Source organism: Malania oleifera, chromosome 4 (assembly GCF_029873635.1).
Source record: "Malania oleifera isolate guangnan ecotype guangnan chromosome 4, ASM2987363v1, whole genome shotgun sequence".
NCBI classification, from domain to species: domain Eukaryota; kingdom Viridiplantae; phylum Streptophyta; class Magnoliopsida; order Santalales; family Ximeniaceae; genus Malania; species Malania oleifera.
The window spans coordinates 54,727,906-54,788,071 of record NC_080420.1 but is presented as its reverse complement, the minus strand read 5'-3'; the positions used below and the strand labels follow the sequence as shown (position 1 = coordinate 54,788,071).

The 60,166-nt window shown below is 35.6% G+C and overlaps 1 protein-coding gene across 6 annotated transcripts; it reads left to right on the top strand.

Annotated features, from left to right (window-relative positions):
* Positions 1 to 5,182: 5,182 nt before the first annotated feature.
* LOC131153649 (plant UBX domain-containing protein 2-like) lies at positions 5,183 to 33,353 on the top strand. 6 transcript variants are annotated; one of them, XR_009136290.1, is made up of 3 exons: positions 5,183 to 6,025; positions 26,441 to 26,702; positions 33,142 to 33,247. XR_009136290.1 is itself a non-coding variant. In XM_058106101.1 (3 exons), the coding sequence occupies exons 1-3, from the start codon at positions 5,873 to 5,875 to the stop codon at positions 6,475 to 6,477; spliced, it is 252 nt and encodes an 83-aa protein (XP_057962084.1). In that variant the 5' UTR covers positions 5,183 to 5,872; the 3' UTR covers positions 6,478 to 6,529. The 6 variants fall into 6 exon arrangements, 1 of the variants encoding a protein (XP_057962084.1); XM_058106101.1 differs by lacking the exons at positions 26,441 to 26,702; positions 33,142 to 33,247 and adding exons at positions 6,294 to 6,345; positions 6,431 to 6,529; XR_009136294.1 differs by lacking the exon at positions 26,441 to 26,702 and having other exon boundaries at positions 33,142 to 33,353.
* Positions 33,354 to 60,166: the final 26,813 nt, after the last annotated feature.

The window sequence follows — 60,166 nt, the reverse complement described above, 5'->3', positions numbered from 1 at the left end:
GTCATGAACAGAGTTTCCATTAGGGCAAACTTGAATAAAACCCCTTGCAAGCTTTGGAAAGGAAAGAAACCAAACATTTTATACTTTCATGTCTTTGGTTGTAAATATTTTGTGTTAAATGATAAAGGTGACCTAAGAAAATTTGATGCGAAATTCGATGAAGAAATTTTTCTAGGATATGCTCTAAATAGTAAAGCATTTAGAGTATATAACAAAAGAATGATGGCGGTAGTGGAATCAATTCATGTAGCATTCGATGAAGCCAACCCCATCTATTCTAAAACCACTGTCGATGAAGATCTAGAGATAAGAAACGGTTTTGAAGACTTAGAAATTCTTGATAAAAAAGAAGAGAGTGTTGAAATTAAAGAACCATCTCATGATGACTCTAAAAATCAAGTTGAAGTCATTGAATTGCCAAAAGAATGGAAATTCGTGAAGAAACACCCTAAGGATCAAATTATTGGTGAACCTTTATGAAGGGTATCAACTCAATCTTCACTTAAAAACCTATGTGATCATTTTGCGTTCCTGTCACAAGAGGAACCTAAGAATATAAATGATGCAATTAATAAAGATTTATGGGTGTTAGCCATACAAGAAGAGCTAAATCAGTTTGAAATGAATAAAGTTTGGAAGTTAGTTTCTAGACCAGGTGATCATTCAGCCATAGGGACTAAATGATATATAGGAACAAGCAGGATGAAAGTGACATTGTTGTCCGTAACAAGGCTAGACTAGTAGCACAAGGTTTCAATCAAGAGGAAGGTATTGATTTTGAGGAAACCTATGCACCAGTAGCTAGAATGGAAGCCATTCGCATGCTACTTGCCTATGCATCCCACAAAAACTTCAAATTCTATCAAATGGGTGTGAAGAGTGTATTTATAAATGGTTTCATAAAAGAGGAAGTCTATGTTGAACAACCCCCAGATTTTGAAAATTTCCATTTTCCGAACCATGTGTTTAAACTGTCGAAAGCCTTATATGGTTTAAAATAAGCTCCTAGAGCTTGGTATGAAATACTGAGCAGTTTTCTGATAAAAAATGGATTCTCGAGAGGAAAGATGGATAGTGCTCTTTTTATCAAAACCTAATCAAATGATATGCTTATCATTCAAATTTACGTTGACGATATCATATTTGGTGCCACAAATGAGGATCTATGCAAAGAGTTTGCTTAATGCATGCAAGACGAATTTGAAATGAGTATGATGGGCGAGCTTACTTTTTTTCTTAGACTTCAAATCAAGAAAGCCAAGAATGACACATTCATAAACCAATCTAAGTATATAAAATACCTGCTCAAGAAATTTAATATAGAAGGTGGTAAGGCATTGGGAACACCAATGAGCGCTTCCACTAATCTTGATAAGGATGAGCAAGGGAAACTGGTAGATATCAAGTACTACCAAGGTATGATTAGGAGTCTGCTCTACTTAACAGCAAGCAGACTAGATATCATGTTCAACGTTTGCATCTGTGCTAGGTTTCAAGCCTCACCTAAGAAATCAAACCAAATAGTCGTTAAAAGGATTTTACTGTATCTGATTGGTACTATAGACTTAGGTTTATAGTATCCAAAGGACACATCTTTTGAAATAATCAGCTGCTCCGATGTGGAGTATGCTGGGTGCAAAATTGACTGCAAGAGTACAAGTGATACGTGTCACTTTCTAGGACGTTCTCTAGTATCTTGGTTTTCCCTGAAATAGAACTCTATGGCTTTGTCTACTGCTGAGGCAGAATATATTGCTACAGGCAGTTGTTGTGCTCAAGTATTGTACATGAAGCAACAACTTAAAGACTACAAATTGAATTATGAGTTTGTGCCAATCAAGTGTGATAATACCAGCACCATAAACATCTCTAAAAATCCAATATCACACTCAAGAACAAAGCACATAGATATAAGACATCACTTTCTTCGAAATCATGTGCAAAAGGAGGATATAAGTCTTGAATTTGTGAGTACGGATGAATAAAGGGCCGATATATTCACAAAACCCCTTCAAGAAGATTGTTTCATTTTAATAAGGTGTGAATTAGGCTTATTGCATAATAGGGAAATTGTTTGAGGAGAATTAGTTCATTAACTTAAGGATTCTGGGGTAATTTCAAGTATTTTGAAAATTCACGACATTCGGGCGACTAAATTCTTGTCTAGTTGACCGAACGACTACTGTATTAATGTTTTTAAAAATACAAGATGTTCAGGAAATCGAACTGCCAGTTCAGTCGATCGAACTGAATAGATACAAAAACTTAAACTTGCATAAAACCCCTAACTTTTATCTTTTCAGTTCTTCGAACCCTATTTCTCTCTCACGCGAAGGTTCATCTCAACTTGTTCTACCTTTCTACGATCTGATTTTACTTCTTAATCTCAAATTTACCTTTCAAATTCACAATTTCTCAACATTCAAACTCGAAAATCATGCCTAGAAACGAGAATGTTGCACGAAAAACTCCTACCTCAGGTCAAAATGACACTGAGTTCATTCATCGTTGACTTTTGACTCTAGGAGCTAAGAAAATATACAATGAGCAGCTTTGATCTTTGGAACCCATTATAGGTAAGATTATTGACATTCCATTTATGCAAGAACACTTTCCAAATATTCTTCGTAGGTTCTCTGATTTAGGTTGGGGTTAGGTTTGTAACTTATCAACCCCAAGGGTTATATCCAAATCTAGTACATCACTTCTATGCTAATTTAGGTAGGGAAGGTAACCAATATACTACACAAGTCATGTCCAAAACCTTTATTCTCAATGTTAGCAGCATTGTAGCAAGGTTCAACCTTCACTATGGTGACTTCGAGTGTCCTAGTGGTGGATCTAGTTGGATAATAGAACATGATTTCACCCCCAAGATTTTTTGCCTCTTGTATTAACTGAGCCAACAAATACTTTTGGTCATTCTCCTTCGTATAAAAATCATTCTCTTAAAGTCAAAATAATACACCTACTCATCACATATAATATCCTTCTGAGGACCGAGTCTAGGGATCACGTATCTTACTTGAACTGTTTTGTGATGTGGTGTTTAAAGTTAGGGGTTTCAGCCCCCTTTCAGTTTCAGACCACACTCACAATTCCTGAAGTCCACAACCACAAATCACAAAATAATGAAATATAAAGTATTAAGTATATATATGTAGTTAAACAAGTCATTCATGGATAACTCGATTTGAATCTGTCTAATCTGTTTAATAAATAGGTTGGGAACTTTTTTTTATCTCAATTCCAATTTAAATGGTTATTCATCTAATTTTGATCCCTTTTGTGTATGGATCATGTAAAGGACAAGGTCAAGGGGTTCATAAGTCGAGAATCCCTTCTCTCGTCATCGTCATCATCTTCTGAATTTTTTCTTGTTTTATTATTAAAATACTATAAAATATTAAATAATACTCTGTTTGGGAAAAAATTTCCCAAACTAATGCTCACGTAATCTCACAGCTTGGTGCTGCGAGATTTGTTTAGCTGATGGATGAATGGGAAGGTGATGTGTGGCACGGGCAGGAGTTTGAGATCTAAACAAATCTCGCAGGTTGGTCCTGCGAGATCTGCATGGGACACTTCTCTCCTCTTCTTTTTCTTCTTCACGTGCTGCTTGCGTCTGCTTCTCGCCAAGCCTTCCTCCTCTGCCAATGATAGAAAATTCAGCTCCCCCTCTGAGCCCACACGTTTGCAACCAGAATGCCTATAGTGATAGACAATTGGAAGCCAATGTTGAGAGCTCCTCTATATCTGTATGGAGCCATCTAGAGAGGTACAGTGGCACATACAACATCACAAATTAAAAATGAACAACTTGAAACAAATTTCTTTGTACCCAAATCAAATTCAATAATTTTACATTGTATTATTTAATTATTGCATTAATCAAAGACAGTGAGGCTTGACTTTTTCTGCTAGATAATTTTTAACCCATTTTTTTTGATTGCTTGCTCGTTTGCTGGGAAAGTGAACGTAGTGCGATGAGAAATAAATTTATTTTCTGCCATCTTCCTAGACAGGTCTGAAGAAAAAGTTGAGTTTCAAAACAGAGAAATAAAGAAAACAGAGAAAATTGGATGATCAGAGGCATGCGAAGCGATAAAAAACAACAAAACAACCCTGCAAAACAATTTTTTTGTTTTTTAAAAAGGCCCACGAGCTTTGTTTTGTTTACAGAAAGCATCATTTTGTTTTGAACCCAAACCAAAACAAAAACAGAAAGAATATTCAATCCATAAAATCTCTCAATCCAAACAGAACAAAAAGAGAAAGAAATAGAGAGAATAACCTAATTGAATCCACCTCCCTCTCCTCATACATCTTCATCTTCAATCATCTTCTTCAATTCTCCATAGATCAAGTTATATTCCTCTTTCCACCCCAATCCCTTAATTCCAAATTAATCCAATGTGCACCAACCCAATCACTACCATTCGCGGCCAAATATGCCCTCAGACATCGGCGACTGCCGACTTAGAAAACCCACTACAGCGGGCCTTCCTCCGCCAGAGCAAGAACACCTCCCCTGCCCCCGTTGCAACTCCACCAACACCAAGTTCTGCTACTACAACAACAACAACTTCTCCTAGCCCTGCCATTTCTGCAAGTCTTGCCGCTGCTACTGGACCCACGACGGCACCATCCATGACATCCCCATCAGCGGCGGCAAATGCAAGAACGCCAAGCGCTCCTGTACCGTATGTGTACCCTCCTCCTCCTCCTCCTCCTCCTCCGCCGCCGCAGCCTCCCTTGGCTTCCACCACCCTTTGTTACCCGCCACTCCCCTTTTCATATCCCTCGCCGGCCAAGGATTGTCGGTGCCGTTCATGGGCTACGACGGCAAGCCCAATAATCATAACGCCTATGGGAGCTTCACTTCTTTGCTAAATACTCCTTGAATTGTTTTTCTTGACCGGAGCTTGCTATTTCCACTCTCAAAAATGTTCTAAAATGATATATATTCGTTTGCTTTCTTGACCACCCTCATTGCCGCTCTGAACGCGCCCATGCAAATCTCGCAGGACCATCCTGCGAGATTTGGCCACGTGTCTTCACACAAATGTTCCTACTTGTTTAAATAAGCCTGCGAGATTACGTCAGCGTTAAAATGAGAAATTTTTTTTCAAATAAAGTATTTTTAAATATTTTATTATAAAATAATAATAAAGTTGGAAAAAACTCATCATCTTCTTCTTCTGGTTAGTTCGAGGGCCATGGTAGTGTCTTGGGTTCCTCTTCTTCGGGACCTACCAACCCAATCCTCGCTCGGCCAACACGAGCTGTTGATTCAAATTCAGAGCCGAGACCTTGTTCGCTTGCCCCGGCAAAACCTAAACCATCGCCTCAAAGCACACCGAATTCTGATCACCAAGTGAAGAGATCGGAGTAATTCGGACTCAAATTTCAAACCGTCAAATGGGTTTGATCCATTTGATTCATTATAACTTCTGGGAATAGATCTGGAAATGGGTATTCCCTAAATGTGTTCGAATGCCCTGTTTGAGGTCGATCGTATGGGTCCGGAGAAGAGGTATCAATTCATGTCGAGAGCTGTGTAGATAGTCATAGGACGGTCCAGAGTGGTGACGTTGAGGACGTTTCTGCGTTGCTCGGTGATGACTGCGGGGTGGAGTCTCAGAGGTAGCTGGAGTCCCTCGCTGGTGCTTTTCTTTCTGGCAAGCCACCGGAGGGTTCAGTTGAGGTTGTTCTTAGATTGCTGCGGAATATAGTTAGGGAACCAGAAAATGCAAAGTTTCGCAGGGTTCGAGTGAACAACCCGAAGATCCGGGCGGTCATTGGTGAGGTTGTGGGAGGTGTTAAGTTGCTGGAGTGTGTCGGTTTTGAACTTCGAGAGGAAGATGGGGAGATGTGGGCAGTGCTGGAAGTTCCTACGGAGGGGCGAATTCTTCTAATTAAGCACGCAATATCATTTGTGGAACCACCTAAAAAAGAAAAATTGACTCCTGCTGCGCCGGTTGAGTTAGATGAGCCAATTGAGCCAAAGAAGGTCGACAGGCAGGTATATCTTGTCAATTTTGTATAATTTTTGCTGACTTTGTGTGTGGGGTTTATTTGTTTGTTATTACCCCAATTTCATTATGGTGACACTATTACTTTGTCCTAAAATTGCTTTATTAATCTCTTCAATGTTTTGGAATTTATTTTCTATCTCATCCAAGTATCTGATTTTATTTTCTACCTTGGACATGGAGTTTCATTTTCTGCAAATTGCAAGGGATAACACTTTAAATTAAGGTTGAAAAATGACGGAAGTTTTTCTTTAACAGTTCTATGTTGTGGGGATCTTTAGTGCTTGGATCTTACAAGAATGCAATGCTTGTAAGTGATTTCACACAGCAAAACAGTAATTCTTTCTGTCCTTCATAGACCACTTAACAATTATTAGCTGTTTGTGTGTTCATAGGTGTTCTCAAACAACAGCAACAACAATATGTTATAAGCATCAACTGATGCTTGGTTTGGTGTTCAACTTGCTTGTGGCATTTAATGCACTATTCTTCTTTCTAATAAGGAATTATAATCTCTTCTAAGAGTGTTGCGAGGGAGTTAAAACAACTTTTGACCGACTATGGTTATTCTGTTGACTGAAGAAAGTTTTCTTTCATAATAAGAAATGGGCTTTTTTTTTTCATAATTTGTTTTGAGACTAAGTTCCCATATGTTGTGAATTGGATGAGTAAAGGGGCACAAAATGTAGAAGTAAACCTTTTCAGGTGATCCCCTGCTTCATGAAAGGGAGTAATTGATCTGGTCTGGTTTTTGAATCGGTGGTGCAAATAGGCCATCCTATTGTAGAGTCAAATTTGTTAAAATAGGGATCCTACATAGGATCACTGCAGTTGTTGGCAGGATTTGATCATAGGACTGTAAAATTCTTCTCCATATAAAACGAATATACAAAATGCATTCATAAACCTAAAAAAGTAGGCTAGAAGTGTTAAAAAAAATATGAAAATCACAAATATCTCATGTGGGGGAGCCCTCTTATAGCAAAGACATCATGCGTTCAACTCGTTGCACTATGAACTCAATCTAACCAACTATTAATGAAAAGGGAATATTTGTGAAAACAAAAAGCGCATTTTTTAACACAAACCAATCACACACAACATGGACAACTAAAAATAAAATAAAAAATAAAGAATTAAAAACAAATCAGTAACAAAATCCAAACTATCTAGCTAGCTTAATGTCATCGCCGAAGCCACAATTTGCTTCATTGATATTATTAAGATTATCATCAAACCCATCATTAAAATTTTAAAAACATCATTGTCATTACCATCAAATGCATCAATGCATCTTCATCCTCAACCTGTAACATTAATCTTTGAACGTTTTAATGAACATGAATGAACTAAAGAAGAAATTATAAGTCCATAATTTCATTAGTATCAATCAGTGTTTTAAAAGGCTCAATCGAGGCTTGCCTCAAGGCAAGGCATGCTTAAAACGCCTTGAGGCTCAATCTAAAATTCTAAATTCCAAAAAGGCTAACACATTACATGCCGAGGCTTACGCTTTTTTACAAAAAGCATGCCTTTTGCGCGTTTTAGTTGAGGCTTACGCATTTTGGGTGTGTGATTTTCAAGTTAGAATTGGTTAGAAAATTTTAACTACATGTTTGTACAAAAGGAATGTCATAATATGAGTTTATTTCTAAAACTCTTGAACCTCAACCTTTCCAAAATTACCGGACTTGTATCTTACGTTATGAAAATAGTTTGAACTTTGTAATGGTATAGCTACCTCTTGTTATGATTTATGTCATGTATTCAAGTTAGAAATTTTTGAATGGCCCACAAGTATTTTGTGAAGAACATCTAGTTTTTCTTTTTTTTACATTATATTTGTGATTTTCTTAATTTTTACTTTATATTAAATATATATAATTTATTTAACAAATTTTTATCTTAAAAAACAAATTCTCAAAAGGCTTACGCTCAAACGCCTTAAGGCTTATGCCTCGCCTTTTGAGGGTTAAAATGCCTCGCCTTACGCCTTCACCTTTTAAATATATATAATTTATTTTACAAATTTTTATCTTAAAAAACAAATTCTCAATAGGCTTACGCTCAAATGCTTTAAGGCTTATGCCTCACCTTTTGAGGGTTAAAAAGCCACGCCTTACGCCTTGACCTTTTAAAACATTGGTATCAATTAAATCAAATCACATACCAAGTTGCTAGGCTTAGCTAAGCACGCACTCTTACACCATGTTTGGTGCAACAAAAGTAAATGAGTTGATAGACTCGGGAGCAAAGGCACTGGTGTTGCTTAGCCCATGCACATGGGCTAGAGCTGGTGACCCGTTCCCTCCACTGAGGTGAAGGGAAACCAAAGGCATAAAAACCAAAACCAAAACCTGCGGGCTATATGAATTTTCTAAAAACCTTATGGAGTTTTGTTATTATTATAATATGTTGTCTTATCAAAAGGATGCTTTCTTTAATTCTCAATGGGAAATCTCCTAACTCTGCTCTCTTCCCGAATCACCATTTGTTCACATATATTTGGGCGAGATTCCTTTGTACAATTGTACATCATCTTGCTTCCGCTGTTGATAAATTGCATCCTCGTGTGATATCTTGTTGCCTCTGGGCAGACTTACATGCGTACCTTTGGACGTCAACTTGGTTTGGGTGTTGATATGTTACATCTTTGTGTCATCAAATGTATCTTTTGGAGATATTCTTACATTGAATTCACTCTTTGTGTGTGCTAATGTTAAATTCTCTTACTCAGTTACTCTGCTTAGAAAAATCTAAATTGGCAATATATCTACTATTATTACTTGTATCATAAACAATTCTTGTTTGTAAATAACCTCTCTTTATTCCCCATACCAAATTTGTGTGGGTAAGGGTTGTAACATTCATTTTTGAAAGATCTTTGGTTGGGGAATGTTTTTCTGGACCCGTCTTTTCCTTAGTTATTTTGTTTGAGTTAAGGGCAAAATGATCTCATTTCTTCTTTTATTGTAGATTTGGGTGGTCCTCTACCTTCTTGGGGATTTCATTTTAGGAGAGCCTTGAATGATAGGGAAACTATTGAATTATCTTCTTTGTTGGTTATGTTGAACAATTGTAGGGTATCTTTCGAGGATGATAGTCGATATTGGCTGTTGGATTCTCCAGGTGCTTTTTCTTGTAATTTTTCTTTGATTTTTTGGTTGGTTCCAATGACTCCTTTCCACTGTAAAGTAATTTGGAAGGTCAAAACCCCCCCATAAAATCAAAGTGTTTCTTTGGTTGGTTGTGCTTAATAGGATAAATATTAATGACTTGCTACAAATGAGGAGACCTTTAAAGGTTGTCCCCTAATATATGTATGCTTTGTTTTGATTGTTTAGAATTTGGTTCTCATCTTTGCATGGAAGAATTGAAATAACTTATTCAATTATTTTGGAGAAAGCTAGGTTTGTTCTAGAACAGTGAAGGAGTTCTTGTTAACATCTTTTGTGGGGTTAGGGAGGAGGAAGGAAGGAATTTCTTTATGGAATTGTGCTTAATTTTAAGTGTTATGAGGATTGTGGAAGGAAGGTAACTTGTGTATTTTTTCAGGGAAGAAGATTCCATATTGGTTGGTGTGGGAACATGTGCTTTTTATGGCTTTTTTGTGGTGTGTGAGCAATGGAAATTTTAAGGGGATGTGCTTGATAGATGTTTAGTGGGATTGGAAGTCCCTTCTACGGGTGTGTTGATTTTAGTTTGCTGTATTTTATTTTTTGTTTCATTTTTTTGGGGATTCCTAGATTCCTTTAAGGATATGTCTTCTCTCCTGATTGTCCATCCTTTTGATATCTATCAAAAAAATATTTATAATTATACATAAACAGAAATGATCTTAAATTCTAAGTCAATCTGATAATTTGATGAATGCGTCAAATATTTGGCAAAAGGTAAAAAAGTAAAATGAATTTAAAACAAAATTGTACTAAAGCAAAAAAAAGAAAAAGGAAGTGGTATTGGGGACTCAATCCAATATTCCATTTCCTAATGAATTAAATATTTCAATTGCCATCTACAAAGGTAGCATTTTAGTTGTCATCCCATATCACATTTTGTGTCCTATGATCATTTTGTCATGTCCATATTATGCTTTTGCCTCCTTACTATGTTCAGTTACTTTTACAATATTTGTTTTTGAGGCTATGCCCCAACTTTGTCACAAGTTGGGATGATGATGGGGAGAATGCATTGTTTTTCTTTTCGATAATAAAAGAAGGTATATTAAATAGAGAGAGAGAAGTTACAATCTAAGAGGACAAGAAATCCATTTGAAAAAATAAAAACAGCAAAAATAAAAAGGAATAAAAAAAGTTTTAAAAAAAAAAACAATAAATAAAAGAACAATTAACCAAGGAAACCCCTTTTCAATGCCTTTCCACCATATTTAACCGAGCACTTTGAATTTGCTAGCTCCCTCTGACCCTTACTTACCCCCAACAAATCACACTTCCGTTCCTTCAGCATCACATGTTTTTAAATCCAATTTATCGATTATCTCTTAGGCTTCTAAATCCTTCCTAGAAATCACCTCCACTCATGTAAGTAAAATTCCATCATTGCATTGCATTTTGTTATCCAACCCATTATTTTCAATAATGAAAACCCGCTCCAATCCTTCCAACAGGGTTGGATGAACATATGATAGGTCCCCGAGATCATCACATGAATAAAAAACATATCCATATTGTTCCCAAATCTCATCAAACAAAAAATCTCCATGACAATCAAACTCACTTATGTCATCACTATCACTATTTGTAAAATCTCCCCATTTCTTAACCTTCTTTCCTTTGTGATGCAGAACAAAGACCTTGGGAAGATCCTTGCTGGAAAATAATTAAGAAGAGTTGGGTTAAGGAATTGTGGGGTTAAGTTGTCAACAGAACAACAAACAGCAATGCAAAAGATTTCTTTACGTACTTCAGCCCACATTTATTTCCTTATTTTTCAATTCATTATTTTGTACATTTAGCATATATTTAGTTTACATGTATAGGGCTTGACAGATTATGGTTTACTTGTATAGGGCTAGAATCATGCTAGACCTTATTTAATTTCCATGTATAGCATTCTTGTAAAGTCTATATATAATATACAAAACTCAAGGCCAATTGATTTGGCCATTCACAAAATATTTGACATGGTATCAGAGCCAGCCGACTGCTAGGTTTTTTTTCCCTTCGATTTTTTTGTCTTCTCGGCTTGGTGGTTGTTGTGGTTTTGTTTTCTCTTCTGGATTTTTTCTCTGTTCTTTCGATACTTCTGTGGCTGTGTGGCTGTCGGTACAGCAGGTTTCTGGGTTGCCATTTATTCCTCTAGTTTATGTCCTTGTGATTCTCGGCAAGCAAGCAACAATTTTCTGTTGCTGTTTGTGACTTTCGGCAAGCAAGCATAGCAGGTTTCTGGTTTGCCACTTATTTCTCCAGTTTTTGTTGCTGTTTGGGACTCTCGGCAAGCAGGCTTGTGACTTTCGGCAAGTAGGCACAGTAGGTTTCTGGCACTTATCTTCTTGGCACAAAAGTTTTTTGGTTCAATATTTACTTTTTAGTGCAGTTTTTTGGTTCAAGATTTAATTTTTTAGTTTAGGGAGGTTGTTCTTGGTTTTTCTTTGTACCTGCGTTGTTTTTTGGTGGTATGTTTCTTTCGTCACAATTTGTTTTTTTTTTTTTTTTTTGGGCTTCTCGATTTTCTCCATTATTTAGCATGGACTCCGCACCTGTGTGTGCCAAGTTTATGGGCAGCAATTATTTTACGTGGGCTTTTCAGTTTGAACTTTTTTTGAAGGAAAAAGATCTTTGGGGTCATATTGATGGCACAGATTGTGCACCCAATCTTGATAAATCCAAGGAGTCCGCAGCTTGTCCTTCATGGGCTGTGCTTGATGCTCAGATTATGTCTTGGCTTCTTGGGTTGGTTGAGCCACATATTGTCCCTAACTTGCGACCTTATCGTACCGCTCAATCCATGTGGACTTATTTAAAAACAGTATATCATCAAGCTAATGGTGCCTGTTGTTTTCAGTTAGAGCATGTGATTGCCATATTTCAACATGACAATTGTTCCATCCAAGACTATTATTTGGGGTTTCTGACTCTTTTGAATGAATATTCTGATCTGGTTATTGGGGATGTTCTTGTGGCTTCTCTTCCCATTATTTAACGTCTTTACGAGGCTAGTCGTCGTGATCAGTTTCTTATGAAACTCCGCCCTGAGTATGAATCTGTTCGCTCGTCTCTGCTAAATTGCTCTCCTGTTCCTTCTTTGGATGTTTGTTTTGGTGAGTTACTCTGTGAAGAACGACAACTTAGTACTCAAGTTACTCTGGCACAATTTCATGGTAGTTCCGGGTCTGTCCTTGTGGCTTATGCTACTCAACAACTAGGACCGCCTAGGCATTCTAGCACTTTGCAGTGTTTTTGCTGCAAAGAATTTGGACATATCACTGCTAATTGTTCCAAGAAATTATGATCTTATTGCAAGAAGAAGGGTCACATTATCAAAGAATCGTCTTCGCCTGCAGAATCGTCAGGCCTAGGCATTCTAGACTTCTATTAGTGTACCCACCATAGTGACTTTTGCGGCCTCTGGCTCTTCTTCAGGTGACTTCTTTGTTCCTGCACCTCCTCCAGCGAAATACTGCACACCCGAAATGGTGCAATAGATGCTATGTACATTATCAGCAATGGGGCTCCAAGTTAACAATTTTATTAATCTCTAATATGTGGACTCGGGTGCGCCTCTAATCACATGACAAATAATCCCACTACCTTGTGTCATGTTTGGCCCCACCAATGACAGTTCTTTGCCTATAGCTGCTATCGGAGATGCCTCTTCTAAGTTCAGTAATGTGTTTCTTGCTCCCTAGCTATCCACGAATCTTATTTCTGTTGGTCAATTAGTTGATAACAATTGTGCTGTTAATTTTTCTGGTAATGGTTGTGTTTTGCAGAGCCAGGTAATGGGAGAGCCGATTGCGAAGGGACCTAAAGTGGGGTGCTTGTTTCCACTACTTTTTCCTGTTCCAGCATGTTCTCCAGTTTCTTCTATTAAGTCTTTTGCTTGTAATAATGTTTCAGATCTTTGTATGGTGTGGCATCGTCGTTTAGGCCATCCCAATACTCCGATCTTATCTCATGTATTGAACTCTGGTTTTTACTTGGTAATAAAGAATGTTCTTCTATATCTCTTGAGTTTGCATCTTGCAAACTTTGTAAAAACAAAACTCTTCCCTTCCCTTCCCTTTGCATGCTAGTAGAGCTTCTTAGTGTTTTGAGCTTTTCCATAGTGATGTTTGGGGACCTTCCCCGTTTAGTTCACATGAAAAATTTAAATGCTATGTGACTTTCTTTGATGATCATAGCAGATTTACTTGGGTCTACTTTCTTCGCTCTAATTATGAAATTTTGCGTACTTTCACTAAGTTTTAAGCACATGTTGACAATCAATTTTCTACTTCTATTAAGACATTATGCACAGATTCTGGTGTTGAATATGTGTCAACTAAGTTTAGGCATTTTTGGCTTCTAAAGGCATTATTCATCAATGTTCATGTCCTACTACTCCCCAATAGAATGGAGTAGCCGAACAGAAAAATCGTCATCTCTTAGATGTGGTCCGTACTCTTTTGTTGGAATCCTTTGTTCCATCCTTGTTCTTGGTTGCGGCTCTAAACACTGCTACTTGATTAATCGTTTACCTTCTCAAGTCCTACTCATGGAGTCTCCCTATTTTTGTTTATTTGCTAAGCAACCTAGTTACGATAACCTTCGTACCTTCGGTTGTGTAAGTTTTGTTCATTTACTTCCTCATGAGCGACATAAATTATCTGCTTAATTTGTTCGATGTGCATTCTTGGGATACAATGTGTGTCAAAAGAGATTTGTTTGCTGTGATCCTACATTACATCGTACACGCATTTCTAGGAATGTTATCTTCTTTGAAAATCAACATTTCTTTCCTGTGTCCTCTGTACCCTCCTCTTCTACCGTGATTCTCCCCTCTTTTGAGGAGCAATTTTTGGATCCTTATCTAGTCAATTTTCGTTTTAAACCAGTTATTGTGTATACGTGGCGCCCCCACCCACAGTTTTTTCGGTAGCTCATCCAATATCTAATCCTACCATGCACCAGATTCAGTCACTTGTAGCACCTCCAAAGCCTTTGGTACGTCGCTCTTCTCGAGTGTTTGTACCCCCAGACAATTATGAGTTTCCCTCTTCAAATTCTGGTAACTTTTTTTGAGCTCTTACTACTGCATTGTCTAATTTTGATATTCCCACTTCCTACTAACATGCTGCCAAGCATGATTGTTGGCGACAAGCTATGTAGGAAGAAATTTTCCCTTTAGAGGCTAATCACACCTGGGACGTTGAGCCTTGTCCTCCCTCCATTGTTCCTCTGGGTTGTAAATGGGTTTACTCAGTCAAGGTTTGATCTGATGGAAGTTTGGATCGTTACAAAGCTCGCCTTATTGCACTTGGGAATAATCAAGAATATGGTGTCAATTATGAAGAGACCTTTGCTCATGTGGCTAATATGACTACTGTTTGTACGATTATGGCTATTGCTGCTTCTAGTGAGTGGCCACTACATCATATGGATGTCAAGAATGCTTTTCTTGATGGGGTTCTTAAAGAGTGTTTATATGAAGCAACCCCCGGGCTTGTTTCCCTCTCTAACTTCACATGTGTGTTAGCTTTGTCGTTCTTTTTATGGTCTCAAACGAGCTCCGAGGGTCTGGTTTGATAAATTCCGCACCACTTTATTACAATTTTCATTCAAGCAGAGCAAGTATGACACTTCATTGTTTCTTCAGAAATCAGACATGGGTATTGTTGGTCTTTTGGTTTATGTTGATGATATTGTGATTACTGGTTCCGATTTTGCTTTACTTGCTCAGCTCAAGACTCATCTCTTAGAGTCCATTCATATGAAAGATCTTGGGTCTCTTACATATTTTCTTGGTCTTGAGGTGAATCGTAGTCCCTCAAGTATTTCACTCAATCAACATAAGTATGCTAGTAACTTGGTGGCCACAACTGGCCTTCAGAAGGGTACTTTTGTTGATACTCCTATGGAATTAAATGTCAAGCTTCACAAAGAGGAGGGTGATTTACTTGCTGATCCCAGTTTATACCGGAAGTTGGTGGGTAGTCTTGTTCATCTCACCATTATTAGACCAGACATTTCTTTTGCTGTACAGCAAGTCAGCCAGTTTCTTCAGACTCCTCGTCATCTTCATTTGGCTGGTGCCCATAGGATCATACGCTATGTTCAGGGCACTTATGCCCGTGGTTTATTCTTCCCTGTAGGCAATTCTACTCGCCTTGCTGCTTATAGCAATGCTGATTGAGCTGGTTGTGCGGATACACGTTGTTCCATCATTGGTTGTTGCGTGTTCTTAGGTGATGCATTGATCTCTTGGAAGAGTAAGAAGCAAGACAGAGTTTTTCAAGTCATCGACGGAATCTGAATACCGGGCGATGTCTCTTGCTTGTTCTGAAATTATTTGGCTTCAAGGCTTGCTTGTTGAGTTAGATTTTTCTGAGACCGATCTTACACCTGTACATGCCAACAATACGAGTGCTCTCCAGATCATGGCCAATCCTGTCCATCATGAGCGGACGAAGCATATTGAAGTTGATTGTCACTCTATTCGTTAAGCATTTGAAGCTCGTGTTATCACTCTTCCACACATTTCCACTGAATTACAAATTGTGGATATCTTCACCAAGGCTCTCTCTTGTCATCGACAAGTAGCAAATTGATGCTTGTTGATTAACTTGCTTCAATTTGAGGGGGGACTGTCAACAGAACAACATACAACAAAGCAAAATATTTCTTTCCTTACTTCAGCCCATATTTATTTCCTTATATTTCAATTCATTATTTTGTATAGTTAGCATATATTTAGTTTAAATGTATAGGGCTTGACAGATTATAGTTTACTTGTATATGGCTAGAATCATGCTAGATGTTATTTACTTTCCATGTATAGCATTCTTGTAAAGTCTATATATAATATACAGAACTCAAGGCCAATTGATTCGGTCATTCACAAAATATTTGACATAAGTTGGTAGTTTATTATTTTTTTAGCGGTGTTTTTAAAGGCGTAAATGAGGCACGCCTTGAGGCATTTTAGGGCAAAAATGCACCAAGGCGTAGTTAAAAGGCGCAAGTCCGTAAAAGCATGCGCCTCAAGTGAAAAGGCGTACGCATCAAGCAAACAACCTCGCCTTTTTACGCCTCTGCATCCAGGCGTAGGCCTTTCGGTATCCCTAGCCAGAACCCAGAGTGCAGCCTTTGCTCTCTCTTGAAGGCTCAATGAAGCCTCTGCTATCTCCGACGAAGCTCGACGAAGCCTTTGCTCTCTCCGACGAAGCTCGATGAAGCCTCTGCCCTCTTCGACAAAGCCTCGCTCTCTCTTTCAAAGCCTCAATGAAGCTCGACAAAGTCTTTGCTCTCTCTCTCAGCCTCTGCTCTCTCTTTTAGCCTCAACAAGGCCTCTGCTATCTCCGAAGAAGCTCAACGAAGCTCGACGAAGCTTCTGCTATCTCCGACGAAGCTTAATGAAGCTCGACGAAGCCTCTGCTCTCTCTCAAAGCCTTTGCTCTCTCTCGAAGCCTCTGCTCTCTCTTTCGAAGTCTTTGTCCGACGGGTCTGACCATATTATTTTTTCAATCAACCAGAGTTGACTAAATAAATATTAAAAATTCTTCCCATTTTCTCATGAAAGTTGGGTTCAAGGCTGGAGAAGTTTTAGGCGCCTCCCAAACAATCCCTTAACAGGTTGGAGAAATTTGTAATTTGGATTTTTCTCTTATGTTTGAAAACTTATGGCTTATTTTTAATAGTTGAGAATTATGTTTTTTTTTTCTCCATTATTCTAACATTTTTCTCATTTTTATACTATATATAATTTTTTTATTTATTAATTTTTTAAAAAACTATAGTCCCAAAATGCTTACGCCTCAATGCCTTGCCTTGCGGAGGGTAAAACGCCTCACCTTACGCCTTCGCCTTTTAAAACACTGTTTTTGAGTATTAATTAGTAGAGGATTATGTGTATTTGAGGGTTGTTTGTAATATTTATGAAAATTATGAGTTTGTAATTCATGTAGTTTTAGGGGTATGTGTGTAATTTAATGTGTTTAGGCTCTTTTATAAATAGTGTGTGAAAGCCATGTTGTAAGTTAATTGTTGATAAATTTGAATTGAAGTGAATGTGAGTTTCCCCTAGTATCTCCTGTCTCCTCCCTTCCCTTTCCTCTTCTAATTTCTCCATGGCTGTATAACCTTTATGTTGCCCCAGCATCACTTTGCTAATTCCAGTACGTCCTATATCCTTCATCTTAGCAGGTGCATCATTCATGATGCTGAGCTCACCTGCAGAATCTTCCCTTAAACTCTTTGGCCTTGTCTCACTGGAATGCTTTCTCTTTGCTTCATATAATTTCCTCATTTCCTCATTCATCAGAGCAGCCTTTCGACGAGTGGACACCTTGGAGCTTTTAGATTTTTCTTAATTAAAACCTGAAACATCAGGTTTTCCCAAGCCAACCTTTTTCCCCCTATTACTGCTGGATATTCCAGCCTGTAACCCCTCTGCAAAACCAAAATCAACAATCGATCTCACACTTTTGTTATTATCATCATTTTCTTCCCAAATGTTTTTGAAGCCAAGCTGATTACACTCTAAATGTTGATCCACTCTATGTTTGTCTTAAAGAACTGACGAGGGGAGGGGATTTGGATTTTGTGAACTACTGTCTGAGTACCCACCTCCCCCTTATTTGGCTTCTGATTTTGGCTAGGGAAGTGGACCTGTTGAAGGATGGGGTCAGACATGGGAAGAGCCAGGTCGTCCATAACCCTGCAATGGGCCTTCTTAGAGGCAAGACCCGACTGAGTAATCCCCTGTTGAGGAGAACCCTCTTTTGAAACTGTTAGAAGAGAATATGTTATTTTAATAATTAGGTTGTGTTAATGGGGGTATTTTTTTTTTAAAGACTTTATTATTAATAATAATATATAAGAGGGCAGACCTGGAGCTGTACATAGACTCCAGAAACTGCCGCTCAGTTCTTTCCTCTCTTTTTCTGTTCTTCTCCTCCTCTTTGCTCCTTTTCTTCTTCTCTCCTTCATCTCTAACTTTACAACATGGTATCAGAGCATTGAACTCCTTCAAATCTAATTGATCTGTATTGGTTTTGATTCTTTTTTTTTTTTTACCTTGTCCTCCAATAATCAGTTCTCAAATCTGATTTTCTGGTTAGTTTGAGAGTCGTTTAAAAACACCCTCCCTCTGGGTTAGGTTGTGCAGCATCCTTGGCCAGAAGCTGTGTGTTTTCATGGTGATTTGCTGATGTGAACTCGGTTGTACTCTGTTTCTTGTCTGCTGCTGCTTCCGTTTCTCTGTCACTCTGGTTTGTTGATGGTGCTGTTTTGATGATGTGTATTCGTGATTCATTGCCTGCAATTTTGTACTGATTGCTGGTTGGTTTCATTGGTGTTCAAAAATTTGTTTCCTGTTCTTCTCTGCATTCGTTTCCGTTGCTGCCAGCTGTTATGCCTGGAACTGTTGCAAGGTTGTTTATTAAATAATGCCTGCAGTACTTTGTTGTGGTCTGCCCTGTTCTTGGTGGTTAAGTAATTCCTCCTAAGATATAGTAAACTTAGTTCTGCAGTGACGGCTGCCTATTGAAGTTCTTCATTCTCTGGAAGAGTTTGATGTGTTGTAAGTTCTGATTTTTTTTTGAAGTCCTGAAAGTGCTCTTTGTGTTGGTGTGTGCTGCTTGACTACTCAAGCTCCTTCCTGCCATTAGTCAGCCATGGACACTACCACCAACTATAGTGGGGAATGTTTTGTAGGATGAGGACAAGGTTTGAATTGTGGTCGTGGCAGCTGTTGTATAATACAATGAGGAGTTTGTCCTGGCAAATCTCGCTGTTAGGATTTGATTAAAAATGAATGACCTAACTTGAAGATAGACTGCTCGCTCTATTTACAATATAAATTTAAATACATTCTAATGATAATCTCTAGAGTTTCGTTTGGTGGATTTGATTAAAAATGAATGACCTAACTTGAAGATAGACTGCTCGCTCTATTTATAATATAAATTTAAATACATTCTAATGATAATCTCTAGAGTTTCGTTTGGTGTATTTCGTTTTGTTTTTTGGTTGTTTTTATGTTTTTATCTCTTTTGTTAGTTATGTTTTAATTTTATTTGTCCTAATTTGGTTGGTTGGTTTTAACTTATAACCACGATATTTCTCCGTAAAAAATGAGGGTTTATTAATAAATAAATGGAGGTGCTGTCCTCTTTTAGCAAAAAAAAGAGAAAAAAGAAAAGAAAAAAAAAACTCTCACTAATTAACATAATAACACACTCAATAATAATATTAAAAGACATACAACCTCAACACTCTCCTTCAAGGTGGAGCATAAATGTCATAAGCTCCTAACTTGTTACAAATGAATTTAATATGAGTACTCACCAATATTTTTAAATTTTAAAATAATCACCAAAAAACATATTCTTATTTTTTAAAATTGTATGTAAACTAATATTTAAAATTATAAATTTTGAGATTTGAATTTAAATTTATGTGAATTTAGGAAAAAAAAATTCATATATAATCAATGCAAATTAAAATCTAAGATCCAAATTTTATGCTCCTATATGCATGTACGAGTTGAATTTTAAAAAAAATAAAATAATGAAAAGATATTTTTTCAACTTTTCTGTATAAATTTAAAAAAATTAGAAACAAAGTTACTTATTTTTGTAACCATTTGAAAAAATTAGAAAAGAAAAGTAAAATTATTTTTACAAGCAAGTAGTACCAAAATATTTCTTGGTCATTTATTTCATACAAATATCGTAAAAATAACTAATTAGCTAAACTCTTTTTTTTTTTTTTTGTATTTTTTTTTTTGAGAAAATGAAAATGAAAAAATGAAGAATTATTTTTCAAAGCTAAACACGCCCGTACTTCCTAACAAGATGATCAATCATATTATTCTTGGCTCCAATTGATAGATTTCAAGTAATTACAATATATCTTTTATGAACTCTGTATTGCTCAAGAGTTGAAGTACCCATTTTATTTCTAGCTGCTCGCAAACTGAGACAACCTCCGTGGATGGCTGGAATAATGTGGAATGTTTTGAGAAGTAACAACACTAGCTTTTATGAAGACCCCAGTCACTCTAAAATTGGTGTAAACAATATGCAGGTGCAACCTAAACTCCATCATCAAACACCCAATGATAGATAATCGATGGCAAGTTTAAAGTAATCAGGATCAGACAAAAGAGCATACAACCTGATGAGCAGCAACATCGTTTGGAATCTCTATTACTAGAGTCATTCCTAGTATTAGCTAAAAGTAGTTTGGTCAAGCCCATATTATGTCTATGATAAAACCAAATATCTTCTAAGTATTTTGAAGAAGTTCATTGTAAGACCCCTGTACCCAAAGGTTTCAAAGAAGTCATTGAGGCTTTTCCGTTCGATTTGCACTAGCTTTTGGCAACCGAAACAAAATAGTTCGTGACTCTAGAGTTCTCCCTAGAGCTTCCTAGAAAGTGCCTCAATAAGGGATTCTCCCATATTCATATTGGTGCTATTAAGCTCTACCTTACTTTTCACGGAAGAAAAGGCTTTCCGGTTTGCTCCAAAATTGCTTTCCTTGATTCAAAGTTCTGTAAGTACGAGCAGCCTGCATTGCCACTATGCAAACAACACTTGTAGGGACAGTTAGCTTCATTGTCTTCCCCAACTTCAATTTGCATCTTTCCTACCCCAACATGAGAACTGCTCTTAAAGTCCAGATCCAGATTGTTGGAGCACCCCAGTTCTCTAACTCCATGGAAGCTACCCTCCATCATCAAATGGTTTAAAGACTTCAAAACCATTCCTTTGATTTGTTTTCCCCTCAGGAATATCAAGATGCTCTCCTTGTCATTTATGATACATCTATTGTCTCGACCCATGTCCACATCCCAATACAGCTATCGAGAGAAGAACTCCTAAAGCTGCTCCCAGAATCTTGGGTGACCAAGTATGAGCAACTTCACCATATCCATAAGCCTATCATCCTCCATGATCCGGTCTACCTAACTATGAAGAATGGCAATGTTCATATCTCCTTCCCAAAGGATCAGTAATCATCAAGCGAGACATCTCCTCAGCATGTCTTTTCGACCATGATGATCCAATCATATGCAAATTCATCACCACTTCCGAAAGACCAAAAATTCATGATTAGATCGTCAGCTACCTCTATCAACCTAATTGATCTAGATTCTCTGGGATCTCTGATCCCTATTCTATACTTCAAGGGGGAGAGATTTCCGATTTACTAACCTATGACCAAATCTGGTTATAAGTGGTTTGACATCGATTGTACTTGTGATGAATGTCTTAATGATTTAGTGTACGAGTGGTCTGATGAAGAAGAAGTTAGAGGCAAGAAGAAGAAGAACAAGTCCCAGTAGAAACTCAAAAAGAGATACGACGATGGAGATCTAGAAGTCGACTTGTTAGGAGAACCATTCGGGAAATTTGACTACTATGTCAAATACAAGGAAAAAAACACAAAAGATGATGAGTCTCCCAGATCAACGTGCTTAGACATTCAAGCTATGATGGTGATTTCCCACCATTAGAGTACGAAGACGTGCGGTCCCACATGAAGCACTCCTGGAAGATCAAAGATCCACTTGTTGTCAACCCAGACGAATCTATCAAGCAGGTATCCCCAACTGAAGCAACTCTCAATTGGCAGTCAAATAATGCCATAGCCCAGAATACAATGCTTTTGCATATTATGGATAACTAGAGACAGCTAGCTAACAAAGTCGAAAACAAGTTCGACATCACTTTAATCCTCATCGAAAAATGTCAGAACCATATCCAAAGATTGCATGAGGAGCTTATGCAAATGATTGAGCATATGTCGGCATTCTCTCTAGCTTTCGAAAAGAAAGAAGTAGAAATGCAGCGCCTCAAAGCCCAGCTTAATTCTCTAAAGCAAAGCCAACAGCAACAACTTTGACACACGAGGATTGACCCATCTCTTCCCTCCAACTACTTTGGCATTCAACTCTCCTCAGCCAGCATTCCAGCCAGTATCGATGCAAGTATCTTTCAAAGGTAGTGACTCATTTCTCCATCTCAAAAAGAGGCAGTATATCCAAAAGCTGGCCCAAACCTAGAGGGTTGAATCAAAGACTATCTCCACTGCCCAGAAGAAGAAAGATAAGCAAAAATTTAGAGAATCAAGTGATCCAGATCGAGAACCATATATTGAGGTTCTTGAAAAAGATAATCCTATCTCGAAACTCCTTATTGAGATGGCGTAACCATCACATCTAGAAGAAGCACCAAAATAATCTCTTGTCATCATGACGGATGATGATTCCTCTGAAGAAGATGAGATTCAACTTCCAAAGCCTACAATGATGACCCAACCATCCACCTACGGGAGAGAATACAACAGTCCTACAGATGATGAAGGAGTAGATGACAACATCAACCTCTCAGAGAATACTGCATCAGCTATTCCCACGCATAGTTCAAGCAACAATGGAATTGAGCCAACCATTTCATTGAAAGGAATCCCTCTAAGCCAGTGAAGAAATAAAATTCTTGAGCTCCATGCATGGTGCACTGTTGAATTAATGAAAGAGGGAATTACCCTCAAAGAAGTCATTGGAAGAGCTATTTCCAAATTCATTGGAAGATTAAGAATTTGGTGGATCAACCTTGGAAATTACAGACAGTTGCAGATATCATAGGTTCCAAACCTTGATTTCTTCATCTCCACAATCATTGAAGAATTCTGTGGTGCTTGGGAAGACCACATCACTCAGGCTAGAGAAGAGTACATGAAGATCAAATGCTGCTCACTTAAAAGAAAGGATCTGGAGAAGCATTATAATCTCAACTCTAAAAGGTATTACACTCTCTACGGACCAGATGGCATCAATCTCATGCAAGCTTATCTTAATAGCTTTCTCGATCCACTAGGAGAAAGAGTCCTTTGCGAACTCCAAACGAGTGGAAAAAGACTCGAAAGCACCTCTCTTGGTAAACTTTATCAAAGTGGTCTTATGAATTTGGATGCGTTTTGCATAAAGTATGACATGTATAGAAGAGTCCAGAAAGCAGGCATGAAAATGACCAAGGAATGCAAAAGGAAGGACCTCCTAATCAAGTGCAAAGGAAACAAGCAATGTTCCTGCCCAATAGGAGAACGTGGAGATGTTTCTCCCCCCAGAAAATCCAGAAGGTCAAAGCACAAGCAGAGGCGTTGGAAATATTTGAGAAAGAGGAAGCACGAACAAGAATCAAAAGATCATTGATGCTATATTTGCAATCAAAAGGGGCATTATGCAAAAAGATGTCCCCATAAATGAAGGAGAATTAAACTAATCCAGATGTCACACAAAGTCTCAGATTGGGATTCAGATGATGACATTGAATCCATTTTCTCCATTGATGATCAACAAGGTGAAGATTCTATCCTTGCTTTCCAGTAATGTGGATAGATAGATCTTTTAAACTCTTTGGATGAAGATGAAGAGTTTGAGAGCTATCAGGCCAATCCACTTGAATGTTCTCACATCCAACCCATTAACAATGAGTGCTACCTGATAGCTTCAATAGAGGATGTAGTTCACAATCTCTATTCCATCCAATAATCATTATCGGCACAATTTAAGAAGGGAAGCTACGTTTCACCCTGTGCTCCAGTTTGGGTATTAGCTGATAAATACTCAAAGCCAATTAAATTCATTGCATTCTTAGACACAGGAGCAGCATACAGCTTTCTTAAGTTAGGTATTCTCCTGAAAGACAAATGGAAGCCTTGTAACCAAGGATTCAACGCAGCAAATGGAGAGCACTTCTAGGTCAAGTTAAAAAGTGTGTGTGTTTATATTAAGCTTCATTCAAAATTCTTAATCAAGGCAATATTCTTTAGATCAAACCTTCCAAATAAAAATCTTATTGGATTCGATATCATTCAGCACTTAAACAAGGTCCAGTGGATAACCTTAGGTTTAAAATTCAGATCACATTTGTTACAATGGACCAAGACTCTTAATATCTTCCAGATCACTGAGTCCTTAGTTTTTGGAGAAATGCTCAAAGCCATTATGGAAGAATCCAGAGTTCTTTGTCAGTCTCCCCTTAAAAAGGAATGAAGATATCAACCCAACTAAAGCCAATCACAAGGGGATGAATCCAGAACACTATTCCTTCGCTTAGGATGAGTTGACCCAACTCCAAGGAGAAGAGCTTATTGAACCAATTAAGTTGTAGTGGGCTTGTGAAGCCTTCTATGTTAACAAATGGGCTGAACAATCTCGAGGAAAGTTTTGGCTCATCATCAACTACCAGCCCCTCAATCATTTTCTTGCTGATTATTAGTTCCCATTGTCAAACATGTCCAGCCTATTTTCACAACTATCGGAGGCCCAAATATTTTCAAAGTTTGACTTGAAAGTTGGCTTTTGGCAATTGGGCATCCATCTAGATGACAGGCCCAAAACGTCTTTCTGCATACCCAATTTCCACTACCAATGGATTGTTATGCCATTTGGGTTTAAAGTGGCTCCGTCCATTTTCCAAAAGGCAATGATCAAGATCTTCCAACGCATATTTCATCATGCCTTGATCTATATTGATGATATCTTTGTGTTCTCAACGGATACAATATCACATGCTAAGCTTTTGAATCAATTCACTAACATAGTAGAGCACTATAGAATCATGCTGTCAGAAAAGAAAATGATTTTTGGTGTCGAGATAGTAGATTTCCTTGGGATGAAGATTAGCAAAGGGAGATATGAGCTGCAACCACATATTGCTACATAGCACCACACTTTTCCGGAAAGTCGGATGACGACAAAGTAATTGCAACAGTTCGTTGGTATTGTCAATTATATGGCAGACTTTATCCCAAGGCTGGCAACTTACATAACACTCCACCAGCTTTTGAAAAAGAAAGACGTTCCCCCTTGGGAAGTCAAAAACACAGAAGCGATTAAATCACTCAAAGCAGTGGCCACAACATTGCCACCACTCCAGATTCCTAACAAAGGAAAGAGAATCCTACAGACTGATGCTAATGATTTCTGCCGGGGAGCAGCTTTAATCGAAGAAAAAGAAGATGAGATTAGACATATCTGTGGATACAAGAGTGGAGCATTCAAAGAATCAGAATCACATTATCACTCCACCTTCAAAGAGATATTAGCAGTAAAGAGAGGGATTGAAAAGTTTGAATTCCATCTGATTGGATGTACTTTTCTAATCGAAATGGATATGTTCTTCTTTACAAAGATGATCCAATTCAAGCAGAAGATCCTCTCGCAGGGACAACTCCTTAGATGGGCAAATTTGTTCTCACAGTATAAATTCAAAGTTAAGTACATCAAAGGAAAGCACAATATCCTCAGTGACTTCCTCTCAAGACCAACAAATCATCCCCAAGTTTTCTCTTTCATGGCATCCTCATCTTCTTCTTCATCTCTTTCAAAACTAGTCCAGACTTTTCCAAGTGAAATCTAGGATAACATCCTCAATCACACCATTGATAATGGCAATCATAAAATGATCCAGGGTCTCCAGTCTCTCCTCCTCTAAAAATATGGTTTAGTTGATGCACTAATAGAAAACCTGGATCGACACTCGCTTTTTCCATTCATCAATGTTCTTTGGGTGATGGGGATCATCATGCCCTACTTATGTCATTTTCAGACATTGTGACACGTGGAAGACCTCTAGATGTCCACATTTCCTTTGATGATATGCTAACACATGGACGACCCCCAGATGTCCACATCAACTTATAATTATTTTGTAGATGCTTGAAGAATTTTCAGTGTGAGAAAGACTCGAGTAGAGATGCAGAAGCAAGTTTGAGTTTAGGATCCATGTGGGCCCCACACATGGCTCCATTGGGCCCCAAACGAATTGGGCCTTCCTTTGACTTTTGTTTTGTATTTAATGTATAACCATGCAAGACAACTTGCTCACCTTCATGTGCATGCCTTAGTAAGTTGTGTGTGTTAGTAAGATGTGCTTAGTATTTATTGTGTCTAGAAAGTTGGACCATTTATTTTGTTAGTAACTTGTAAGAGTAATTAATGTGTCTAGTAAGTTGTTTTTATTATTTGCGTCTCCCATGCTTGTGTGGGAGTTGTTAGTTGTTTAATGTCCTTGTCCCTCCATGCTAGCTAAGCTTGTTAATGCTTTGTCCCCCCATGCTATATATATCCCTTCATTGTAAGAACATAAGCTAAGTTTTGAATATTGATATTGAAAAGATTTTCCTTTGTTGAAGTTTGTTAAGTTTTGTCTAATCCTTGTGATTGTGTAGTGAGAGGCTACGTCATTCTCCCTGGAGATCAGGTGGTGAGAGACCTCTATATATCCAGCGACTCCATCTCCATCACCTCCCTTTTACCCCACACGACCTCCACCCAAATACACCCGCATGGCCAACACCTTCATATCCCCACATAGCCACCATCACTCCATTGCATTGCTGGGTTCGTTGGTATTTCAAAGCTTGTATGAAGAACCTAAGGTGTGGACTACTTGTGTTGAAAAGCATCAATATCATCCAAACAACTCTCTTGGTAATCTCAACATTTATTTGAACTCTTATATTATATTGTAAGCCTTTGCTGGAAATATGAAATTCCATATTTAATAAGCCATTTGAATCCATAGATTGCAATATTGATACTTGTTAGTTTAAAATCAATTGTGAGAATATTGCTTGCATACAGTAAAACTTAAATTCTTGAAATTTTGAATAACATCTTTATTGCATATAACTTGATTCCTTTGTGAAAGAACTCTTGGGACTTATTTTTGAATAGCATCATACTCCTTTTCAAAATCCTTGAACATGTGAAATATAACATGATTTATGGTGTTTATGTTTGAGTAATTAAATTCTTAATTTAAAGTGTTTCGAATGTATGTGCTTATGAGGGTTGATTATTGGTGCAAAATTAATAGTAATGTGAGATGTAGAAGGTGTGGACCAACTGATATCATGTATTTCATATGCTTCAAAAGCATTGATGGATGTGCTACCATGATGTGGCAATGGATTTATTTTCACATTAGGATGTGAAAGTTTTTTACTAGTTGGAAATATCAAGATATTGACATGAATGAGATCTTGAATTTGATGTTTCAAGGCTAAACAATTATTGGTAGCATGACTACGTGCATTCATATGATATTTATAATTTTGATTTGGATCACATAACTTCATATTCTACCTTAATTTCATAGGTACCAGCACAATTTTCCCTTGAGCTAGTAATTGATGGTGTTAGTCAACCAAAAGAATTGGAAGTAGTGAATTCCCTTCTTGATTTTGGGTTAGGATTGGCTTGATTTGGTTGTGAGTTGATGACAAGTTGGGTGGTGTGGGTGCAAATAGCTTGAGTTATATTTGAATTTTGTGCCTTGTTCTTAGAAACTATATTCAATTCCTTTTCAATTTTCTCCTTCTTGATGAAAATTTTCTTTCTAATAATTTGTTCAATTGATTTCAAAGCAGTATAATCATTGAGCTTCCCAAATTTCAACCCACTTTCAATTCTTTTCCTTATGTCTTACAACTATTACAAATTTGGATAGACTTTGTGGAATCAATTTGTTAAAGTAAACACCTTTCAATGTTTCCACAAAAGTTCTACCATTTTGGTATCCAACAATGGTGGTTTTACTTGATTATCTACCATCTTCCATCTCTGAGTATATTCTTTGAAAAATTCTAAATTCTTCTTTTTCCATGTTCTAAAGACTCATTTGATTAATGGCAATCTAAGCATTGAACTAGTGTTGTTTCAAGAACAAATTGGCCGAGTCTCACCATTTTTTAACTCGATTTTTCTCAAGTGAAGCATACTATCTCGAAGCTGGACTTGTCAAACTTTCATAGAATATATGAATCAACTTCTTCTAGTTCTTAGCATATGGTTTCATCTTGTGAGCATTTGTCTTAAGATGTATTTTAGGACATCTCATTCCATTATATTTATCAAAGTCAGGTTCTTTGAATTTCTATGAAATGTTTACATCAATAAAAAGTCATAAATTTTCAAAATACCCTTTACCTCTATCTTGTATGCTTTGAATTGATCTCAATTGTTCCTCGATATAAGCCATGTGATACATGTCTCTAGCTAAATGACTTCCCTCATCTTTGGATTTGGTTAATTTCGGTTCAAACCTTGTTAGTTCAATAGTTGCCTTTTGTCTAGTTATGTTGATGAAAATAGGTTCTTGAGCAACTATTGATGTAACTCCATCCACTACATGTGACTTTCCTTTTATAAGTTGGACTAGATTCACTGCAGACTTTTCCAAAGCCTCAACCTTTCATCCAATGAAGGTTCCATCCTTGCCACATTTTCTTTGTTTTGACGTGATTCGGTAACTCCATATTTTGTGATTGAGCTCTAGTAATGATTAAGTCATAACTACTAGGATAGATTTTCCTTCTTGGTGGAATTTTGATTGCCCTATGAAGATGCATGAATTAGGGTTCATAAAGAGAAAGCAAACATGAAAGTTAAGGTGTAATCCCAAGAGTGCCGTGAATTGGGTATTTTAAAATTTTATGTGCGAAAGCTTAATCAATTTTAAAACTTATTGTACGCGTGCTCTAAATACTTTAATGACCACATAGTTTTTTTAGCAAACAACTATACTAATATCAATATTCCTAAATATGAGAAAATCTAAGCTGAAATTTCAATATGTAATCAATTACACACCATCAACAATACTGAGATAAAAATATACGTAGCCACACAAGAGTTTATGTTAGACCTGAAATGAGTAATGAACCAATACATTAAGATACCAGCCGATTTAACCAAACTTAAATTCGTAACTGCAACAAAGTTTGATCAATATGGGTATTCAAATCATTCACATCATTCACCAATCAAAGTTACACATTCATAGCATACACAGCAGATATATATCAAGATCAATATGCTTGAAAAATAAAGGAGATAAGGGAAAGCGTGACACCGGTATTTGTTACAAGTTTCGGCAATCGTGCCTACATCCTTGCTTCAAGCAGACTGCTGTGAGGATTTACTATCCCTCCTTCTAGGTGGAGAAGCCTCTCTCTTTTAGTAGGCGGAGATGCCTTTTACAAACTCTCCTTCAATAGGCAGACTCACCTCTCTCCTTTACATAGGTGGAGTTACCTCTCTCATTTGCTTGGGCAGAGCACCCCACTCCTTCATTAGGCAAAGTCACCTCTCTCCTTTCCTTAGGTGGAGTTATCTCTTAAGCAAAAACAATCCTTCCGCTTGTTCAACGATTCGCAACCACAATTGTCAGTTTACAACGAAATTGTAACAGCTAAGTTGTACAAAGAAAAGCTCTCTAACCAGAGCGGATTCGTACACAATAACGCATTATAATACTCTCAAAAGAAAATATTTGCTAAGAAGCTCAGGGAGTTTGGCTCAGTTTTCTAGATTTGAAAGCTTAGAACTTGAAAGTATAAACCAGAAAATCAATTTTAGCAAAGGAATGGCGCACAACAGAATTTTCAATATAAAATCAATGTGTTTGCTTGCCCCAACACGATTAGGGTTAGCTATAAATAGCTAAGTTTAAATTATGACTTTTTGTGCAAGTTTTGGTAGTATTATCTTTGAAAATCAGAAAGATTTTTGGTCATTCGCGAAACTTATTGTGCGCTTCGTTCGATTGAACTGGGAGTTTGGTCACCCAAACCAATTTAAATTATGAATTTCAAACTGGTAGTAGCCTTTCGATTGACTGAACCATGAGTTTGGTCACCTAAACCAATACTGTGTGGAACTTTAACAATGACAATAGCCATTCGGTTGATTGAACCATTGGTTCGGTCGCTCGACTCTTTTGATGCCAGACCAGTTTGTTCAGACTCCTGCATTCAGTCGGCTAAGCATAAGCCTCAGGCGCTCGAACACCCTGAATTTCAATGTTCTCTATATTTTTTATTCCAAAACTGATTTTTATCATTTGAAATGATATTTGAACTTTGTAAAAATATTTTCCAAGTCTTTAAAAAGGTATCTAAGTCCAAGTGATTAACCTAAGAGCTTCATAACAAATACTAATGTGAGAAGTACTTACATGAGACCTATTTTACAATACACATAGAACACTATCTAGGTCTTCCTATCTTTAAGCTTGATCTTCATCCAAGCTTTTCTTCAATAGCCATTCTTCATTTACTTGTGCTTTTCATGACTTTCCAATGATCATCTTTCATTCTACTTTTAATCTATAATACCTGTAAATTACACTTAATAGCACAATTAGATGTCTTGGTTTGTCATTATCAAAATGAGATCAAGTCTTGTTAGACTAGCAGTTTTCCCCTTTTGATGATGACAAACAAGAAGCAAAATGAGGTAACCTTGATAAGGCTCCCCCTCACAATAAACATAAACTTAAAAAATAATCAATGTAAAAACATTCGTTTAAGCTCAATTGTGATTAAGTTCTTAAAAAATTCCTCCCCTTTTTTTACTTGAAATTCAAGAAGTTATTTTATGAAAAATTTCATTTTGCTCTTATTCTCCCTCGTTTTGCTACGATTCTCCCCTATCTTAAAAAAAATTTTCATTTTACGATTATTCTCCCCTTTTGGACATCAACAAAAAGAATTTCAACAAAAATTTTGCATACAGTACAACCATGCAAATAGACAGCAACAACAAACATATGTTTGTCAACAACTAGCATGCAATTTACAAAGATATGACCATCAATAGAAAGTCACAAACAACATGCAGCAGTTAACATGCATACTTAGTCATCATATCCGATATAGAACTTACAATGGTTGCAAATAAAATATATATACATTAATATCAAGATTTGTACACAACCAAGCTATTTGCGAAATAAATCACCAAAGCAAGTACAATCAAAGTTCAATAAGTTACAAAAATATCTCTCCGCCCCCCCTAAAGATTAGTGTTCCCTCATCTAATCCTCATCAATTGCATCTCCATTGGAAGAGCTCTCATTTTCCTCGTCATCATCTTCGCCCTCTTCTTCACTTGAGCTTGCTTCCATGGGTACTTTCCCTTTAGAAGAGGAAGCATTATCCAGTTTGTTCTCAAGCTGTTCAAATCTTTGGTTAAAAGATTGAAAATAGCATGGATGTCCTGCTATATTGTATCGAGCTTGAGATCAAAATGCCAATGAAGCTCCTGACACTAATCAGGAGGTGCATGTGTAGTACCCTCAGGAGCATCAGCTAGACCCAGTGGAGCATTTTGCTCTTCACATTGTGGATCATCCACATGGGCATATTCCCTGTTCTCCTCCATAGGCACATTTTCTTGTGGAAGTGGACGGTGTTTTGGAATCCACCCATGTATACCAGCTAATATATAACCCATTTGTTTCACCATAGTAGACGAGAAGAAGTCACTGGATTTGCATGGAAAAAAGAGAGAAGAGTTACGATTTAGGTTAAGAGACTCAAAAGACTCGGTTTAGAGCTCTCTTTGGCAAACATCCACTTAGTAATTAGGGAAGGAAGATCAAGACGCTTACAGTATAAACACACCAGAGGAAAAAGAAGTTGAGGTACGACACATGGTATCTAGACCCGCTACGAGGGATAATATTATATGTTAGGATTTAAATGGATGATTTTAACTTCAAGAGAGAGTTTCTTGTAAAGTGAAGGATAATCAAAGAAGTTACCGGCTTCCTTTAATACAAGCGACAAAAATTCTTATGGAGTAAAATCTTACTCTGTTGACCTAACAAGACTTAAGAATCTTATTTTAATGATAACAAATTAAGAGAACTTAACATATTTGGTTAAGTGATGATGTTTTGGGATTTAAGTGGTTTTAATAAAAGGTTCAAGATCTCAAATGCTTGATGAAGTTCATTAAAAGCTTGGAGTCAAAGATAGAAGATCTAATGAAGCTTAACGTCTATTGAAGATGAAGACAAGATAGACTCAAAGAATGGAAGCAAAAAGCATGAAAACTTAGTGTTTTAGAAAGTTAGAATCTTAAGAAGTCTCATGTAAGTACTTTACAAATCTCAATATAAATGTTTGAAGCTCTTAGGAATCATTATGGACTTAGAGACCTACTTTTGAAAACCTCCAAAAATATTTTAAAGACTCAACTAAGTTTTCCAAGATTAAAGATTTAAAATCAAAGTTTTTGGATCTACTGGAAGTTGTAAAAGATCAGGCAAGTGATAGTGTTTCATTAGTCGATTGACATTTTTATACTAAAAAATTTGAGCAAATGAACAGAATCAGATCTCAAAGGCTCAGGCGACTGACTTAATACTGACATTTGAAATATATTGAGTTGTAAAAGCTCATGTGACTGACCATTTAGAATCAGGCGACTGACACTACACTGACTTTCAAAATTTGTTGTTCTATAAAAGATTAGGCGACTGACAATTCAGAATCAGGCGACTGACACTACACTGACTTTCAAAATTTGTTGTTCTATAAAAGATCAGGCGACAAACCCCGATAGTTTCAGTTGACTAACCTTTGTAATTTTCAAATTAAAACAACGAGGGAAAATTTCTAAATTGGATTGCTTGGTCCCCAAACCTTGTGAAAACTTAGGAAACACTCTAAGAAACTTGGGGAATATGAAAATTAACTTTTTCTATCTATAGATACATGGTAAACCTAAAGATCAAATAGACCTATAAGTAGCAATCAATCTAAATTCCTTTTACTCTTCAAAGCAATCTTACTAATACTTTTGCTGAAGTACCTGCTATGTTCTTGTTGATAAAAAGCTCACGGTTCTTTGATCTTTCACTAAAATTTTTAGTTTAAGAAAGAACCCCGGTGATATTTACTCGAGCTTCATCTTTTTATATTGATTATTGATTGAAGTATAATGGTATTCAATTATACTAATATGCTCTTGTTGAGAGTTCTTTTTGTACACAAGTTGTTCTTGTTTCTCTTGTTATTTTTTGACGATTTAGGGTTGTTGAATCGTTGGCTAACGAGAAGGGGTATTCTTGTTAAAGAGGGGTCTCCACTTGATATGGAGAGGTTGTAACTTGGCTTGTAAAGAAGTTGGAAAGGAAAATCCTCATAGCAGTTGCTTGAGGCAATGACGCAAGCCGCTGGCCGAACCTTGTAAAGTATGGACGTTAGCTCTTCTCCCTACTCTCTTTAATTTTCTGCAAACATATTGCGTGTATTATTATTTAACACTTGCTAAATATTGAGAGTTGCTGAAGTTTCTTACTTTGATCCATTTTTGAAATCAGCATACTATATTTGATTGATTGATTAAAAAAATCAGATTATCAAGTTTTTAAGTTCATTGAATTATTGAATTTGTTTCATATTTAAAACCAAGAAACATATTGGTTATCATTATTTGGTTGTTAAGTGGTTTGAAAAACTCAGAAGTAATCTTGAATATTGATTTTACTATACTGTTGAAATTAATCTTACTCTATCAAATAAAGGAAAGGTTGAGGTTTTGGAAAATCAAATCTCTGAAATTATTTATTCTAATTAGTCATTGATTAAAAGAAAATTCAGATTTTGAATATTCTAAGATTTTATTCAAATTGATTTTTGTTGACTTAACTTAAAAGGATTGTTGGCTGTGCTTGTAGGATTGCAAATCAATATCATTGTGATTGTGTGATTGCTGAATATTAATTCGTTGGGTTAATTCTTAAATCAAGGAATTTGTAGAACAAAAGTTTTAAAGAAATTTTAATAAACTCAATTCACCCCCTCTCTTGTGATTACACCTTAATTCTCAATTGGTATCAAAGCCCTATGTTGTAGTAAGTCTTAATTGAGAAGCTACATAAAGATCCCTATGGCACACCTAGGTATATCTCCTTTTGTGGAAGGCCAATCCTTTTTCAGACCACCTATCTTCTGCGGTGTTAATTACACCTTCTGGAAACAGGGAATGAGAATGTACTTGCAAACTATGAATTGGAAAGTTTAGAAAGTAGTTACACATAGTGACCTCATCCCTACTAAAACCGTAGACAACAAAGACATACCTAAGGAAGAAAAAGAGATGATTGATAATGACCTAAAGATGTTGCAAATAAATTCTAGTTCAATGAATGCATTATATTGCGCCCTTGATGTAAATGAATTCAATAGGGTCATGACATGTAAATGAGCTAAAGAAATCTGGGATAAACTTGAAGTAACTTATGAATAAACGGTTGACATAAGGGATAGTAAAATTGATATGTTCACTAGCGAGTATGAAACATTTAGAATGAACCCTGAAGAAACCATTACTAGCATGTACACTAGGTTTACCAATATTATAAACTCTCTTAATGTATTAGGGAAAAATGACTCTACCAAATCATTGATGAACCTTCTCGTGGTGTGTCCACTGGATCCTCATTGAAAAATATATGTAATCATTATGCATTTCTATCTCAAGAAGAACCCAAGAATATAGAAGAAGTCTTAAGTGATGATTCTTGGACAATAGCTATGCAAGAAGAATTAAATCAATTTGAAAGAAGTAAAGTATGAAAAATAATTCCTAAACCCAATGACCATTTAGTAATAGGAACCAAATGGGTATTTAGGAATGAAAAGGATTAAAACGGTATAGTAGTACGTAATAAAGTTAGTTGTTGCTCAAGGATATAGTCAAGAAGAAGGAATAGACTTATGATGAGACCTTTGTTTTCGTAGTTAGAATGGAAGTCACAATAATTTTATTAGCCTATGTATCTCACAAACTCTATCAAATGGATGTGAAGAGTGCATTCTTAAATGAATTTATAAGTGAATGTGGCACAACCTCCAGGTTTTGAGGACACTCATAACCCTGATCATGTGTTTAGATCAACAAAAGCACTATACAAACTAAAATAAGCCCCTAGAGCTTGCTATGAACGGTTGAGTAGATTTCTATTGGATAATGACTTTTCTAGAGGAAAAGTGGACAGTACATTGTTTATTAAATCTAAAAATGAAGATATGCTTATTATTCAAATTTATGTGGATGATATCATTTTTGGTGCTACAAACGAAGATCTATGTAAAGAATTTGCACAGTGTATGCAAGATGAATTTGAAATGAGTATGATGAGAGAATTGACTTACTTCCTAGGACTTTAGATTAAGCAAGCTAAAAATGGAACTTTCATAAATCAATCAAAATATATAAGAGATATGCTTAAGAAGTTTGATATATAAGGTAGCAAACCTATAGGAACCCCAATGAGTACGTCTATAAGTTTTGATAAGGATGAAAAAGGAAAATCGATAGATATGAAATATTACTGAGGTATGATAGGAAGTTTGCTATATTTGATAGCCAGTAGACCAGACATTATGTTAAGTGTATGCATATATGTTCAATTTCAGGCAGCCTCTAAGGAATCTCACCAAATAGTCGTAAAAAGAATCTTAAGATATTTAATAGGTATTATTGAGTTGGGTCTATGGTATCCTAAAGACACAGACTTTAAAATGATTAGCTATTCGGAAGCTAATTATGTTGGATGCAAAATTGATAGAAAAAGTACAAGTGGTACTTGCCACTTTCTAGGAAGATCTCTTGTGTTTTGGTTCTCCAAGAAACAAAATTTCGTAGCCCTATCTACTGCAGAAGCTGAGTATGTGGTAGTAGGTAGCTGTTGTGCACAAATTCTCTACATGAAGCAGCAATTAAAAATTTCAATTTGGAATATTCAGTTATACCTATAAAGTGTGATAATACTAGCGCCAAAAATATTTCCAAAAATCTTATATCACACTCAAGAACCAAGCATATAGACACAAGACATTACTTCTTAAGAGATCATGTGCAAAAAGAAAACATCTTACTTGAATTTGTAAATACAAGTGATCAATGGGCTGATATATTTATAAAACCTCTTTTAGAGGATAAGTTTATCTCTATAAGATGAAAGCTCTCTCTAACTTTATGAAGTTTTCAAGATTAGTAAAGTTAGGCAACTAATCCTCTGAGCCTTAGTCGACTGACTCACTACTGTTTAGGTAAAATTAAAATGCACTAAAATTGTCAGGTGACTGACCTTCGATGTCAATCGACTGATTGACGACGATTTAAATACCTAAAGTACACGAAACCCTAACTTTTCAAATTCCCAGGCACCTGACCCTATTTCTTTCCTCTCATCCACCTATTCTCCTTTGATCCAAAGTGCCTCCATCTCTTAAAATCCTTCTTTTCAACCTTAAATCTCATCTTCCTACAACACTCTTTTACTGTTTTCTAGGGTTTTACCGATTATTTTCTTTGAAATCATCATGCCACGTACAAAAATAGTTGGAAATAAGGCATTGTCCTCCGGGAAAGATGATAGTTCATCTATTGAGCAATGACTTGTAGCTCCACACGCAAAGAGACTATACAGAGAGAATCTTCGTTTGAAGGAACCCATTTTCAGTAAAGTTTTGGATATCAATTTCTTTGACGAAAACTTTCTTGATATTCTACCTATGTTTAGAGCATTAGGTTGGAAGAAATTCATCACCTATCAAGCTAAGGGTGTTTTTCCAAACTTTGTTAAGATTTTCTATGCAAATATGGTTAAAGGAGAGATAGTAACCACTACTGAAGTCATGGAAAAATCAATTGCCCTGACTCCTCAGACCTTGGCCACCATTTTCAATATCCAACAAGGAGAGTTTGAATGACCATCTTTTGGGCAATCCTAGATTATGGAACAAGGTTTAACTCCTGAGGAATTTTTACCTCTGATCATGATTGAAGAACCTGTTTATTTTGGACATCCCCCACTGTACAAGCAACTGAATCTTCAGGCACAGATCCTCCAAAAGATCATTACATACAATATTTTGCCTTAGGTAGGATCACATGACTACATTTCATATCTAGATTGTTTCGTCATATGGTGCTTACTCAAAGGAAAGAAGCTTGATTTACCAAGTTTAATTCTCAAATGGATGATCACTAGAACAGAAGCCCGCATAGTAATTCTTCCTTATGGAGGAATTATGAATCTCATCTTTGCCCATCTAAATGTATCCTCTCCGTCCAACTTGTTCATCAAGAGAACCCATTATGACCTCTTCACCTCTACTACACTTAAGCAAATGGGTTATAAGAAACGTGATCAAGGTTGGTTTCCTAAGTAAAATCGTAGACGCCTATAGGCTCAAGAACAACAACAACCAATTTAGTAACTCGCTTAGCACCTTGCTCCTCTAGCTGATGATGCACTGTCTTGGTTTTTAGCTTACCATAAGCAATTCACTAATTTTAGTGGTGAAATGAGAGTTGGTCTTCGAACTCTTCAGGACAACTTTGTTGCTCTTCAAGTTAACTATTCTTCACTCGATCAACGGTTTGGTCGTATTGAACAACATATAACTGGTTCTTCACAAGGAAAAGATCCAATGGGGATAAGTGAAGCAGGCACTAAAGAAGAAGGAGATGAAGAAGGAGATGAATATGATGAAGAAGATGAAGAAGGAACTGAAGATGAAGATACAACTGTAGGACTGAACTGAAATATAGAATCTGAGATTGAATTAAGATATACACTCTGTTGATATTATGAATTAAAAAATATGAACTTAACATTGATAATCTTGAAATATGAACTTAAATTGAATTTGATGAACTGAAACTAAATTTGATGCAATCAGATATGCAATCATATAAATAAATGATTTACTTTCCAAATTTTGTTATGAGTATGTTTGTTGTAAGGGGGAGCCTTTTTGAAGGCTTACTTATTTTTGCTCCTTATTTGTCATCATAAAAAAGGAGGAGATTGTTGGCTTAATAAGGCTTAAGAATCTTATTTTGATGATAAAAAATCAAGGGAACTTAATGTATTTTGTTAAGTGATGATGTTTCAGGATTCAAGTGGTTTTAATAAAAGGTTGAAGATCTCAAGTGCTTGATCAAGTTCATTAAAAACTTGAACTCAAAGATCTAATGAAGCTTAAAGTCTATTGAAGAATGAAGACAAGATAGACTCAAAGAATGGAAGCAAAAAGCATGAAGACTTGGTGTTTTAGAAAGTTAGAATCTTAAGAAGTCTCATGTAAGTACTTCAAAAATCTCAATATAAATGTTTGAAGCTTTTAGGAATCATTATGGACTTAAAGACCTATTTTTGAAAACCTTAAAAAATGTTTTAAAGACTCAATTAAGTTTTCCAAGATTAAAGATTTACAATCAAAGTTTTTGGAAATTTCTGAAAGTTGTAATAATCAGGCAAGTGATAGTGTTTCATCAGTTGACTGACATTTTTATACTGCAAAATTTGAGCAAACGAACAGAATCAAGTGACAGATCTCTTAGGCTCAGGCGACTAACTCTGTATTGACTTTTGAAATATACTGAACTATAAAAGCTTAGGCGACTGACCATTTAGGATCAGGCGACACTACATTGACTTTCAAAATATGTTGTTCTATAAAAGATCATGCAACTAACCCCAATAGTTTTGGTTGACTGACCTTCGTAATTTTCAAATTTAAACAATAAGGGAAAGTTTCCAAATTGGATTGCTTGGTCCCCAAACCTTGTGAAAACTTAAGAAACACTTTAAGAAACTTGGGGAATATGAAAATTAACTTTTTCTATCTATAAATACATGGTAAACTTAGAGATCAAATAGACCTACAAGCAGCAATCAATCTAAATTCTTTCTACTCTTCAAAGCAATCTTACTAATAATTTTGCTGAAGTACCTGCTGTGTTCTTGCTGATAAAAGCTCACAGTTCTTTGATCTTTCACCGAAATTTTCAATCTAAGAAAGAACCCCGGTGATATTTACTCGAGCTTCATCTTTTTATATTGATTATTGATTGAAGTATATTGGTATTCAACTATACTAGTATACTCTTGTTGAGAGTTCTTTTTGTACACAAGTTGTTATTGTTTCTCTTGTTATTTTTTGACAATTCAAGGTTGTTGATTCGTTGGCTAACAAGAAGGGGTATTCTTGTTAGAGAGGAGTTTCCACCTGATACGGAGTGGTTGTAACTTGGCCTATAAAGAAGTTGGAAAGGAAAATTCTCACAGTGGTTGCTTGGGACATGGACGTAGGCCGCTAGCCAAACCTTGTAAAAATACAGATTTCAGCTCTTCTCCCTACTCTCTTTAATTTTATGCAAACATATAACCTGCATGTATGATTATCTAACACTTGCTAAATATTGAGAGTTGCTGAAGTTTCTTACTTCAATCCATATTTGAAATTGGCATACTATATTGATTGATTAATTAAAAAATCTGATTATCAAATTTTGAAGTTCATTGAATTACATAATTTGTTTCATATTTAAAACCAACTAACATATTGGTTATCATTATTTGGTTGTTAAGTGGTTTGACAAATTCAAAAGTAATCTTGAATATTGATTTTACTACACTACTGAAATTTAATCTTGCTCTATCAAATAAAGGAAAGCTTGAGGTCTTGTAAAATCAAATATCTGAAATTATTTATTCTAACTGGTTATTGATTAAAAGAGAATTTAGATTTTGAATATTCTAAGATTTTATTCAAATTGATCTTTGCTAACATAGCTTAAAAGGATTGTTGGTTGTGCTTGTAGGATTGCAAATCATTATCATTGTGATTGTGTGATTGCTGAATATTAATTCGCTGGGTTAATTATTAAATCAAGGAATTTGTAGAACAAAAGTTTTAAAGAAATTTTAATAAACCCAATTCACCCATCCTCTTGGGATTATACCTTACTTCTCATGCTCCATTATCCATGAGGTTCCTACCTTAGCACATTCAAACTCTCCATGCTCTATTTAAAAAATTTTGGCTAATATTTGATCCGTAAAGTGGAAGGTTTTTGCAAGAATATGAGTAGAGTAAAGGTGTCTATCTTGAACAAAATTGGCATAGAAAAGACATGCAAGGTTTGGAAATAGGTCCTTGGGTTGGTATAACAGAAAATTTTCCCAACCAATATTTGTGAAGAGACGACAGATATTTGGAAAGTATTGTTCAATGAACAATAACTCAATAATCTTATGAATGATTGGTTCTTAATTCTGAAGATATTTGTTATAGAGTTTCTTGGCACGAGGAGTAACCAACCAGCGGTTAATACCTTGAATATCATTTGTACTCGTGGATTTTCTTCCAATGCTTTTGATCCTAGTTATGACGATCAAGATTTATAGACTAAAGGAGTGATCTAGATGGAAGATCTGAACTTGGAGAGGTTGAAGAGAGTTTCACACCTTCGGATGAGAGAGGAGTGTGGACGAGGAAACTGGAGAGGCAGAAATTTAGGGTTTTTCGCAAGTTTAGGATTTTAAATCCTCGTGGTTTGGTCGCTTGAACATCCTGGATTTTTAAAACATCTAACACAGTAGACGCTCAGTCGACTGGATAGGGGATTTAGTTGCTCGAGGCATTCAGTTGACTTTTTGTTCTTTAAGTCGCCTAAAGAACTAGAACCTCTCGGTGACCAGCTTATTACAGGTTCAGTTGACTGACCTTCACCCTTCAGATGTCTTGAGATTTTCTAATTTCTTGGTTTTAGCTTGGAATAATTAGAGTAATGATCTAGATCTCTCCAAACACCTTTCCTAACATATAATAAACTTGAATTGCTTCAAATTTTCTCCTTTTCGATCTAAGATCATTCATTTTGCGAAATTCCATAAAAGATCTCCATTTTACCAAACAAGAATAATATTATGATTAGCTAAGGTCTGAAAGGTTTTACAATTTAGCTTAATTGAATCTTTGTGCAACCATTGTAGATTTGTTGAGGCCAACAATCCCATTTTCATAATCACTTAGTTCTAATAATTATATGATCAATAGGTTTAGGAACTTACTTCCAATTATATCAACTCATTTCATTTTTGATTTGTACAAAACATGTTCTAGGTTCCAAGGTGCAGAATAATTATTTATGATTTGACGTGAAGAGCCAGTAGTTGTCCTATGTAGTGATTCACTAAGTGTTTAAAATGATTAGGAGCTGAATAGGGAGTATGGACTTTTATTAAAGACTAGCCTGATATTTTCATGCTTGTGGATTAAGCATGATAAGCAAGTTCTAATCATTTAGGCAATGAGTATTTAGGAGTGATGATGTCTTTTGGATTTATGTGAAGACAAATTTCTTTTCAGTCTTAAGCTGGCATGCTCTCTTATCCTTTGAGCTATAGCCAATACTTTCATGCATTAACCAATCAACAAAGTTAAAAGGATGTATTGGATTTCTTATTTTAATTTCTTATATTGGCTTAACTCTTTAATGTCTGTGGTATAGTAGACACATCTACTAGGATTTGACATTTTAAGCATAATCCATTATTCGAGCATCATTATAGTCATTACTAAATTTCTTCATATATTAGAATTGAACAACTCAAACTCTATACACTATTAAGGCTCACTAACCCTTTTCATTTAGGTCTAACTGAATCTTCTTGATCCTAAAGGGATGACTAATCCTTCTTCCTTGGGTTTCAAGGGTTTAGTATTTGATGTTTCCTTGATTCTCCAATCCTTTTTGGTTTTCACACTTTTCCTTTTGAATGGGCAATCAAATTTAATGTGACCCCCTTTTTTTGTATAAGAAGTAGTAGTGAGTGTAAACATTATTTAATGAAGTACTAGCATAGAACTTTGACTCTTTTACGAAGTGTCCCATATAGAGATTTTTCTTCTTCTTATTCTTGTTGTCATTGAATCCGATGCCTTCTTTGTCTAAGATAATCTTTTGTGAACCTACTAGCTTATCAAAGTTATCTTTACCACTTGTAAATTTATATATGATCTTAGCATAGTCATCAATCTTGCTTTCTAAGCTTGTTATTCTCATATCCTTCTCATTTTCAATAATAGTTTGGGATCTCAAGTCTTCTAGATCTTTCGTCACTTTTTTAGTCTTATTCTCTAACCTCTTAATTTTTAAGTCTTTTTCCTTTTCAAAAAAAAAAAAAAAAATTGAGATTCTAAATTTTTCACTAGGGCTTCATTCTCATTGTTCAACCAAGTGTATCGTTTGGTCATCTTGACTAGAATCTCATGAACCTTAAATAATTCTATTTGTGGTTCTTCATAAGATGACATACTTTCATCATTGGATTTATCATATCATTCATCATAGGATTCTTTACATGAATCATTAAATGAGTTTAAGGAAGAACTTTGCTCTTCATCGTCATTCCATTCCGTAAGACAAAAGCTAGCAACCTTTGGGTCACTTGATTCACTTCTTGAACTACTAGAATTTGAATCGTCCCAGATAGTGGCCTTCATTGCCTTTTTCTTCTTCTTCTTAGAATCCCTTTTGAGTAATGAACACTCTGGTTTATAATGTCCAATCTCCTTGCAGTTGTAGCAAGTAGGTGGCTCTACTTTAGATTATCTTCTTCTTGACTCTCCTTTATACATCTTGGAGTCCTAGAATTTTCTTGTAAATTTCGTATTCTTTTTAAGAAATTTTCCAAGTCTCTTGGTTATAAAGACTATGTCATTTACATCCATCTCCTCTTTATCTTCATCACTAGAGCTTTCCTTATAAACTTTAAGGGCAATGGATTTCTTGGCTTTAGGGTTTTCACTAGTTCTTTCATTAATAGCCATCTCATACATGAGAAGTGACCCTATAAGCTCGTCTAGGGCCATTGCCTTCAAATTTCTACCTTCAGCTATGGTTGTAACCTTATATTCCCAAATAGATGGGAGTCCTCTTAGAATTTTCCTTATCATTTCATAGGTAGGGTAATTCTTTCCTAGGGCATTCAAGGAATTTATAATATGAGTGAACCTAGTATACATATTAGATAGGGATTCGTATGGGTTCATTCTAAAAGCTTCATACTCACTAGTGAGCATGTCTATTCTACTATGTCTAATGTCTACAGTTCCTTCATAAGTTATTTCTAACTTCTTCAAAATTTTTTTGGCACTCTTACAACCCATTATCCTATTAAATTCATTTGCATCTAATGCACAATATAGGACATTCATTGCATTAGAGTTGATTTGCATTAGTTTCATGTCTGTGTCATTTATTTCACTTTCATCCTAAGGAATATCTTTATTTCAGTGAATTTTGTAGGAACGTAATTTCCTTGGACAACTCTCCAAGCCCTTAAATCCATGGTTTGTAGAAAAATTCTCATCCTTTATTTCCAAAAGGTGTAGTTAACACCGCAAAATATTGAAGGCCTTGTGGAGGATTGACCTTTACTAAATGGGGACACACCTAGGTTTGCCATTTAGATCTTTGTGAAACTACCTATTAGGGTTTATTGCAACTTGTGCTCTGATACCAATTGAAAGTTAAGGTGTAAACCCAATAGGTGGGTGAATTGGGTATTTTAAAATTTTTTGTGTGAAAGTTTAATCAATTTTAAAACTTATTTTACATGTGCTCTAAATACTTTAATGACCACAGAGTATTTTCAGCAAACAATTATATCAATAGCAATTTTCCTAAATATGAGAAAACCTAAACTCAGATTTCAATATGTAATTAATTAAACACTATTAGCAATACTTACAAAAGATTAATATTGATAAAAATATACTCACCCACACAAGAGTTTATGTTGGACCTTGAATGAGTAATGAACCAATACAATAAGATACCAGCCGATTTAACCATAACTTAAATTCGAAACTGCAGCAAAGTTTGATCAATATGGGTATTCAAATCATTCATAGCATTCACAAATCAAAGCAACACATTCATAGCATACACAACAGATATATTTCAAGATCAATATGCTTGGAAAATAAAGGAGATAAGGGAAAGAGTGACACCGGTATTTTTTACAAGGTTGGTAACTATGCCTATGTCCTTGCCTCTAGTAAACCGCTATGAGGATTTACTATCCCTCCTTTTAGGCGAAGAAGCCTCTCTTTTTAATAGGCGGAGATGCCTTTTACAAACTCTCCTTCAATAGGTGGAGTCACCTCTCTCCTTTATGTAAGTGGAGTTAACTCTCTCATTTGCTTGGGCGAAGCACCCCACACCTTCACTAGGTAAAGTCACCTCTCTCCTTTCCTTAGGTGGAGTTACCTCTCAAGTGAAAACAAATCATTTCGCTTGTTCAATGATTCGCAACCGGAACCCTCAGTTTACAACGAAATTGTAACAGATGAGTCGTACAAAGAAGAGCTCTCTAACCAAAGCGGATTCGTACCCAATAACACACTATAATACTCTCAAAAAAAATTTTCTAAGAAGCTCAAGGAGTTTGGCTCAATTTTCTAGGTTTGAAAGCTTAGAACTTGAAAGTATAAACCAGAAAATTAGTTTCAGCAAAGGAAAGACACAAAACAAAATTTTCAATGTAAAATCAATGTGTTTTCTTGCCCTAACACGATTAAGGTTAGCTATAAATAGCTGAGTTTGAATTATGACCATTTGTGCAAGTTTTGGTAACATTATCGTTGAAAACCCGAAAGATTTTTGGCCATTCACCAAACTTTTCGTGTGCTTTGGTCAGTTGAACTAGGAGTTCAATTGCCCGAACCAATTTAAATTATGAATTTCAAACTGGCAATAGCCTTTCGGTCGACTAAACCATGAGTTCGGTCCCCCGAACATGTTCAGATAATTGAACCCGACGTTCGATCACCCGAACCAACACTATCTAAAACTTTAACAATGGCAGTAGCCACTCGGTCGACTGAACCATTGGTTCGGTTGCCCGAACTCTCTGATGCGAGACCAGTTTGTTCAGACTCCTGCATTCGGTCGACTAAGCATAGGCCTCAGGCGCTCGAACACCCTGAAATTCAATGTTCTTTATATTTTTTATTCCAAAACTGATTTTTGTCCTTTTGAAATGATATTTGGACTTTGTAAAAATATTTTTAAGTCTTTGAAAAGGTATCTAATTCCAATTGATTAACCTAAGAGATTCATAAAAAACACTAATGTGAGAAGTACTTACATGAGACCTATTTTACAATACACATGGAACGCTATCTAGGTCTTCATGTCTTTAAGCTTAATCTTCATCCAAGCTTTTCTTTAATAGTCATTCTTCATTTACTTTTGTTCTTCATGGCTTTTCATGGGTCATCTTTCATTTTGCTTTTAATCTATAATACTTGTAAATTATGCTTGATAGCATAATTAGATGCCTTAGTTTGTTATTATCAAAACGAGATCAAGCCTTGTTAGGCCAACAAAACATTCCACTAGGAAACATATGAGTAACAAAGAGATAATATAATTCAATAGCATAACTAGTGCAACATATCAAATGACCTTGATATAAGTTTGGCTCAAGAATCTCTTTAATCATCTAATTGGTATGTTATACCCTTTATATAACCAAATACAATGAGATGAAGACAAAACATACAATGACTGATATGCCTTTAGGAATAATGTCTATGGCTTTATGTGTCCTATAATTCTTGTTTAACACCAAACATCGGGTAAAAGTCTTTATCCTATGGCATAGGATAAAAGTAATCTAGTGCATGGTAAAACTCTGTACATCATAATTGTAAAGGCTCCCAAATTGTCTTCAAAGAGAACAAACTGAATGAAGGAATTTTCATAAGGCACATATGAGAGACTAGTCCCATGAAGGTCCTTGCTACTTCTTCCTTCTCCTAATTCCTATAAGGTAAGGAATAAGAGTGTAGAACTTGTGCACTGTAGTGAAGTGTTTGAATAGAGAACACATGAATGCAAATTCATGGACACGGTAAAGACATAATACATCCTAACATAACATAACAATATAACACATATATGGAGTACACATAACATGGAATAATAAATAACAAACACATGTAATCACATATATATAAAAACCATACACAAACATACAAGAGGTGGCCTCACTCTCAAGTGTCCCCAGTGGAGTCGCCAAGTCTATCAACATTAGGTTTTAAGGACACATTTGGGTTGCCAACAACTAGGCAAAATAGGCTTAGTACATCTAAAGAGATATTCATTGTGACTTTTTGGTCCTCTAAGTCTAGGGAGCATAAGGATTCAAAGCCAAGTTTAAATCATCGAAAATCTTAGGGCTTTTGGCTAAAAACTTGAAGAATGAAAAGGAGATAAAGGCATAAGATGGTAATGTATTTAGTGCATAACTAAAGGAGAGCATTTTTCTTTCATAGCTATATTAATTAAATGCTCTCATGATCTTACTTTGTTTATACTTGTATGTCTTTATTAGAACAGCACCGCAGATTACTATTCATAATGTACTGAATGATTAAATTTTCCTTGATGGATGGTTTATAGTTTATATGTACTGTTATTTAAGCTACTGTATTCATGCTTAATTTGGAATGCCATATGCATGACTGACACAGTGACTTGTATATTGCATGCTGGTAGATACTTTTAGGTTGTTGCATGCTTAAAGTGAATTATTTGCTGAAAACTATCAGGTTTTAATGCATATATTTATGGGAAATGTTTATTTGAAAACTCTTCTTGGGAGAAAATCTTTTTGGATTATTCTTGAAAGACTTGAGCACATATTTACATTCATATATGTTGTGCTTGAAAAATCTTTTTGCATTTGTGCTTACATAGATTGATCTTGTTTCGAAAAAAATCATTTGAAAGCAAAACCCTAGGTTCTCCTACATTCTTATTGAAAAATATTTTTTTGGAGAAATATTTATTGCGGCTGAATCTTTGAAGTGTTTATCATATACATCTTATTCATAGACTACAAAAATTATTTTGAGAAAAATACTCATACTCTACTGAGCTTGAAATCATATCATATAAGAGTGCATATAAAAATGTAAATTGTGCATCATTTGCTTATTGTAGAAGCACTCTATTTGTACGCAAACTTTCATATCAATGTAATTGGTTTGGTTCCACCACGTAAATGAGCTAGGGAGACTCTGTCCTGTAAGGAGAACTGGTTCGGCTCCACCCGGTAAGTGACCTAGGGACACTCCGCCCTGTAAGGAGTACTATAAACGGCGTTGCTCCACCAGGTTAAGTGAGCAAGGTAGTGGAATCCTCAATCGGGTTGACTTGAGGCGAGGACGTAGGTAAGATTGGCAGAACCTTGATAAAAATATTGTTTCTACTTCTTCTCTTCCCTTATCTCTTTACTTTAAACACTAGTATGTTTATATTTAATTTTTTTTATTGTTGTATTTATTTCAAACATTTGCATACATTATTATTTTGGGATTGACGTTTGTTTAGAAAGACCCTAGGTTGTGTTATACTGATTGTGACCTAAAATTGGACACACTTAACCTAGGAATTTTTTTTGAATACCCAATTCACTCCCCCTGTTGGGATTACATCATAACTGTTAAAGGAGGAAAGGGAAAGACAAAATTGTTGAAAACAAAGAGAAGAGGCCAAAAAAAGAAAAAGAGCAAGAATTTTCCTTTAGCAACTCAAAATTAGTGACTACATCATTATACAACAATTGAATAAGTCACTAACAAAGATCTCCGTACTAAACTTGCTCACATCTTCTAAAAGTCATAGAAATGCTTTAATAAAAATGCTGAAAGATTCTTATATACCATATAATGCACCATTCATACAATTTGAAGAATTGGTCAATATTGTCATGACAGTTTATAGCAATGCATATACAAATAATGAGATACTGGAAGAAGGAAAAGTCATGTGTCCTCTCTACATTGCTGTGAAGTATGGTCAAAATATCATACCAAGAGTATTAGTTAATAACTGGTTAGCATTGAATGCATGCCTAGATTCCAATTAGTAAAGTTAGGAGTTGACAAATCATCCATAAAGAACAATAATTTAACTATCAGAGCTTGCAATGGAACTATGAGGGAGATTGTGGGTGAAATTGATCTTAACATTGAGATTGGACCTTGAACATTTGAGGTACCATTTCAAGCGCTAAAGATCAAACCCTCTTTCAACATGCTTTTGAGAAGACTATAGATTGATACAACTAGGGCAGTACCATCATCCCTTCATCCAAAGTTGAAGTGTGTGTTAGGAGAGCATTTGATAACCATTAAAGGAGAAGAGTGCATTAGTACTATCAAACCCGGAATTGTGCCATATATGGAAGTTGAAACTAAAATTCATTCTAACCTAGTAGAAATAACATCTCCTATGACTAGAGGAAATAAGGAATTGGTCTTTGAACCGAAATTAAATTATGTGAGTATGATCACTTTCAAAGCAAATGTTCAAACATGAGTACGAACCCAGAAAAGGACTAGTAAAGTATTTACAAGGAATCACAAAACCAATTAAATTGAAAATTCATTCAAATACATATAGATTAGGTTTCCATCCAACTAGAAAAGACAAAGTAAAAGCTTACTTCTGTTATGAAGAAAGAAATATTACCAAAATGGAAGTAAGGGATCTCAATGCCATTATATACAATACACATTTCTAATGCTCTTATGTATTATGCATCATAGATTGGAGATCGACAATACCAAAAAAGAGAGAGATTGAGTTAGAAGAACTATTCAGGGATCCATTGTACATCAACATGGTTGATCAAGAGAAGCATCATCTAGATGCTCCTAAAATTGCATCAAGGTCATTTGATAATTGGATCACTGAGGCTCTACTCATGTATGCATAACTTGCTGAACAAACTCTATCTTTGGGTTGACCTACCGATCAGGATATTTTTGAAATAAACAAAATCAAAAATAGGAAAATTTGCAAAGGGTAGTCGACTAGCATCTATAGGCAGTCTAAAGGCTGATTGACCATCTGATTTTTCAAAAAACTCAATTGGTTTCTTCCAAAATTGAAGGCTTTATTTTAAAAAACTCTTTCAAAATGGGATGTACACACACACATGCACACAAGGTAAGCAAAACAACCATTCAATGAAATGGGTGTTTTAAGGTGCTAATTCTTTGAATTCTTAAAAAGGAGAATTTAAAGTGCTTCATTCTCCATGCACAATTATACACTCAAGCCTAATCTCTTCAAAAGGATTTCCCTAATCTCTTAAAAAAGGTTTTTCCTTATTTTGTGTTTTTAAAAATAAAATAAAGTAACAGCTCTGTTTTCAAAAAGTAAAAAGAACAATTTGAAGGACTAAACTTGATGTCAACGTTTAGACATCAAGATTTATGTAAATTTTATCCCACCATCATTTGAAAGATAAATTGGTGTAGGGAACTAGTAAAACAAATTTTAAGCTGGCAGATGCCTAGAATTAAATCAAAGCCAAGCAACCTGTTATTTTTTGGTGCAGAGTTATTTGTTCAAAAGCTTCTGTTCTTTGATTCTCTTATGCTACAAAGCTTGTCACTTGGAAAAAATTGCCCACCCTTGAAAAAATCTTAGCTAGATTTTTTTTTTTTTTTTTGCACTTGGACTTTCACAACTTACACAATAGTTGTACACCCCCTTAACCTAAGGACTCAAGCCACCACTAAAATGAAGAGATCTTAATACTTTCTTCTCTTAAAAACTTTGTGGTCTTGATTTTGTGTGACAAATTTTCTTGAACAACAAGCATCTACATATTTGCTTGAATCCAATTCAGCCTACCCATAGCTGACCAAATCTAAAGCCAAATGTCATTCGGTCGATCGAACCTATTAAGAACGAACTTCATTCGGTTGAATGAGCTGTGGAAACTGAAAAGCTCCTTAAGATTCAGCCGACCGAATGTTTTCCTCAGTCAACTGAGTAAACTCAGCCTTCGTTGCATTTATTACAATTCATCCGACCGAATCTATGTTCAGTCGATCGAACCTCGCGGCTATATATACTTTTACCGCATGGATGGCTCATTTTGTCGTTTAAAATTAAGAGAGTTTCCTAGTTTCTCTCTATTTTCCTAGTGCCCCCATATCTTACCTACCAAAAGCCACTTACCTAACTCCACAATCACTATGGCAAGGCCCCACGAGCGTATGGACGCCCAAGAAGTCGGGTACATGGACGACAACCGGTTCCTCTCACTAGCTGCCAAAGCACGATATGTGCGGGATTTTCGCCCTAAGGAGGTCATCCTAGGTAAAATCCTTGATCTGAATTTTATGGAACAATATTTTGGCAATATTATAGACATGCTTAGGCAGCAGGGGTGGGATTCCTTCATGTCCTACCAGCCTAGGAGGTATTACTCCACATTAGTTAGGTTGTTTTACTCGAATCTAGGACATGACGACAATGGCTACTACTCCCGAGTTCTAACCGCTGATATGAGGTTTGATGTCGACTACTTGGTTGATACCCTTGAGATCCGGAGGGGTTATTTTGAGTGTCTTGACACGGTATTAGCTTGGATAAATGAGTAGGACTTCACTGTTGCAAGTTTGGCTAACCTTGTGATATTGGTTCCAGGTGCTAACCCTAACCATCCTCCAGATTATACGTCGTTTAGCCTAGAGGTTAAGATTGTCCATCACCTGATTACCTATAACATCTTGCCTAAGGCTAGTTCCATGGTTAATGTGTCCTACCTAGATTGCTTTGTTATGTGGTGTCTCTTCACCAGGAAGAAATTAGACCTGCCTAGCTTGATGATCAAGTGGATGTTCTCTAGGACTGTAGGGCGAAGGATTATCATGCCGTATGGAGAGATATTGAACCTAGTATTCAGGGATATGAAAGTGGCCCGATCGAATGCTGCTATGCTTAAAAGAAGAAGGAATGCATACATGTTTTCCTCGATCACTCTGAGGCTTATAGGATATGAGTTGACTAGAAATATGTGGTTTCCCACTGCTGGTAGGAGACAGGCTAACCAATAAGAAATTCCATGAGAGCAGCCACCACAGTCACCACACCCTGCACCGCTGTCAAATGCATATTTGATGGCAGCATCACTGGACTCGCTGGTTCCTTCGTTTAGTATAGGGATTCCCAAGTTCTAGATCACACAGTCCACACAGTCAAATATACGGGAGCTTGCCTTGTCATCGAATGCTCAGTATACAACCTTTCAAAATGAGTTCAGAGAATTTTTTATCACATCCGAGCATAGGTACAGGGAACTGGAAAGGCTCATGACCATCAATTTCAATGAGCTGAATGATCCTATTCATGAGCTGCACAATAATGGAGGTGAGGATCCTATGGACATAGGTGGAGATGTGGTTGAATCTTCTGACGATGGAGGTGATGCATAGGACTTGTGAGACCATCGTGAAGAAATTTGCTTTTTATCTATTTACCTTTTATCTTGGTGTGTATATCTAAACATCATACATTACTCTGTTTTCTTTTCTTTACTGCACTGCACATTCATCCACTATCTATTTTGCACATCTGATGGTCGGGTCATTACGGATAGCTACTATTGATGGTTGACTATATTACTTTATTATACATCGAATGTCACTACTGTTCTTGCTTTATTAATTATATCTAGAACGCCACATGCATGGCTGATGTAGTAATGTGTAATACTAGTGCATATTTTGTGTAATTTTTATGTTTTATAGGTTTGGGAAATGTCCATTTTATAGACGGCATGCTGCCGAAATTTCAACAGAAATTTTCCCAAAAATGAATGTTGTGCAAAAATGATTATGTCGAAATGAATATTAAAGTATTTTTTTTAAAGGGTGAGTGAAAACTAATTGAATATTAAACTTTATCCATATATAATCATCATATACTTATAGGTAGTTGAGCTCCAGCTGTAGAAGGAAAACATAAAAGACTCTTTTACATCACATTTAGTTGTTTAAGTATTGAGGCTCTTCTAAGAATCTTGAACACCATATCCAATTTCTTAAAAGTCTATAAATTGATATAGATTGTTTTAGGTTATGAGTATCATGTCATGCCTTAGTATATTTTCTGATGCATTTGTAGGATTTAGGGAGACTATGCTGGTTGCAATACTTGAAATGAATTAACAAATATCCAGTATAGATATGATAAAGAAATTCTAATAGGTTGCTTATACTTCTTGGTATACTTAATAAATTAAATTTTGTCTAGTATAAGCAACTTTATTTCATCTAAGTTAGGATTTAAATCGAAAGGGGGAGCATCCAAAATTAAATCATATTTTGTTTTTGCTCTTAATATGTTTGGTTTAGATGTTGAATGAATTCATTGTGGCATGTGCTGAAATATATTGACTTTATATGTTATTTTGCCACAATCATCTGCTTGGCATATGATACGTGCTTAACTTTCCTAAGATCTTTTGAATTTTTATGGTTGATTTTGTCTAGTTATATTAAGGATGTGCTAAAATGCTTAACCAGATAAATGTTGCTTGCTTGATGCTTAAAAATTAAAATCTCTTTTTCAGCAAGCACGCCCCCAATACTTCTTGATAATTTCATAAGGGGGATATATATATATATATATATATATATATATATATATATATACATATATTTTTATTATTTGGAAAGAAACGAAATTCTCTTTCACTACGTTTGTTTAGCATATTTTTAGCCCTTTTTGCTGATGGCAAAAAGGGGAGAACTTTTATTGAGCAAAATGTATATGATGCGTATATGCATGTCTATATTCATACCTCATTGCTAAAATTGAATGCAATTATTCTGAAATGTCTTCTTTATTTAATATGCGTGTGCTTTATTGCTTAAACTTAACGTATGCATATTCTTAGGGGGAGCCCTTGTAGGCTTAACCTCATTTTGTTTTGATGCGTTTGTCATCATAAAAAAGAGGAGATTGTTGAATTTTTCAATCCGATCCTAGTTTTGATAATGAAAAACTGCATGTTACTAATGTGTGTGCTGAAGTACTTGAACAGGTTAATCATTCAAAACACACACATGAAAGTGATGTGTTGCCAAAAAAATCTCAATGAGCACATACTCTTGGTATAATCCATGGGAATCTGAAGAGTAAAAGAAAGAAGAAGAAGTTTTCATTGTATTGCTTTCAATTTGGTCTATAATAAATTGCATAACTTGCATGATAGATTACATAAGTTAAGAAAGACCATAGAATTACTATAGGTGTAACGACCCAAATTTTCTAACATTTTTTTTTTTTAACTGTCAAGCTATATATCATAACTCTAATACCCTGTATATAATTATATGTCATCATCACGGCCCAGAGTGGATGCCGTGGTAACTTGTGCATTTCGTGTATATTATCTATGCAGTGGAAAAACATAAATATCCAAACCATATCCCAAAATACACAATACCAGAGTACTACCGATCCACCTATAAATATATACACACATGTACATCATTTCCCAAAAATTCCAAAATACTAAGGGCTCTACTACTCAGCCCGAAACTCACCCCAAAATTATGCCGACTTAGCCGCCTCCTCTATCTCTGAGCTGGCCTTGCACGTCCCTCTAGGTTACCTGAAATGTTCTTAATGATGGGGCAAGACACCTCTCAGTAAGGAGAAAAATGTTATTACCAGTGTGTGGCATATGAGTCTATACACAAAATATAATCTTTAATTAAACTATAAATGAGAAATCATGCAAAAGTATCTGTATAATAACCCACACCTATGTCATTTAAAATACATAATTTTTGAGTTATTTATTCAATCATACTTCTAACTATAATAGGTAATCTTTATTTTCTATATATATACATAATTCTGAAAACTTCCCTAGATGACTGTATGTCATGATTATCCCCTCATGACAGGGTTGTGCGGACCGTAGGCAGGATTAAACACTGGTTGGCCTACCAGTGTTAGTCTAACTGTATTTATGTATATGTCTATAGCATGAAAGGCTCGCTCCACCTGGTCTGGATGTCAAGGAACTCTCTACTATACCTGTGGCACAATCGGCATTCAACGTCATACTCTATCTGAGACGTATGATTGCACTTTCTATACTGTATAGTTATGGTACCGTGCTTTGTAAACTAATATGTTACATCAGGGTCTGATACTATATAATACTATTTCTATATAATATCTATATGTTTTACCATGATTCTGTATCAACTGCATTTACCATGATGCTGTAATTTTATGTATTAATCATGACGCTATAATATAACTGTATATTTGTATCAACTATATTTATGTATGTCATGGTTCTATAATCTGTGTATTATGGTTTTGTATAACACAGTATAATCATGGTTCTTTAAAACTTTGTATAATCATGGTTCTGTAAAACACTCTATAATCACGGTTCTGTAAAAATCTGTATAATCATGGTTCTGTAAAACACTGTATAATCATGATTTTATAAAATATTGTATATTTTTAATTTTGTAAAATACTGTATAGTCATAGCTCTATAAATAAAACTGTATAATCTGTATATCGTTATTCTATGAAAACTATATAATCATAATTCTGTAAATCTGTATGAAATTCTATAATATTCCATTACTACTCATGCCACATAGTTAATTAAAACATATTAAATATAATCTATAACACTGTATAATTTTCATGCTCTGATCTGTTCAAAATCATACTTTGTAATTCATAATCAAATACTATGCTTTACTGATAAAATTTTGAATTTAATTAGCATAATATATTTCCCTTACCTAACTTTCTGAGGTCTGTTTATTATTTTCCCGTTTCACATTTGCGGCGTTCGTAATTTCAATGCCCTAAAATTACACATACATTCCCTAGTCAATCAACTAAATATTCCAGAATTATCGTATTCATATTTTTCTCGAACCCGCATATTCCTAGTTTATTTACTAAATATCAACCAGACAAATATTATCATTTTTTACCTTATTTCCTAGGAAAATACCCGCCGAAACTCTAACTCATGCCTGCAGCTTTTACACCATAACCCTATGTTTCACAAAAATCCAATTCTTTAGTTCAACCCCAAAAATATATTCATATTCATATTTATAGGCCTATACATCCAATAATTCAGATAAACAACCCATAAACACTCAAATTACCTCCTTACCTCAGTTTTGGGATGGTGCCCTAGAATTCCAAATTGAAATTCCACTCCGCCTACGGTGTAGAGAATCTTCTTGGAATCCCGTGGTGGTTCTTGATTGTCAATCTAGGATTTAATGGAGCCAGAATCGAAGAAAATTGGAAGAGGGTTCGTAGGTTTTTGGGGAAGAGAGAGAGAGAGAGAGAGTGTGTGTGTGTGTGTGTGTGTGTGTGTGGGTGTTTAAAATTTTAATTTACAAATGAGCTCTCAGTTCTTTTATATCTTCAGAACTGCTAACAAAAATCGTCACTGGTTTTGTCTTGCTTCAGAAAATCGTCGCCGATTTTCTGTTTAACCAGCTTGAAATTAATGTTTACCATTTACCGTCCTGCGGTTCAATCTCAAAACCGTCTTCTGTTTTCTTCCCCCTTTAGAAAATTGTCGCCGATTTTCTTCCCCCGTCAGAAAACCGCCGATTTTCTCCTCCTCCAACCAAAATTCCACTTTTCTCATTTTCTTTTATTTATTATATTTCTAAGTCTCTACAATAGGAATCCCTCAAGTAAATAGGATCAGAACTCACTTTAATAGGGATTTATTTTTGCACCAAAAATAAGTTGTGGACTAATTCGGTCGACCGAATCCTAGTAGTTTAAAATGCCTCAGTCAACCAAACTAGGTGGAAGTCAACATTTTGACTTCACTCGATCAGTATAATCTTTTTGAATGTATTTTTCTTAGTTAACCAAACTCACACGTGTCTGCTCCCTAACAACTTAGTCGACCGAACTTCCAATTCATTTTTTATTGAGTCAACTGAACCATAAAGTATAACAGATCGAACTCATATACAGTCGACCGAACCTCGAAGGGTTCGAAAATCGCCTTGTTTCAGTCGACTGAACCTTCAGTTTAAAAATGTCTCGGTCGACCGAATGTGGCAATTGAGTCAACCAAACTTAAAATATAGTTGACTGAAACCTCTCAGGTTGAACATTTTTAACTACAGTAAAACAAGGTTAATTTTATTTAACCTTCATTAATCTTTTCTAAAAAGACTTCTATGTCCCTCAACAGTTATATTTTTATGAATGTCTATATATATACCAGTTCATTTGAAAAGATTAATGATGGAATAGAAAATATCATTAGCCAAAACTCTGTGAAATTCAAAACCCTTATTTTCTCATATACAAGCCAAAATTCATCTCTTACTCATCCTACTTGCTAAAATCTTTTGGTAAAAGTATTATTGAGATTGTTCATATTAGCTCATACTTTCATTGTTGTTGATTTTATTGAAAGTGAGCTTGAGAGTTCCCTTGTGATTTAATTCATAAGTCTTTAGTTGGAATACTCTCTAGAGCTTGTGAGTCTTGCTTTATCGTTGCAAGTATTCAAAGGCTTGTTCTCATGCTTTGTGTACTTTTCAAACAAACTTGATTTCAAATATCTCGTATTGTTTATACTTAATATTTGTTCTTTTGAATTCTTTGTGGTTATTGCTTGTGATTGATATACACATTTTTAACACAAAGATATACTCACACCACTCTCACATATTGCTTGATAATATTGACATTATCCTAAAAGTAGTCACATTGAGACTTGACTAAGCTTATACTTTCATATCATACATAAGTGTAATTTGTAATTGTATTGAGCATATTGTGGTATATATCTGCTTGTGTAGAAGCATTTGAATTATACGTAAAAGTTTATATCGATCTGTGTATTCCAGGTGTGGCCTGAGGGGGTGTTGATCTATCTTGTAAGGATCAGGTTGTAAAGGTTGAGGTCAGCCCTGATAATTTGACATGGTTGTAACTGGTGCCGCTCCACCCATTAAGTGAGCAATATTGATAATCATCGGGCTTGCGAGCTGAAGCAGGGACATAGGCAGTATTGGCTGAATCCCGATAACATTTCTTGTGTGTGCTTTTAATTTTCGCATTTTAATTTCAGCACTTGAATGTTTGAGTTTAATTGTTTTAATATTTGATTAAGTTTTTGATTAAATAGAAAGACCCTAGGTTTGTGCAATACTGGTTGAGGAATCTAAATTGACCTAGGCAAAAGTTTTAAATTTCCAATTAACCCCCCCTCTTGGGAACACACCAATTTCAACAGCTCTCAAATAAAATTCAAATCCATTAGAGCTTTATATCCTTAGAGATGTGTTAAATAACTAAGATGATTGCACGTGGTTTCAATCTAGATGAGAGTTCAAAGTTCAAAGAAACCCATGCATGAGTAGTTAAATTTGGAAGTCATTTGACCTTGAGCCTCTCATGTACTGAGATTCATAAGAAAAGAGGCAAAATAGGCTAAGTACATCTAAAGAGATAATCATTGTGACTTTTTGGTCCTCTAAGTCCAAGGAGCCTAGGGATTCAAAGCCAAGTTTAAATCATCGAAAATCTTAGGGCTCTTGGCTAAGAACTTGAACAATGAAAAGGAGATAAAGACATAAGATGGTAATGTATTGAGTGCATAACTGAAGGAGAGCATTTTTCTTTCATAGCTATATTAATTAAATTCTTTCATGATCTTACTTTATTTATACTTGTATGCCTTTATTAGTACAACACCACATATTACTATCCATAATGTACTGAATGATTATATTTTCCTTGATGGATGGTTTATAGTTTGTATGAATTGTTATTTGAGCTACTAGATTCCATGTTTAATCTGGAATGTCACCTGCATGATTGATGCAGTGACTTGTGTATTGCATGCTAGTAGATACTTTTAGGTTGTTGCATGCTTAAAGTGAATTACTTGCTGAAAACAATCAGGTTTTGATGCATATATTTATGGGAAATGTTTATTTGAAAACTCTTCTTGGGAGAAACCTTTTTGGATTATTCTTGAAAGACTTAAGCACATATTTACATTCATATATATTGTGCTTGAAAAGTCTTTTTGCATTTGCGCTTTCATAGATCAATCTTGTTTTGCAAAAATCATTTGAAAGCAAAACCCTAAGTTCTCCTACATTCTTATTGAATTTTATTTTTTTGAGAAATATTTATTGGGTTGAATCTTTGAATTGTTTATCATACACATCTTATTCAAAGATTGCAAAAAATATTTTGAGAAAATGCCCATACTCTATTGAGCTTGAAATCATATCATAAAAGAGTGCATATAAAACTATAATTTGTACATCATTTGCTTATTGTAGAAGCACTCTATTTGTACACAAACTTTCATATTGATGTAATTGGTTTGGCACCACCACGTAAGTGAGATAGGGAGACTTTGCCTTATAAGGAGAACTGGTTTGGCTCCACCCGATAAGTCAGCTAGGGAGACTGCGCCCTGTAAGGAGTACTATAAATGGCGTTGCTCCACCAAGTTAAGTGGGCAAGGTAGTGGAATCCTCAAGCGAATTGACTTGAGGCGAGGACGTAGGCAAGATTGGTCGAACCCCGATAAAAATATTGTTTCTGTATTTTCTCTTCCCTTATCTCTTTACTTTCAACACTTGTATGTTTATATTGTATTTGTTGTGATTGTTATATTTATTTCAAACATTTGCATACATTATTATTTTTGGGATTGACGTTTGTTTAGAAAGACCCAAGGTTGTGTTATACTGATTGTGACCTAAAATTGGACACACTTAACCTAGGAACTTTTTTTGAATACCCAATTCACTCCCCCTGTTGTGATTACACCATAACTGTCAAATGAGGAAAGGGAAAGACAGAATTGTTGAAAAAAAAAAAGAAAAGTGGCCAGAAAAAGAAAAAGTACAAGAAGTTGGTGATGATGAAGTGGTCAAATTCCTTTAGCAACTCAAAATTAGTGACTACATCATTATACAACAATTGAATAAGTCACTAACAAAGATCTCTGTACTTAACTTGCTCATATCTTCTAAAAGTCATAGAAATGCTTTAATAAAAATGCTGAAAGATTCTTACATACCATATAATGCACCATTCATACAATTTGAAGAATTGGTCAATATTGTCATGATAGTTTATAGCAATGCATATACAAATAATGAGATACTGGAAGAAGGAAAAGTCATGTGTCCTCTCTACATTGCTGTGAAGTATGGTCAAACTATCATACCAAGAGTATTAGTTAATAACTGGTTAGCATTGAATGCATGCCTAGATTCCAATTAGTAAAGTTAGGAGTTGACAAATCATCCATAAAGAACAATAATTTAACAATCAGAGCCTGCAATGGAACTATGAGGGAGATTGTGGGTGAAATTGATCTTAACATTGAGATTGGACCTTGAACATTTGAGGTACCATTTCAAGCGCTAAAGATCCCTCTTTCAACATGCTTTTGAGAAGACTATAGATTGATACAACTAGGGCAGTACCATCATCCCTTCATCCAAAGTTGAAGTGTGTGTTAGGAGATCATTTGATAACCATTAAAGGAGAAGAGTGCATTAGTACTATCAAACCCGGAATTGTGCCATATATGGAAGTTGAAACTAAAATTCATTCTAACCTAGTAGAAATAACATCTCCTATGACTAGAGGAAATAAGGAATTGGTCTTTGAACCGAAATTAAATTATGTGAGTATGATCACTTTCAAAGCAAATGTTCAAACATGAGTACGAACCTAGAAAAGGACTAGTAAAGTATTTACAAGGAATCACAAAACCAATTAAATTGAAAAGTCATTCAAATACATATAGATTAGGTTTCCATCCAACTAGAAAAGACAAAGTAAAAGCTTACTTCTGTTATGAAGAAAGAAACATTACCAAAATGGAAGTAAGGGATCTCAATGCCATTATATACAATACACATTTCTAATGCCCTTATGTATTATGCATCATAGATTGGAGATCGACAATACCAAAAAAGAGAGAGATTGAGTTAGAAGAACTATTCAGGGATCCATTGTACATCAACATGGTTGATCAAGAGAAGCATCATCTAGATGCTCCTAAATTTGCATCAAGGTCGTTTGATAATTGGATCGTTGAGGCCCTACTCATGTATGCATAACTTGCTGAACAAAAATCCATCTTTGGTTTGACCTACTGATGAGGATATTTTTGAAATAAACAAAATCAAAAATAGGAAAATTTGCAAAGGGTAGTCGACTAGCATCTATAGGCAGTCTAAAGGCCGATTGACCGCCTGATTTTTTAAAAAAACTCAATTGGTTTTCTTCCAAAATTGAAGACTTTATTTTAGAAAACTCTTTCAAAATGGGTGTATACGCACACGTGCATACAAGGTAAGCAAAACAACCATTCAATGAAATGAGTGTTTTAGGGT

What these genes read in the sequence shown, in the direction of transcription:
- LOC131153649 (XM_058106101.1), top strand. Translation starts at nt 5,873, where the DNA reads ATGTGGGCAGTGCTGGAAGTTCCTACGGAGGGGCGAATTCTTCTAATT. An exon ending in CAAAGAAGGTCGACAGGCAG is followed by an intron (nt 6,026 to 6,293) that starts GTATATCTTGTC and finishes TTTCTTTAACAG; the next exon opens with TTCTATGTTGTGGGGATCTT. An exon ending in CTTACAAGAATGCAATGCTT is followed by an intron (nt 6,346 to 6,430) that starts GTAAGTGATTTC and finishes GTGTGTTCATAG; the next exon opens with GTGTTCTCAAACAACAGCAA.